This window comes from Lutjanus erythropterus, chromosome 7, assembly GCF_056507025.1.
Source record: "Lutjanus erythropterus isolate fLutEry1 chromosome 7, fLutEry1.hap2, whole genome shotgun sequence".
NCBI lineage: Eukaryota > Metazoa > Chordata > Actinopteri > Lutjaniformes > Lutjanidae > Lutjanus > Lutjanus erythropterus.
The window spans coordinates 4,509,524-4,581,612 of record NC_139323.1 but is presented as its reverse complement, the minus strand read 5'-3'; the positions used below and the strand labels follow the sequence as shown (position 1 = coordinate 4,581,612).

Genomic DNA, 72,089 nt, shown 5'->3' with positions numbered 1-72,089 from the left:
GTCAAGGACATGTGGACTTCTTGTCCTCACCTTGAGGGAAGGATTTTCTGAGCTGTCCTCACTGCGAGACGATGTTAGTCGCAACAAACTGTGGTGATCAGTTGAAAAAAATGTTGAAAATGTTTAATTAATTAAAACAATGTTAAATCTAAAACCAGTGGTATCTTTTTTCACTAGGTTTGAATCATTTTAATCAGCATTTGAAGTGATCCAGCAGCACTTCCACCTGACTCCGGTATTTTTGTAGAGCGTTGGACGTCTGAGCAGGTGGACAGTGTTGTCTCAGAGGCTGGGCAGGGTGGACCACGCGTTGGTTGGGCAGACTGAGAATGAGACTCCCTGCTGAGGGGCCACAGCCTGGACACTGGGAGGGCTGGAGCACCTCTGCTGGTGCAGCTCAGGAATGGTTTCTTGGAAAGCAGAGGTCGAGTTAGTGAGGGCAGTTAAATAGAGAAACATCCGGTTTAAAATCCACTCAAGTGAAGACTCGACTGGTGTCCATATAGGGCTGCTCAAGCTCAAGGATGACTGTGGGACACATCAACCATATTCTTCCTCTCACCTGTAGTGCGCTTTATACAAGTTGTATTTTGGGCTATTTTGCCTTTATTTGACACAAAAACAGACATTGACATTTGAACCGTGTTTAGTCTGTCCAGTCTGGTTCAAATTTAGTTTTAGACCATGTTCAATTTTTTCATCCTTCACTTTCAGCTAAAACTGGATGTAGGTGGACCTCCTTAAATAGCTGTCTTTTCAACAACATGAAAATGACTAATTTTCACCTTTCACTGTCAGTCAGAACCAGAAGTAGATGGACATCCTTCAGTAGTTGCCTTTTAACAACGTGAAAAAGACGTCTTTTGATCTTTCTACTTTCATTAAAAATCAAACGTCTCTCACATGACAGGCAAAGCTGCTTTTTCAACGTCTCTTCAACCAAATTCTGCTGGATGGAATGTCTCCACTGGTGGATCATGTACTGAAAATCAGTTATCAAGTACAAGTACTGTTACATTACTAAAATATTACTCAATTACAAATAAAAGCACTGGTGTTAGAACAAATACTTCAATTGATGTACAAATTATGCATCTCAAAAGCTCCTATGTCTTCAAGTGCAGTTGCTTCAGTTTCTTGATTAAAAAGCCATAAACACATTTTTAATTGATCGAATTCTTAACAGTGATTAATTGACTGATTGTTATTGATCGTTAACATTCTGACTCTAAACCTATGCTGCTGCAATGTTTAGATTTTTGTCCACATGTCCTGGTTTTCATGTTCCTGTTTGTGATCAGATCACCTGATTGGCCACAAAAATGCAAATGAGAGATTTGGACATTAATTGAAATTCTACTACATTATGATTTTAAAGGTAATTAAGTAGATTACATAGTAGAGTGCATACTCAAGTGTGAGTAAAAGTAGAAACTCAAAAATCTACTCATAACGGTACAAGTGCCCACAACTACTTTATTATAGTAAGTTCCACTTTCACTCCTGGATGTCTTTCATGATTTCTGAAAAGAGACATTGCTGTTGAGTTTTTCAAATGTATTTTGGATTTTTTTTTTTTTTTCCACTACTTACGCTGCTCTGTCACAGCTCTTGATGTCTCATACACAAGATACCCTTTGGTGGCTGTACTTAATTTAATCTTTATTTTGTCAGGCAGTCTCATTGAGATTAAGATCTCTTTTGCAAGAGAGGCCTGAGAACAGAAAACACTCACAAGAACACAAAGAGCAAACAGAACAACACAACTACGCAATGACATAGAATGAATAAAAACAGTTAAAAGAATCACAAAAATCACCAGACAATGAAGCTTTAAACTCGACAAGAGGACTGAAAGATTCTACTTTGAGTGAGTTTGCAGGTAATTCCACATGAAAGGTGCATAATACCTGGAACCAGTTCTGCCAACATTAGTGTGTACATGAGGGATGTCTCAGGTTAGGAAATTACTGGATCATGTATTGTAGTTTTAAAAGAGAGAAGGGATGTGTGTTATACAGCTGCCAACTTCATGCTTTTGTGTGAGTTGCTGAGGGGTGCGATAAAACCATCTAGCTCCATTAAATTGGACAGAAGGCAGACATCTGCATCAGACGTTTTGATTTTGGGGTAAACTGTCCATTTAATAAGATTATTCTGCCCGAATTAAATTATGTTTCTGATTCTATACTGGTCACGAAATAGATCTGATTTTACTTCTTTTATTTTACATTGAGAACTTCAGTTCCTTCATCCCACCCCAGAAAACTTTGGCTGAAAAACAGCTTTGCCACTCGTCTCAGAAAGGTCTGATTTTGGTTGAAAGTTAAAGATGAAAAGACGTCCTTCTCATGTCACTGAAAAGACAAATTTTCAAAGTCGTCCCATTTACGTCTGGTTTTGATTGAAAGTGAAAGGTGACAAGACCTCTTTTTCAAGCCAATTAACTATGTCTATCGTCATTTGATTTAAGTTGAAAGTGAAAGTTGAGAAGTTGTTGTTGAAAAGACAATCAGATGGACTAAACACAGTTCAAATTTATATGTCTAGTTTTGGGCTACATTTTGACCAAATCAGACATATCAAACAATATGCAAATTTCAGTGTCTAATTTTGGGTTATATTTGGATATTTTGGTTTGACTGTCCCGAGGGTCTGCAAAATTTACTCTCAAAAGAGTCCTTTTTGGGCCAAAAAATCTGCCTGGAGTTGCAAATAAATTTCTTTTGAGACTTTTCTTTTTTGGATTTGGCATCCATAGCTAGTCCAAGAAGACTAGCCACTGACGAAATTGAAAGGAAAAGGTGCTTAGCCATTTTAATTGACGAAATCTTGACATTTTTTATAATTTGGTGTATAGGCTGCAAATATTTACAGTTGAAGACTGCAAGAATCACTTAGGCCTACATAAATGATGGATACAAATTAAATTTAAAAAAAATAATAAGCCAGAAGGAGCCACAAGAGAGGGGCAAAGGAGTTGCGTTTAGCTCTAGAGCTGCAGGTTGCAGATCCCTGGACTGACCAAACAAGACCTAAATTTCACCGTCTAATTTTGGGCTAAGCCAAATTGGATGGAATTGACCGTGGGTGCTTTGTGGAATGTTTCCTTCACATTACCAATATTATAAAGACAGAATGATCATAAAGATCATATAAAATAAACTGAATAAAAGTAGAAAACAGAGATTGGGAGTGGAGAGAAGATGACAGACACTTGTTGAAAATCATTCAGTCTTGTGACACTGGATGTTTTGTGAAGGTCATTCCACCACAGCGGAAGTTGAAAAGTGAAGAGGTCTCTGGTGTGTTTTGGGTAAGTTTTTTTTTTTCTCCTCTGTTCACAAGTTTTTACAGGTATCTTGGGCTGCTGGTAGCAGTGGCAGGTGGTGAAGCAGACGCAGCTCACTGAGCAGGTTAGTCATGAATAAATGTGTGGCTGCAGAGATGTGCTCCAGGTCACTCCTCAGTGCCTCTCTGAGCCGCTGTCTCCTGCCCCGCTGCCCCTGCCAGGCCTCCACCACCATCGCCTCACGCCACACCCGGCCGTCAGACAGCCTTTCAAGTCGAGAGCGGTCCCTGGTTGGTGGAGGGTAGCGGGGTCAGGCTCCAGCAGCCATCACCCAGCCGTCGCTGCCCATAGAAGGAGCTGCAGCCTTCAGAGGGGTTTAATCTCGTGTTTTTGGCTCGGTTGCTGCTGGAGATGCTGTGTGGAGGGTGGAGGGGTGTTCCTGACTGGAGGGCCACAATCAGCGCAGGGGTTTAAAAGGCTGCAGTGGAGTTTTCCTTGAGTCCCAGCCAATCTTGATAAGTCACACAGGATTGAGGGTTGCACATCAGCGCTTGCTAGCGGGAAATGTGTTCCTGAAAACCTGCTCGCTCTTTACTGCGCTCTCAGAACAAACATTTTGTGTGTTTATCATTTCAAAGAACATTGCAGTGTTCTGAGTGACTTCACAAATAAAGGTACTGAGGTCAGATATTATCTCACTCCTGTGTTTTACCTATTTTACTGGTAACACTTTGAAAGTCTTTCTTTATTCTTACAAGCACTGATTGGACCGCTGTTCACCCGCAGCGCTGACGTTGCTCCAGGGTGCTAAACTTTTAGATGAACTCATGGTGTGGACTGAAAAAACAATGTGGCCCAGTGTTGTTTGGACACTGAATTAACTCTGATTATTTTGTCATGTCTCAGCAGTTTTACCATTTGCCACTTGAGTTCTCTCTTTAAATATCCCCACAAGGCGGAGAACTGGCTGATCAGTTTGAAAGACAGTTTGTTGGAGGCTTTCAAATCACCACACAGTCAACTAAGAGAGAGTGCTGTGTCCTGTGTGTGCGTGATCACTGGACCTACAGCTTGTCCAGAGCTAATCTCAAAAGCTACGATCAAGCTGCAATCAGTTTTTGCAGTAGGTGCTTCACCATCTCTTTCCTGGTGGGGATCTGCACTCTACTGAGTGACCTCTGCTACTTAAATATGATTCTATTTGTGCAGCAGCCAAGAAAAAAGAAAAAGCATGTGCTGCATGTAAAGAAAAGACAAAATACACATTTACATGTATGTGCACATCTGTCAGCTGCATTTCACTGACAGAATGTGGACTATGCCAAGGGGACCTTGGTTGTCATGGTAACAATAATAACCACACAACTAGGGCTGTCCCCAACTTAAGATTTTCCAAGTCAACTTAGTCAACTAATTGTCTCATGCTTATATTAATTTACATTTATTATATATATATTTTTGGGGCATGAAGTGACCCACCTGTTAAATGCTAACTGTAATCCTGCAACTAACAAATAAATGCAAACTTGGTCGACTAAAACTCTCCTCACCAACTAACAGATTAGCAGACTATAAGGGAGCAGCCCTACACATGGTAACGTTCAGGAAACAATCTAATTTTGCTCCACATTTTATCGCTCTCTAGTAACGTCACCTCATCGCCTCCATAGCTGCCGACAAACAAGAGTCACATTTCCTATGGCCACTAGAGGGTGCTGTCACTTGACCATAAACAGATGACATGTTGAGGCATTTGCTGAACCAGCTGATACTGTTGTTTATTTTGAGAAGATGGTTCATGCATGTAAGTGGTTTTGGTAATTAGATTAGTTGCTCATTTCTTACAGACTTTTCTATGCTACATCTGCCAGACAAGGCAGGTCCTACATTACTAGGCAAGTTTGTGGCCGTGTCTTACAGAAGCTAAGAACTACTGTAATTATTTTTAAAGCGGGTTTTTATAGAGGTCACAAGTTAATTATTTTGTTTCACACAAGAAAACAAGTTTTGTTATCTTAAGATAACAAAATGTTAAACTCGATGTCATGAGGAAACTTCATAAAATGAATAATAAACTTTTTTCATGAGAAGACAAACTTTGTTATCTCAACGTAACGAAATAATAAATTATCTTGAGAAAATTTGCTTTACCATCTTGAGATAATGAAATAATAGACCAGTTATCATGACAAATCAAGTAGCGTTATCACAATATAGTAATAAAGTAATAAAGTTAATATAGTTATCATAAAAAAAACAAGCAAGCAAAAAAAAAAAAAAAAGCGACTATGGACATTTTTGCTTCCGCAGTGTTTAATGTGTCATAATCTAGTTTAACTTGGTCTAATGGTTAAGATGCACCATAACCACAGCAACCCTCCTTCTTTTACTATATTACTTTATATTACAGTGTGATCACAGGGGGCATATTCTTAAATAAAGCTGTGAAGGTAACAGGGCAGATATTAGTGGGTGGGCAGTTTACAGGGCCCCTGAGAACCATAACAGATTATTGCGGCCATGTAAATACATTAAGCCAGTGCTTAAATGCATGCATTAATGAATATATGATTATTATTTCAACCGTCTACTGTAGGTTTTTCCTAATAAATAAAAGCTGCACTTATTTGGGAATTAGTGTGAAGAATGCTCACATTGTGAGTCCTAAAAAGTTGTTGGAGTGTCTAATAAATTCATTCTTTTTATTGTGAAGTTATGAAGATATGCAGCCGCGGTGAGTTGATTTTAATGATACAGTAAGGAGGGGGGAGGCAATATGACACCACACACACACACACACACACACACACACACACACACACACACACACACACACACACACACACACACTCACACACCTGCAGCAGGACGCACGGCCTGGCGCAGCGCAGGGACGGCTCTGCTCGGCAGCTCTCCGGACTGATCCTCTCTCCTCTGACAGCAGTGAGCTCAGTCAGCTCAGTCCCGCAGGAGCAGCTCTGCGGTCAGTGCTGTCACTCTCTGACAGTGCGTCAGCCATGAGGAGCAGCAGCACCGGGATCAGGAGGACTGCGCCATGCCGCGGGATGTGACCGAGGAAGCAGCGCAGAGCCCCGCAGAGACCCTCACTGTGCGCCTGGATTATTATCATCATTATCACCATTATTATTACTATTATTGTCGCAGCAGCAGCAGAGCAGCAGTTTGTTTTCTTCACCTCCGTCCATGATCGGCAGGACGAGCTCACTGAGCAGAGGTAAGACGTGTCCATACTGACCGGAGTTCAGCCCAAAGTTTCCGAAGCCTGTCCAAACCAACGAGAGGAATGATCCTGGCAGAGATTTGATCCGCTTCATTCGTTTAGATCAGTCACGTTAAAATCATCTGCCACTTTGTGTTGTGTAGACAGGATTACTTTAAAAATGTATTCTGATACAGTTACTAACGCAACTGTAACGCAATCCAAGTATTACAATATTAAAGGAATGTAACTTGATTACTTTCAGTTACTTGAATCAGAATTCAGAGAATTTAGATTTTTGTAAATTATTAAAACATGACTCAAAAGGATTCATCCGTATATTAACGCTGTCACAATCTTGTTAGTTGAAAAATAGGTTTTAACACATGGAGCTCATAGATATACAAAGGTATTGGTCCATAAAATGTCAGAAAAATGTTGATCATTGTATCTCAAAGTCCAATATGATGTCCTCAAAGTAGAAAATATTCAGTTTGCTGTGACAGAGCAGTAAAAAACCAGAAAGTATTTATATTTAAGCTGTAATAAGAAGAATTTGACTTTTTATAGTGAAAAAAAGACAATCGATTGATTAATTAATTCTGTCACAATCTTGTCAGTTGAAAAATATGTGGAGCACATGGACATGTCAGCTTCTTTCCTGTAACCAATATTTTTATTATCGATCAATCTGTGTATAATTTTCTCCACCAACCAATTAGTTATTTGGTCTATAAAATGTCAGAAAATTGTGAAAAACATTGATCAGTGTTTCCCAAAGTCCAAGATGACGTCCTCAAATGTCTTGTTTTGTCCACAACTCAAAGATATTCAGTTTACTGTCAGAGAGGAGGAGAGAAAGCAGAAAATATTCACATTTAAGAAGCTGAAATCAGAGAATTTGAACCTTTTTCTTTTAAAAAAAAATGACTCAACAGATGTGGGTTAATTTAGTAGTCGATTAATAATAGATTAATCTTTGCAGCTCTAAGTGTCTTATGTTCCTTGTTAGGTTTCTTAGTTTGTCTTAGTTTTGATTGCTTCCTCTGTTATCCACAAGTATTGATTGATTGATTGATTTAAAGACAGAAAATGTTGAAATTTCCACCCATTTAATCATTTTTTCACTAGAGGACATGATAATGAATTGTCATCTGTGTGTGAACTGTGCATGGTAAGATATTGTTCTTTATTTAAAGTTTTAATCCTACTAATAATCCAAATTTTTACTAAATGTAATGTAATGGAATACAGTGACCTTTTTCGTATTCAGATTACGTAATCACTTTACATGTAATCTGTTACTTCCAAAGCCTGTTCATAGATTATAATAAAGAAAGAAGGAAAAAGACATTACAGTTCTGCTGATGTTCAGTAACTCAGATCTGACTGTGGGAATCTCTCTGCTCACACTTCACACATCTCCTCATCAGTGACTGATAAAGACTGAAAGAGAGAACTTGGTGAGGGATGGAGGCTTCAACTGGACTCAAACCATCATCTTACTTCATTCAATACATATGTTGTAGTTCAGAGTAGAGACTGAAGTGGATAATAGCCTGACCAATATTTGATTTTTGGGGCTGATGCAGATACCAATATCACAGACTCAAAAATTCTGATGAACATATCAATCACTATTCTTGATTTATATATTTATAATCCAAAATGATATCAGAGCGCTGAAACAATAAATTTCACTGGTATTTTTAATACTCATAATTAATTGTAAATATCAGAATTACAAAAAAAACCCAAAAACAAACTAATATTAACAACTTTCAGAAAAAGGCCAATCATAAAATGCTGCTGATAATACAAAATGAATAAATAAAAATAATGTGCAGTATGTTCTGCAATAAAAACACTGGACAACATATACTATAACCAGCATATCATGTATGTACTAGCTAATATCAGCGTGATAGAATTATCGACTGACTGTCTAGCTCTAGTAGATTTTTATTTTGGGACTTAAACGTTAAACTATGCAGGTACAATAAGCAAGCATATCCTATATGCAAAGATCTATCTCCAATGCACTAAGTATGTATTATTACTATACTATATACAGCCTACAGAGAGACCTGAGCACATAGTAATATCTCTACAGTCACACTGTCCTGGGGAGCTACAGTGCAACTACCATAGATGAAAATGAGTTAGTATGTAATCACAACACATTGATACAAATTTTAGGAAGATCATCGTCACTACATTCAGTGGAAGAAGTATTCAAATCATTTCCTTCCCATGTGAATAAATACATTTACAATTAAACAGTGGTGGAAAGAGCACTGAAAATCTGCTCTCAAGTACAAGTACTGTTACATTCCTGAAATGTTACTCAACTGCAAGTAAAACTACTGGTGTTAAAACAGTACCTAAGTAAAAGTGCAAAGTATTCTTAGATTAAGTATGACTTACTTTTTAACTGTTGATACTTAATGCATTATCAGTAATCGGAAATGACTTTCTGTTTCTCCAAATCTGCTGCAGAGTTTTTTTTTGTTTTTCTCATCTGTGCGTTCTGGTTTTCATTGGTCCATTTGCAATCAAATAGCCTTATTGGCTACAAAAGTGTAGATGAAAAGATTGGATATTAATTCAGATTGTACTTTTCTCATTCGTACTTTCAGCCAGAAACTCCACATTAACTTTATAATGTCCCACATCTTTAACACATGGTGGTTTATTCAACTTTTAAATCCTATTCATACAAATTAGACCCTTTCCCACTTTTCCAACTCTTCACATTCCTTCGACTGCTTCTATATATAAAATTATTAAAGCCAGCAATTCCACTTGACATCAGCTTCTCAACAAATCTTAAAATATTCAACATCTTTCATACTTTCTCTGTGTTTTTCAATTTTTAAAGCCAGCAGTGCAGGTTAGCATCAGGTTTTCAATAGCCAGGATTCACACGTGAATTTCCTCTCTAATTCAAACTGTACTCAATTATGATTTTAAAAGTAACTAAGTAGATGAAACTACAGACTGAAAAAAAGACTTAAGTCATTTTTAGTGTACAAGTAGTCTAGAAAATGACTTAATTACAGTAATTTGAGTAATTGTAATTAGTTACTTCCACCCCTTTTATTAAGTACAGATAAACATCCTGTATTCAAGTGAGTTTGAGTAAGTGAAGTATTAAATATTAGCAACACAGTGTACTTAAACTATCAAAAGTAAAAGTACTCATTAAGCAGAACAGTGTATGACACATTATTTGATCATTATTAATGATGTATAAATATGAAGGAGCATATGTGTGTCTGAAATGCAGTGGAGCAGAAGTATAATACACCCTAAAATAGATTTCCTAAAGTAAAGTACAACTAGTGTCCTTATTTAGTGAAATCTCATAACAGGAGTCATAAGCACATCTCTTTAATTCTTTTTTTAAACAGCCTCTTTCTACGTCTTGCAGTGTGGACACGCCATACAAGGAGGAAAACAAAGTGCCTTTTTAACCTTTAATTTCTATAATCTCTTGTTTCTCATACATTCTTCCATTTTGTAATATAGATAACAAGTGTGGCTGGCGCTGACAGAGCAGATTGTGATGAAATGGAAGTTGGGGATCAGTTTTGGACGACATCACAGACAATGATTTGTTGGACTGAGCTTCAGCTCAGCAGTGACTTGCTTCCTCGTTCCAAGAGTCTATTTTAGGGACATCACTGTAATGTGTAGAGACAATATTTAACAGCTCTCTGTATTGTTCACAGTCACAAGAATCTATTTGCCAAGAATATTACAAGAGGGAGGAATTGGACTTGAGATGCTTTCACTTGATAATCTTTTATTTGGACAGGATCACATAGGTTACACAAGGAAGAAATGGAGAGGGTACACATCGTATAATTTATTTAATATTGATACATCATTGATTGATATTCTTTTATAATAATGGTGAATCTAAGCTTGTTGGGAGCTGGGGGCTCTGATGGAAATGCCAGCATCTTGTGTTTCTCAGTTTATATCACTGCTGTCGGACTTTGAGAAGACTCACCTTGAGAAGCTAGCTGTGTCTCAGTTTGGATACTTCTGTCAGTACGCTGTTGTGCAGCACACTTTTGCACACTGTACTCACTTGCATAGTGCGCAAATTTCAACAGGGTAGTGCTATCTCAAATTGAGGATGGCCATTGTGCTCTTACCAGAAATTTGTTGTGTTTAATCTCACTTAATTCAACACGTCCTTTTATAGTTTTTGCTTTTCTTTGCCCTCTGTTTCTTAGGAGGTTAAAAATACACTATAATCTCCACTGACAAAGACCCGACCCTCCCTCCCCTTTGATTTGTGTTACAAAATCTTTACATACTTAACTAAATAAGTTAGTATTGGTGGCTTCAGTCTGACAACAGCATAGTGGTACTAACTAATAAAAATACATGCATGATTTTTGTCTGTATAATAACGTATTCACTGCAGCCACTGTAGTCACCATGGCTGCTTCCCCAGATGCCTGGGCCGCCATCTTCACAAGTTACGAACCCCTACCTCTTCCACTATGTAGACAAGATGGCAAACATTCAGGGTAACAAGTGTCCAGCGTTCCACACTTAACTTTTTGGCCATTTTGACTGCAACATCCAAGTACTTGCAGTGCACTTCGTCCTGCCATGTCAATATGAACACACTTATTTTTTCTAAACAGGAAGTGTAAGTACAGAAGTACATAAATTGAGACACAGCAACAGTTCTCGTTTCCTGTCCTGTCTCTTGGTGGCCCAAGTCTTGCGCTGAAATACTTTTTCTGAGAAGACATCACTCCATTGTAGTTGCTCCATGTGATAGTTTGCAAAACTGGCTACTTGATACTGTGACACAAAAGGTCCACAATGAAAGAGTTTTGTGTGTGTGTCCTGTCAAAAGTCATGTGCCTGCACACTTAAACTTTCACCAGCACAAGCAAAAAAATCTATTGTAAAATATATCACTGGTACAGGCGAAGAAATGTAAAGACCATTCCCTAATCTAAAATGTGGCCCTCATTTCCCATCATGCTCACTGAGTAGGTTACTATTTTATCTTCCAAAATGCAAATGTTACCTCTTGTTAGTGGTTGTGTCTGTTCAGAACATGGTGGTGAATAGCTTTAGCCATTAGTGAGAAGGTTGTTAAATTAGGTTTATGCAGCTGATGTCAATATGAACTTAACCATCTTGCTTAAAGTTATCCATTTGTGTGCGCACCAAAAGTGGCACAGCCTTCACCCAATCGACTTCGACAAGAGTTTGATCTGACTGGTTGAAGTCAGCCCTGTGTTAGACGTGATAGATGCTTCTGAGTTTTTTTTTGTGCCTGCCCTTTTCCAAACAGTTTTATAAGGACGACTTCCCAGATGGTTCTGTGTAACAAACAAACCATCTGGCATCATTATGTTAACTGAGAACCGAGTCTTGGCTGTAATTCTGTTCTGCTTACCGTAATATTTTAATTTATTCTCAACAACCATCTGGCAACCCTCGGAAATGATCTCAGATCCCAACCTCCAGGTTAAGAACCTCTGTTATAGACCACAAACCTCCTACCTATCCATCTAAGTATCTGTCTCTCTGTCTGTCTGTCTACAAGCTGTGATAAACCCACCACCTGCCCAACATCAAACAGCATCAGCATGTCAGCATTTGCATTTTAGCTTTTTGTTCACGCAACAGCCTGAAAATGCAAACTCTTGCAACTTTTTGTCTCCATGTAAACTGGCAACATGCAATTCCAGTGAAAATGGCAACATCATGTGCATGTGTATCACGTTTTCAGTCAAACAGCCATATGTAGAACACGAGTAGAACAACAAAAACAATGTCAGACTACCAAGTTTATTAGCGCTCCTCCAGCAAAATACAGATGTTTTAGAGTATTCATTCGCCATTATCTTTTTGTTTGTTTGTACTCACCACTCTGCTGCTTGGTTTCATTACAAAGTTACACCACCAACTACTGGCCTGGCATGCGTACTACAGCGTTTTCATTCATTTTTGCAGATCTATGTGCATGGAGATTGTCTTCATAAAGTTGTCGTCTCAATGCGAACTCTAAGGAAAAAGTTTTCTGTTTATAGCAAGGCCCGTGTCCTGTAAATGTGGCCCAAATCAGCAGTAATAAGCAGGGAAATGTTGTACTTGACCAGACTTGGTCACTATTTGACAACTTGTTATGCCATAAATGTATAAGGTGGAGATACTGTATGTGGCTCTGCTCCCACTTGTGAACCACAATATCTGCGCCAGAGCACCAAAGTACCTCTGACAGATGAAGAGAATTTTAAGGTCAGGAAAATACCAAACTGTCAGAGCTGGTCAGGGTGCTGCCACAGTAATGAGGCCCATAGGTTGCTTTACCAAGTCAGCCAGCTGTTAGCTCCAGTGGGCCACCACTGACAGGTTTACTGCACTGACTTGTCAAGCTGCAACTCAAACTGATCCGCTTTAATTTTTTGAGATCAGTAAAAGATTGATATTTTCAGGAAAGACTGCTAAACTGCTTTGCAGTGCAACCAGAACAGGGTGCAGTTCCTCCAAAGCAGGCAGAGCTCAGACATGTGGCAGAGTTAAAGGCAGATGTGGGGTAGAGGTAGGAGTCGGATCAACAGGCTTTATGGAAAATGTGGTCTTAATTTGGAAAAACACCAAAATCGACAAGAGTCGATTACTGATCATCCTGTCTGATGTTTACCGTGCCAAGCTCTCCTATTAAGTTAAAGCTGTGTTAGACAATACAGTACATACCTGTAAGACCACTGGTCAAAGCAGAGCTAAGATGTGCTATGAACCCACACTGTATACTACTACTACTAATAATACTATCAGGTTTGGGGAGTAACAGATTACATATAACAAGATTAATCTGGATGCAAAAAAGAGGGAATTGTATTTTATTACAGTTACAGATGAAAAAGATATAATCAGATTACAGATACATTCAGTAAAAATGTGGATTATTAGTAGGATTGCAATTTTAAAATAAAGAACAATATCTTACCATGCACAGTTCACACACAGCTGACAATTCATTATCATGACGTCTAGTGAAAAAATGTTTCAATGGGTGGAAATTTTACCATTTTATGTTTAAATCAATCAATCAATCAATATATTGCTCAATACATTGCTCAGGAAGGAACAGCTGGACAAACTAATAAATAAATCTGCGTCTATTTTTGATCACTGATAAATCATTTAAGAAAAAAATTGCACAAATTCTCTGATTTCAGCTTCTTAAATGTTGCAAAATGACGCTGTCTAATTTGCAAAATATCATTTATTTGTGACGTTTCGGTACTAGACCTTCATCGGGTAAACAGTTTTTTGTTCATGAGAAGCCATCTTAAATAAGGACTGGTCGTTTCTCCACAACCAATCCAATTCCCACGTGCAAACAAAGAGGGACAAAATTATCATGGGATTATTAAATCAATAACCCTATGATAATTTTGTCCTTTCTTCTTAAATATGAATATATTCTGGTTTCTTTACTCATTCTGGAGGAGTAATAAAACAATTGTTTTTTTTTACAAATGATCAATCAGTTTGAGTCATTCTGGTTTCTTTACTCCTCTCTGACAGTAAACTTTAAGTTGTGGACAAAACAAGACATTTGACACCCTTTTCTGAAATTTTATGGACCAAATAACTATTTGATTAGTGGAGAAAATGATCAGTAGATTGATTTGTAATGAAAATAATGACAGGGAAGACTTGAAAAATAAGACTGGGGCAGGATCAATTAATTGATTTATCATTTCAAGTTGTTTTCTAATTTAAACCGACTACATTTTTTTAAACAGGTAATTAGTAACTGTATTGGAATACATTTTAAAGTAACCCTCCCAGCCCTGATAATAACACTGTGCAGTGTATGAAGAGTGAATGCAGCCAGCTGTGGGTCACTGGGTGTTTTTGTGGTGAGACACTACAGGAAAGTCACAACATTTAGTCTCGCCCCTGGTGAAGTTCTCCAGAGCAGCATCTCTGGATCATGCAGTGTTGTGAAAGGAACAGAATACAGGAAGTGTGTATTAAAGCAGCTGTTACAATAATAGAATTTTAACACAACCTCTTACCCCTCTATGTTGCGAATATTGGAGGAAATCTGGTGTTTCTACAACCCCCCAGAACACTTCGTCTGTCTACCATGAACTTTTCTTTCATTCATTCATTTTTTGGTCCTGCTCCTAAAAGAAACTGACACAGCATATTTTACAGAATGCATCCCCTTTTCCATTCAAACCATCTTAAGAAAGAGGAATTCTTCTAAGGAAGTGTGGTTTGGTGTAGCTGTATTGTTGTAGAAACTGTACACTCTTAGTGACACTATACAGTGAAACAAGTTGTGACAATGACAGGGAAAATGGGGTGTGAAAATCTATCAGGACAAATACCAGAGAATTGTGATCCCAGGAGGAAATGTGGAGAGGGCAATGAAAAGTAGGATTCTCCTGGGAAAGTTAGGAGGGTTGGCAAGTATGCATTAGGCAGAGATCTGGGCTGTGAGCAGCTACTGGCAGATCAGCAGTGGTCTGCTTTATTACAAAATGTGCTAATGATCAGCAAAGTTTGGCAGGCGCAGAAACACCTGTGTGTCTGAGTCAGGCTGCTGTAGTGTCCATTAATGCAGCAGCTTACATTCAGCAGACAGTGCTAATTTATGCACGTGGCTGCTTTTAGAGTGAGGCCTCAATGAGCAGCAGCAGGTTCACCAGGAGCAAAGGTGAGCATTTGTGAATCCTTTAACCTTGATCCTTGGAAGGAGACTCTGTGACCACTAGCAGCGTTGTTCTGAACGTGCTAAAGGAGCAGCGTTCTTTGAACATGCTCATATTTTTGGTGAACTGATGGAATCAGTTTGCAATTAACATACGGGAGCATTGTTCACTCTGGAGAGGGATAACGGTGCTCACATGGTCAGCTGATTAAAAAAAGTGTGATTCCAGCAGAGCGTGTTTGTGAATTTGGACAAAAGAGTCGACGTGATATAAAAACTTGATTTGATCACGAAGCCTCATGTTTGTCTATAATTCTGTGGTTTATCAGTGAAGTGTCTGAACTACACTGCAGGCTGGAGTCTGTTAACAGTGAGAAACACACAGATAGATCCACGTTATACACTCATCTACAAACATCTGTATCTATGGACATGCATTTCTGACAATTTGGTGGAAAAAAGAAGATTCTGTAAGTCATTATAATGAAACACTGTCGAAATAATGTCTTAGAATCTCAAAATGATGATTTAGTATCTCAAAATATTGAGAAACTTTCTCAAAATTACGAAGACACATACATACATACTAAGATAATGATATTAAGTCATTATTTTGAGATAGATTCAGAAAGTTTCTCAATATTCTGGGAGACCAGCTCAATATTTTAAGAAAGGGGAGACTGGGAGCAATTGTAACATTTTTGCAAATGTCCTTCATAACTCAGACTACCCAGAATGCACAACTCATGATTTGATTTATGAAACATAATAGTACAGTTGATGTATTTCCACTAATAAAGAAAAGACTGTAATATTAATTTTTATGCAAGAAGTCAGATTTTCCATCTGACGGAGTTGACGTCTACATTTACTGAAAATTTAAATCACTAGGCACTTGGCCTGTTGCAAGGTTTAAGAGTTTGATCTTTTTTGTTTTCCAGAATGATTAAACACTAAAAATCAAACCAAAACTCCCCAAAATATGGTTTTGCTCTAATTACAAAGAATGAGTGAACAGATTCTACAAATCTAAGCAGGAGACTTTGGAGTTGGACATTAAGATCCCCATCAACAGGTTACAACATGTTAGCAGAGTAAGTCATGAATCAGGACAGGAGCTGTGAGTTTATCTGCATGTTATCATTCTGTGTCAGAGCTGCTCTGTATCAGCCTGTGTGAACCATCATATTTCAGTTACAGTCAAATGTGAAAGCAGGTAGTGAACAGATTACATGTAATGGGATTACTTAATATGGATTTTCACAGATGCAGATAAAATTCACAATTTTCTGGCATTTTATGGACCAAACAACCAATCAATTAGTGTAGAAAATTACTGCCAAATTAATTAATAATGATAAATAATCATTACAGGAAAGACTGGATAAATGTCATATGTGTCCGTGTGCTTCACATGTTTGGACCTATTTTTGAATTGACAAGATTGTGATTGGTTTAATAAATCAATTAATAATTTTGAGTAATTTTTAATTAAAAAAGGGCTGAAAATTCTCTGATTTCAGCTTCTTAAATGTGAATATTTTCTGGTTTCTTTACTCCTCTCTGACAGTAAACTGAACATCTTTGAGTTATGGACAAAATAAGACATTTGAGGACGTCATCTTGGACTTTTTTTTCACCATGCTCTGACATTTCATGGACCAAATAACTGATCAGTTAATTGAGAAAATAATCAACTGATTAATTGCTGATAAAAAAAAATGTTTCTTTCAGCTCTAAAAACACTTTAATAAGATAAACAGTTTTCAAGATAACATTATTTTATGTTGAGATAATCCAAAACTAATGAAAAGCAATCAAGTTACATTACTTTAAAGTTGTGGCACTTGAATTACGTCACTGACTACATTTTTTAACAGGTAATAAGCAACTGTATCGGGAAAACATTTTTAAAGTAATACTCGTAACCCTGTTTGTCTTTAACTAAATAATGTTTCTTGATATAGAAGCCCAGGGTCTTCTGCAGAATATTGAGTTTGTTCAGTTCTACAAACATGAAGTTGTGGGAATGATGGCTGAAGTAGTTTCTGTAAACAGAGCTAACCTCTCCCAGACCGCCTGAGACAATGACGTCTTCATCGGCGGCTCCTGGAGCCTGGATCAGGCTCAAGCTTACTGTTTCAAGACAGTATAGCACCGAACCGAGATGTGAATTTCCTGCTAATGTGCACAGTTATGATTATTATTATTGTTATTATTATTGTTATTATTATTATTATTATTATTATTATTATTGATTAAAAAAAACTTGATTGATGTTTCAGTGAACAGTAAGAAAAGATTGGGCTCCTGCCTCATGCCTGGTGGTGGAAGCTGTCTGCCTGGTGCTGAGTTCATATCACCATCTGCTCCACACCAGTCACGCTCACACTGGGAAATCCAAACAGCCCCCACTTCATTTATAAAAGCTTAATTTATACACACACTCATAAACATGAACTGTATGTAGTTTGTTCCAAAGCGCGTGTGATTGGATGCCAGTGTTTATGCACAGTGTTAGGGACATTAAACTGACTTTGAGGCTTTGTAGGTAACAATCCCGCTTTGACCACAATGGATATTTTATGACAAACATTATCAGAAACTGTACCCATCTATCTTTGTGGTGTCCCTGTGGGGATGAGGGGTGAAAGGAACTGGAGAGTATTTCTTCATTGAAAGAGGTGCAAAGAACGACACTGAAGGCTTTTTGTCCATGGAAAAGATGTTTTCACTCTTCTTCTGTCTGGCTTTGGCAAGAGTTTGATCTGATTGGTTGAAGTTATCCCACGTTAGACGTGATAGATGGTTTGTCCAGTCACCTGCCAAGTGTTTTTTGAAAGTTGCTGCCCTTTTCCACACAGTTTCTAAAGACAACTTCCCAGATGGTTCTGTATAACAAACCATCTGTCGTGTCAGGCTGGAATCACTCCCAACACATCAAATACAGCATCTTGATCAGTGCCCCTACCTACACTTCACACTATAACGCTGTAGGAACCACTCTAACATCATTTCTAGAGGAGCCCGTCTGGCATTATATTTTGATGTGCTGTTGAAGTCAGGTGACGTACTATAAAGAGTAAGAAAGTCCATGTGTGGAGGAGATGAGGAGGATGGATGAGTCAAACAAACACAGGACTTTTTACCAGGTTGCACCAACAAGAATTATGCCTGGTCTTAAACTAAGTCGATCTTAACTTAACTTAGTTGAATCTAATAATTACAAAGTTTTTACCATCTAGGCTTGAACCTTCTTCTTGCTAAGACTGGGTGTAAATCTTACGCCTTATCAGGAGCAGCCGTAAAGTCAAAGTCTTGGTGATTAATTCAGATATATACAGCCTCTATACCATGAACGCTCAAAGAGATGAGTTATTCAACAGAACTGTGAGGAAAATGAAAGCAGCGCAGGTGGAGAATGAATCATATTCATATGAATTAAATACCATTTGCAGAATTATTTGCAGAATTCTTAGGGCCTAAGAATTAAGACTTTGTTGTGGACAGAGCTTCACGAGGTTTATCAAGTTTCTCCTCACTCGACAGCTCTCAAAATTGCAGTTGAAAAAGTGTGCTCACGTACATCTGTCCATCTATTTTACCTGAACAACCCTAGGTCCTCCATTATTTGTCTCCAAGTTGACAGCAGTCAACGTTTTCTTGCTGTAGCTGTACAGCTCTAATTTTCTTACCTCAATGTGAGATGAAATTGCCTTTTCCTTATCTTTGATCCCCCATACCGTTGCAGCAAATAAGAAGAGATTAGCTACAAATCAGCAAGACAGTGGAATATTGTTAATATATCCTAACACGCCTGCTGCCAGGCAGCAGCCATAGTCTTGTGGGCATTCATCAGAATGTGCATTGCTAAGACCAGGTGTAATTAAGACTAAGCCTAAGTCTGGTTGGTGCAATTGACATAAAGTCCATTCTAAAAACAGGTCTTAACTAAGACCAACTTAGCAGTTAGATGCAACCCACAGAAGACTGGGGCACATGTCCCCTGTGAAATCAAAAGTCAGCAGCAGAGATTTGCAGTTCAGGCAACACACCTGTGAAACGATTGGTTGTTCGTTAAGTGAAACTGTCAAACATTGAGCTACTTTCTTATCACTATTGATGATGTTTCTATCACCGAGAGACAATATCACTATTGTTTTATCACCCAAGCCCAGTCCATTAAAGTACCAGCTGGAGTTGCATGTAAATTACTGTGGATAGTCTCCAGATGGAATCTGTTTTAGGCACCACCTGGCACCATTATCAGGTTAAAATATTCTCTTGTACACAAGACATATCTAGACCTAAGAGGCGGGTTGCATTGAAATTGAATGAGTTCTTGCTGTGCAGGTTGCTGTGCTGCTGTGAGGAAGATCTATACTTACTGACCTTATTCCAAATGTCAGATTATTATAGGTTGACATTTAATTTCAATTAATCCATTTTAGCCACCACTGGAGATGCTTTAAAAACAGCAAAGTGTCACATTTTTAATATGATGTTTGTTTTATCCACAAGTTAGTACTCAGTATTGTTGGCTGTAATAAAAGGGAGGGTTGCTGCAATTGTAATGTTTTTCACTTTTCACTCTTTTATTAAGACTCAGATGCCTTTTTTTTTACCTACATTTTTATTATCGTCAAACTACCAACATCTTTCAGCCACCATAAACCACTTAAAGTTTTTCAATAGAGAAAACAAGTCATGAGTAATTAAACTGAAAGTAGAAGCTGTCTGATGTTTCATGTGGAGCACTAGTGAGTTCAGCTGTAACAGTGTAAGCTATGTTTGTAATGTGGCTAAAAACAGCATTAAACAAATCATTTTCATCATCATTTTTCAGTTTAACATTGATTTTAGACCAAGGATAAGATGCCATAATCTATAAAACATAATGACATAATAAAAACTCACTGGATGGACCAGTTGGCAAAAATACATTAATTACACCTGCATAGTCAGCACATGTAATTGATTACTGGCCAATACAATGCATGCTTGTTGGAAAGACCCTGTGCAGTTTTGCACACTGACTGTGTGTTACAGATGAGCTGCTGGTTGCATTTATAACATCAAAAATATACTCACTGGCAAAGACCGGATAGATGCACACAGCAGTGTGGATTTTAGCTCCACAAAATACAAACACTTCTTCATTTTTCTAACAAGCATCAGTCAGTCAGTTTTTTGCAACTTAAATAGACACCAATTCTTATTCAGAAAGTGTATATTGACACTCCTCCTTAAAGACCTAAAGAGCTAAAGTACACTAATAACAGGGAGCATTACATAAATGATGAACTTTTATTTTTGAACTTTGAATGATTTCAGTACTTCATTATAGATAGTGATTAATCTTTATTGACAGTACTAAGGTATCTGTGACAATAATAAATCTGGAATCCAGAAATTTGCGTCAGTATCCTGTGTTTTCTTCTATATCTTTGCAGATAGTAATTTACTTGTGAAAAATAGAAAGTTGAAACAGACAAACAACAAATCTCTGAAATTCCAGAGCTGCTACAATGTAATTACAGGTTTTTTTACATGCTAAAACGAAAAGTAACACACAGTTACTCAGGGAGCAAAACTTCAGCCCAGATCTGCACGACTATAAACATATTCTCAGCCTCACACTTTGCTAAACACTAAACAGTGTTTTTCAGATCATGAAACACTTCTCAGCATCAGACACAGAAATCTAATATGAAGTCACTTCTTTGCCCTTTCAAAGCACTGCCTTTCAAAATACAACACAATTCAAACACTTTGCTGTTAACTTGTAAACTCACCAATCAGGGATGAGCACTACAAAAAGGCAACAGGTGGATCAACACAAGTGGAAGATGTGAACAAAGAAGACAAGGACCAAATTTATCAGATGCAATTCGAGCAACATTGTTTGGCCATGTAGTAAACTTTGTGCTGACACTGAGAGAGGCTGGACAGAGAGTTCAACCCAGCCTCAGCACATACGCTAATTTGAACCATGTAGCCCAGAGCATGAGTGTAATTCATACATCATTTTTGTCTCCACAAATGTTGCTGCTGTGTTTAAATACTATATACTGTTTAGAATGTTCTGTTCTGATTTCACTTTGGAAATGCATGGTTTGATCTGGGTTTTTTTTTGCTTGTTTGTTTGTTTGTTTGTTTTTTGTGTGGTGTTTGATCCATATATTCATGCAGTTTATCCCACCAATATCTCTAAAAAAACAAAAACTCAGACTATGTCATTAAAAAAAAGTGAGCACAACAGTGTCTAACTGGTTCAAACCAAATCAGATCATATGAACTTTGTGTGCCATACAGTGACAAAAATGAGTTTTTACAAATTATTGTATAGTTTTGAATAAAGTGTGAGTTGTGCTTAAGCAATCGTAAGAAAAAAGTAATTACAAAAAATGACATCAGTCATACAGTAGAGTACTGTGCAGTCCCTCCAGGAAGTTGTGATATTGCGATTGCAACAACTCAAGCAAATTCAACCAATCCCTGTCAATTCTGTGCGACCTTTCAATTTTGCCTGAAGTCTGCTTCTTTTCCACAAATTTGACCAATCATCGTAGCGTCCCACAAGTTCCACCAATCACAGCAGTCCCTCATGCAAATGTCATATACGCAGATCTCAGTGAATAATAAAACAAAACACTGTCAGCTCATTCATTTTAGACTTTTTTTACATTTTGTTACAGGTACTGAAAAGAACACGTTTGTCATTGTTACTGGCATTTATCAGTGCTCTGTACACTTTTATTGTAGAATTTTGTGCTGTTTTGACTGAATTTTAGATTCTCAAAGCTTCTTTAAAGATTCTGCTTCTTTGTGGAGGACCCCCCACCCCCCCACCAACAGATTTTTGTAATTCCTTTGCCTCTCTGGCACAAGGTTACTGAGAACACTCAGACCAGAGTCTTTGTTCTCCCTGGAACAAGTTACCATAGATTTTTAATCACAAGTTTCTTGTGCAATTTTATTTTGGTCCATCAGAGCACATTGTAACTGTCATTGCAATTTTTTAGAAAAGCTGACTTGAAATCAGGCATTTTAAGCTGCAACAATCCCACAAAAGGCCTCAGAAATCCTGGAGGTACTGACTGTGCAACATCCCTTTTGTCTATTTGGTAACAAGACTACCACAAACCATGGCAAAGAGGACATCTTGGTTTTGTTGCAATCAGCTGCGTTTGAAACAATTATATTGCTTTTCATTGTAGATTTTTTTTAAATATATTTCGATATTGTTACTGAGTTTTGCAAGATGAGATGAAAGAGAAAAGAGTTCATACATTTTGGGAAATGTGGTCACTGAATGAATTTTGTGAGAAAGCACTGAAAAATGATTCACAGTTTGGTCCATGTACACTTCTGTTTTGCTGGCTGTGTTCAGTTTTGACCGATGCATGTTAGCAATTGAAAAAATGTAAGTGTAAATTTATACTTAATTTGTACTAAGCTGGTTTTCCAACTACCGTTCCCTGCAGAGTGGACCAATCCTGTTTCTCAGGGATGTTTGGTACGACACTGGCCACACACTGATGTGATGACGACATCGTTTTACCTTTCATTTTTACATAAGTGTTCATGTGTATTGAATGATTGTGTAAATGATTAGTTGTAGCATTAAACATACAGACAGACTCTGGCCGTCCCCTGTGTAGCTTGGTTCATGATCACTCCTCAGACTGCAGGATGGAGACTTACACATGGAATCAAACTGCAGCATTCTTGTCTGGATGCTTCACATTGTCTCTCACACTGGGATGTATACAGTGGACATATTTGTGAGGGAAGAATGAGCAGTGATTTACACAGTGTGTGTAATGGATGAAGTCTGGCTTCACTTCCTTTCCTGAGTTATTCATTTGTTTTCACTCACACGAGTTCAGACACTTCAAACGTTCCTCGGTGCTGACTGGACCCGCTGTCCGACTCATGTGTGTAGAATTGTGTGTGTGTGTGTGTGCTGCAGTCAGAGAGTTATTACCAGGAGATGTAATCATGTACAAACATTCATGTGTGGTGCCAGGATGGTTTAATGTCTCTCCTGAGGTGTTATGTAACTTCTCCAACTCTCCTGATGTTGTTTTCTGGATGAAGTCTGTAGAGAAGTAGAATCATAGAGCTGGGCCGTGATTTCCACCTGTACATGGATGAAACTTTTTCCAATTATCACATTCCGGTCCCTGATGGCCAGAGGTGGGAAATAACTAAATACAAATACTTTGTTACTGTACTTAAGTAGTGTTTTCAGGGGTTTTTTTTTTTTATCACCTGTTGTACAATGCAGAGAGGGAAGCTTGTTAAGAAAAATGTCTGGTTGCACAGGGAGGAGACTTGAGTCAATGACTTAAGTTCAGTCTTACATCACAAGTTTGAGGATGTTAGACTTGCTTGACTTTTTTAAAACAAATATTTGCCTTTTCTTGGCAGACCAGCAAAGACTGAAGCATGAGGCAGCTATCATGGAGCGGGCTCATCCAAAAATAATAAAGTTTAGGTTCATGCCACAAAATGTCAAATGTCAGCAAGATTTATAAGGCGGCAATAGTTGAAAATTAAACTAAAATAAAAACTTTTCATGACCACTGTCTTTTAGGGTTACAACAGTTATTTTCATTGTTGATTAATCTGTTGATTATTTTCTTGATTAACTGATTAGTTGTTTGGTCAGAAAATGGTGAAAAATGTTGATCAGTGTTTTCCAAGGCCCAAGGTGACGTCCTCCTCCCTGTCTTGTTTTGTCCACAACTAAATAAAAATCAGTTTATTGTCAGAGAGGTGTAAAGAAACCAGAAAATATTCACATTTAAGAAGCTGAAATCAGAGATTTTTCTTAAAATAATTCTCAAACTGATTATAAAAAATACTTGACAATTTAATTTGTTTCTGTTTCTATTAATAATCGATCAATCATTGTAGCTATGCTGGTTTTTAATGATTTAAATGTGGAAACTGCAGAATTTCACATGACTTGACATATGACTTGCTTGATCTGAGCAGTGACTTGATTTGACTTGCTTGACTGAAAGCAGGGACTCGACTTGACCTGCTTGATTGTCACCACAGTAACTTGGGACCTTCTTGAGACTTGAAGGTTAAGGCTTAAGACTTGCTTGAGACTTGAGGGTTAAGACTTAAGACTTGTTTGTGACTTGCACAAGTGTGACTCACTCCCACCTGTCAGGTTATAATTGGGTTTGGACTGAGGGTCGGGTTTGGGTAGAATTTTGTCAGGCTTGGGCCTCAAATTTTCAGACCCCATTAATGCTCTATAGTTCATCCTCTTTGGTCTCCAGCAGGTATCTTGTGGCGCTTTGATCGTGCCTGAAAGTTCCATCGAGGTCCGATGCCAACAAAATTCTGTCTGAAACTGACGCAAACCTTATTAGCATATTTCAGCCCGAACCCGATTACAGCCCAACATTTTTCTAAACAAGCTTCCCTCTATGCACCAAATAGCAGGGGTTTTCAGTGGCAGGGACAAAACGTGCAGGGAATTGGAACTGGCAACAACTAAATTGGGGAGAAAAATTTAAATAAATAAATAATAAATAAATATAGTACAGCCCGAACTTGATGTGAGCCCCTGAAATATGTGAGAAATAAGGCTCGACCCGTCAGGTCCTGTTGGATTTGGGCACAGATCTGAATTTCTAGTATCTTGATACAAACAGACATGAAATTTAAACAGTTCTGATCCGCAGATAATAAAACTCTCCATGAGCTTCCTGCTCATTTTTAATTCTTCTTGTGACACAAGATGTTTCTGAAAGCTTCAGAGGAAGTCTGATAGGTGGACCCTGACTTAAACCTTATTTTATCCAACAAGTTCATGTTGTTGAATGAGCATCTTAGTCTCAAGAGGCCACTAGTGAGACTGTTAAACATTCTTAATAATAGCTATCAGTATATTAGACTATGTAGATTACATAATAGCCTTCTACTCCAGGAAAAACACAGTTCACTTCACCTTTCTCATCTGTATCCTCAGTCTGGTCTGGTCTAAACTGTAGTAGCTGCATGTGTGTCATGCAGGCTATCATTTACACACACACACACAGTCCGTGTTGTGTAATCTGATCCACTGCTCCTCCTGTACACCACTCTCCATCCACGTCTGCTGGACTGAAGGAAACAGAAAGAGGCTGAGCTATTTTTGGAAACATCGAAAGAAAGAAACGTTACAAGCACAACAGAAAATTTACTCTTGCTGTCTCTTTTTGCTGTGTTTAAACCTTTAAATGACATCTTTGTGTCTGTCTTGTTAGAGGGTTCCACTTTGTGTTGGCTACAAAAAACCCAGATGCTTCATGGATGATTTGAAATTAATGTTCTTGTTCTGTTTATAGAAAAAAAAAATTTAAACATCAAATGCATCACTTCCTGCGTGGCAGAGGGTTTCTCCTGGGAGAGACCTACTGACCGTAGAGTGTACCAAACATAGCAACTGTAAACACTCTGATGAACTCACTACTATGAACTCAGTAATGCTGTGTCACATTTCAGAGGATGCATTAGCTGATGAGCAGGGGTCACTGAGAGGAAGCATCCTTACAACAACAGATAGTGGTCAATAGCAGTGGCGCAGTCATGCAAGCCTACAGTACAAGTTGTGATATATCACTGTCATTCATTATGATCAGATATTTTCCAGCTTTTCAAAGTAACAAGACGAAAATAATACATCATCTTGCAAGTTACAGATGTGCAATGGATTGTGGGGTATTATGAACTGCAAAGAATACACTGGTTGTATCAGATTCCAGCAAAAGAAGGCTGCATTCCTCAGCTACATTTGGATTAGGAAAGTCCAATATAATGTTCATGAACTTTTACAGATACATTTAAACTATTTTCTGAAAGACGTAACATTTTTAATTACTGTAAAATTATCACGGTAACCACAATTTGATCTTTTGTCTCCCAGGGAGAAATTCTCCAGACTTTCTCAGTATGGGTGCAGTTTGCGTTGGTTCAAGGGACTCACTGAACCCCCTAGCAGAACATTGATTCTGGTCTAATTATGTGGTATGGTAGCCTGAAGTGAGGTACAGGTTGATGGACCTGCAGGTGGCAGTTTGCAGGTCGATTTACTAGAAAATACTATGGGTGGGTGCAGGTGGGATAAGTGACACAGCAGCAGTTCAAGAACGTTATTAATAACTTGCACCAGCACATCCAGTGCCTCATGTAGAACTGAAGACACAACCAACCTGTTCAAGAGTAAGATCCTTTTTGTTTTACCAGAAACAGCTGCTCTGTTCAAAGCCGTCAGACTCCATTTATAGAAAAAGTAATTTTATCAACATAACATAAGAATGATTAAATTACTGTTTGGAGTCTGGAGTCTGGTGGCATTGAGGACAGTGATAAATCATCTTTTTCTAATTAAACAAAAAGGAAAAAGTGACTTACAGTAAACAGCTGAGTGCGCCTCATATGTGGGACAGTGCTGCAGACAGGTTGAGGAGAAGGAATTAAGATAAATCCACTTTTTAATCCCAAAAGTTTGAAACATAAACTCTGAGCTCCCCTCCTGCCAGTAAAGGAGTCTGCATCAGGTCTGTCCGGCTCTCTCCTCCAAAGCTCCCCGGCTTTCAACAGCTGTCTGTCAGCTCTGTGCCTCAGTTCTGGCCTGCTCCTCTCCACACTTGTATTTTACTTTCCTTCATTGAGGCTACCAATAACTCCGGGCTGCAGACATGCTGGATTCCACCATATTGCTCAGTCGTTTCCTTGGCAATGCAAGTTCACAACTTTGTGGGGCAGAGCCTCTGAAAGACCACTGAAGGGAGGGTTGTGGTTTTTTTGTTTTCAAATAGCAACTGTTTTTCTCAAAAATGACTCACCCCATCTTTAACAAAAGGTTGATCTCTGTGGGGATCCTTTCCATAATATTGTCACACTTGGAATAACTATCTGAACCTGTCAGTGGCAAAAGCAACCACTTTTAGTGGACGTACTTTGATGGTGCACAGTTGCCCTGAAGGATTACATTACAGCTTGTTTCATGTCAGTCTCGCTCTGGACCGATGTCATAAAAAGTCACGTAGACACAAAAACATGGGGAAACATGGTCCAGGTTGAAAAATACCAAAAAGCATTTACAGTACTTCCTTTATCAATGACATGGGTTATGATAAAATATTCTGTCTTAAATACATGTGTCTATAAATAACAGGCAGCATTTATACAAAATGCATGTGTGACATGCTGGATTATCAGAGAACAGAGCATGAATCATCAGTGAAGATGTTTTGATCAGTATTGAACAAAAGCAAATGTAGCTTGTTACTGAAGCAAAGGAAAGCTGGAATTCCTCTCACCCTGTGGAAACACCCATAAGGCATTTTGAAAACGGTTACTTAGACCAATGAATGAAGACTGCTTGTCTTCATTATTGTTATAATTATTTTCTTTCTTCAGATGGAAAAACCTGGTGGAGGCAGGAGGCGTCGACCACCCAGCATCACCTGAAGAACTGGAAGGTGAGCATGAGTTTGTGAATGTCTGAGAATCAGAAAGAGAAGTAGGCCAGTGGGATTTGTGGGCAGACTGTCTGCAGATATGTTTCACCATCAGCCAGTTTCCACTACACCTCCAATTCGATCTGAGCCTCCGGTTCCTGCCAGACACTGCAGAGAAACTCATTTCATAAGTGATGTTAAAATATTAACCTTAGCTGCACAGTGAGAAGGTGTCACATGTCAATTAAGTAATTAAAGAGGTGCAGGTGATGGCTGCAGGTATCCCACAAGGCCGAAGAGACAGGGCTCCTGCAGGCTCAAAGCCAGACGCAGGGAACCCAGACACAATTTCCATGTCAAAGAGCTGATGGAACAGGATGGATCAGCTTACCCCGGGCAGCTTTCAGTTTCCACACTGTATGTAACACTGTATATCACTCTATTAAATGTATGTCCTGAAAAAAGTCCTCGCAGAATGACTTTAGGGATGGCAAAGTCAATCGTCGGCCAGTCACTACCAGTGTTGGGCAGTAATGGATTAGTCAGTAATATATTACTGTGATACTATGACTTTACCCAAGAATGAGTAGTGTAAGTAATTATATTACAGTTACTAATCCAAGCTACTCTGAGCTACTGAGTTACTTTTGATCTTGGTAGGTTGTGGAAGGGATGATGTACAGTGAGCAGGTCATTATTGCCAAATAAACCCTGACAGAATGGTGCAGAACTATATTTCACCTGCTCGCTGTGTATTATCCCACTTCAGTAAAAAAAAAAAAAAAAAACATATGACACAAAATATTAATTTTAAAATGATTTCATTGTTTTAATTGCTGCAACAACGATTATTTTCAGTATTGACTAAGGTGTAGATTTCTTGATTGATTGATTAATTAATCTTGTCAGATGAAAAATAGGTCCAAATTTATTATTCAGGAAAGACTATTTTCAAGTCTTTCCTGTAACAATTGTTTTCATTACTTTCTTTACTAATTGACTACTTGTCCAAGTCCAAGATGATGTCCTCAAATGTCTTGTTTTGTCCATAACCCAAGGATATTCAGTTTATTTTCAGAGAGGAGTAAAGAAACAAGAATATATTCACATTTAAGAAGCTGAAATCAGAGAATTTGGACTTCTTTGTCTTAAAAAATGACTCAAAACCGATTAATTGTTTATCAGAATAGTTGGCAATTAATTTTATAATTGATTAATAATCAATTAATCCTTACAACTCTCGTTTTAATAATGGTTTTATTACTCCTCCAGAGTATGGATCATGATGATCAGAACTGCCTCTGTAGCAACAGTTTTCTATACAGAAATAACAGACTTTAGAACGCTGTAATTAACCAATCAGAATTGAGTATTTAACAAAGCCATGTAATAAGGTAAAATAACAAGTAATGCAACTCATTACTTTTGACACCAAGTAATAAGCAAAGTAATATTATTACTTTTTAGAGTAATAAGTAAAAAAGTGACTTACACTTCCTAATGACGACTTGAGTTTTCATCTAGCTTGTGCTAGTGTTGAATTGTGTTACAGTGTAGCAGGCCACAGAAATAAGGGTAGAATAAAAAAAAATGCTTTCAATGAAATTTTTTATGAACCTGACATGTCAGATGGTTTGTTACGCAGAACCATCTGGGAAGTCATCCTTAGAAACTGTTTGGAAAAGGGCAGGCACTTAAAAAAAACACTTGGCAGGTGATTGGACGAACCATCTGTCTATCACGTTTAACACGGGCTGATTTCAGCTATCAATGAACCATATGACATAATAAGAGAGCGCCAAGGAAGAAGGCTAACCAAAGATAGCCCTGGACTAAGAGTATCGTGTGTGAAAATCTCTAAAGTTGTCCCTGTTTAATAAGTGTGCCAGCATGCCGCCCAGAGTAACTACAGTGCCTGTTCCTCATCATTGTCAGGTGATGCTGTGGGTGGTGGCGTCATTGCTGACACTGGTGGAAGATGTGTTTTCTGAGGAGGACAATAAAGAGGCTCCATCAGACCTCCAGCGTGTCTTTATTCAGCCCTCCTGGTCTCCTGCAGAGGATCTGGAACAGGACAGCAGCATCCAAACACCATGGCCTCAAGCTGCTGGTAAGTTTTTCACTTTTGTCATAATATCAACAAGGTATCAGCATGGCTACAGACGTGCTCACATGAGAGTCATTGTGACAGGAAGTGTTATTGTAAAATATTCTGACCAGTGTAACAGGTCACATTAATGAGGCTTTCTAAGGTTTCCCTGTTCCCCTTGCATTGCGCACACATGCTCATCAGGGACATGTCAATGCAGCTCATCCCAAAGGTTTTCAGGGTGTCAGGGGTCAGATCCTGCAGGTCAGGTGTTGGTTTCCTGTTAGCAACCACAGCTCTTGTTTCTTCAAAAGACAAGTTTGAAAATCTTAAATATCCATGCTGACTAAAACGGTCCAATTCTGAAGACATGCAAATCACAGCTGCTAGCCATTGCTATATGCAGGCTTGGGGAGCAATGGATTACATGTTATAACATTATGTAATCTGGAAACAAACAAAAAGAAAAATGCCTAACTTTTTGTCTTTAGATCAATCAATCAATAAATTGCACCCAACAAAGGAAGGAACATCTGGACAAACTGATGAACCTAACAACAAATATAAAACACTTAGAGCTTAACCAAGTTTTAAATTAATCTGCATCTATTTTGACAATCAGTTAATTGCTTTGAGTCATTTTTTTAATTGACAGTGAACTGAATATTTTTGAGTTGTGGACAAAAGAAGACATTTGAGGACGTCATCTTGAGCTTTGCTCAACATTTTTCACCATTTTCTGACATGTTATGTAATTTTATGTATAGTTTGTCCAGCTGTTCCCTCCTTTTAGAGCACAGTTGATTGATTGATTGATTGATTGATTGATTGATTGATTGATTGATTGATTGATTGATTGATTTAAAGATTAAAAAATGCTGAAAATTCCTCCTAGTGAAGCATTTTTTCACCAGAGGCCATGATAATGAATTGGCAGCTGTGTGTGAACTGTGTATGGCAGGATATTATTCTTTTATTTTTAAATTGTAATCCTACTAATAACCTGATTACATCTTTTTTTTTTTTTATCTGTAACTGTAATGGAATACAGCAACTTTTTTGTATCCAGACTAGTTAAACCCATTACATGTAACCTGTTACTCCTCAAGCCTGGAAATGTGATATTCTTTAGTATGCTGTAGAACTTTAAGACATGCCCAGTGAGAATATAAAATATGTTCTTCCATGTCTGCGTAGGGGCCATGTTACATTATACACTGCTGGGCTTTCATAAGCTCTTCATTTTCATCCTTCATTGTAACATTACGAAGACGCTGGGAACAAAGCTTCATAAATCTGAAGTGGGGGCCATAAAATATCAGCGTGTCACTCCTAGATGACTAATATAGCCTCTGGAAATTTGCCTGGTAGTTTTCAGCACTGAGTATGGCCTTGGTCAAGTGAGCGCGGGCCCCCGTGTACGACAGGGTAAAAATAATCAATCCAGTGTGCAGGTTTGTGCCATGCATCATAGTCCTGTTCATCACAGCCAGCAGACACAGAAGATGAATGACTGTGGATTCAGTGTGTGTTTATTCTAGCAGTCAGTTTGGTAAGTAGCCAAACCAGACTCCATAAATATTACTTAACTAATAATACTAACAAAGTGAAATAAAGTAAGCCACCTCCTGACACTCCACACCTCTGACTGAATTATTATTGAATCCGTTTTAAAGGTGTGTGCTTCAGGCATCAGTCTGGTCTTGCTGTTTTAATAATTACTAATCTTTGTTTTTATTGTCATGTTAAGAGCCAGTGTGTAAGATTTAGTGCAAATGTTGATTTTACAGATTACAAACCCCTCATCTCACTCTACCTTTAGTAGAGGCACATTCATCTTGCTTTGTTCAGTGACCACTTTTGCAAAACCCAGGGGTCAGTTAATAAACAAATATAAATACTTTCTATAAGATAAAACATAAATATGAAAATAACCACTAACTCATCTGTCTTTCAAATTATTTGTTTTCAAATGAACTGACTTATTAATCAACTTATTAACTAAATTCCCTTGGTACAAGGACTGACACCAGGTCTTTATGAATGACAGATAAATTAGATATTTTACTATATTTAATAGCTACAACTGAGTTGTAGTTGTAAATGTTTAGGGCACATTTGAAGGAGTTAGATAACATTTACAGCCCTGCTGATACTGGACTTTTGGGGCAGATGCCAATATAAGGGTGTAAAAAAAATCTGAAATTGATATGATTGACTGATATTCTTTAATCAAGTAAATTAAATTCAAAATGACATCTGGACTCTGAAATAGCAAACTTTCACAGGCACTTTTAATAATTACAAATAATTCTACATTAAAAAAAAACCATAAAGAGAACTTGAAAATGCTGCCTATAAAAATTATTTTAAAAAAGAAGAATCTGCATTATTTTCTGTTTAAAAAAATAAATCTGACAACATATACACCGATACAAACCAATGTATTTGTGTTAAGCCAATATCAGGCCGATAATATTGAATTCTGTAAAAGTAGTGGAAGGTCTGTTGGTCATATTGTAAAAATTTTATGTTGTTGTTATTTTTTTATTGTTACCATTACCATGAAACCTGCCCCCAAGTCTATGTGAATTGAAAGAACGGACGTATGTATGGATGTCCATTTCCACCAGTGAAACAAAAAAATATAAATAAATAACCCAATGGTAAGGCATGATTATGAGATTTTAAAAAAGCTGAAATTATGAGCTAAGAAGTAAAGATAATGAGACAAAATGTCAGAATTATTAAATAAAAAGTTATAAATATGAGATAAAAAGTCAATTATGACTTTAAAAAAAACTGTTTCTCCTGTTCTCCCTTTTGAAGCTATATTTATGAAAGAAAAGATTTGAAAAGATTTTCTGCACTACACTAAATACAATAATAATGTTCAGTACAGTCACACATGATTGCCTGAACATTGCCCAATTCAATTGTGAGAAGAAATAGCTGTATAATTACATGAAATAATGCATGTGGCGTGTTTTAACATGGCTGAATATGGGGTCCTGTGCTCTTTGCCTGGGGAATAGCTCTATGCATTTTTCTCTCCTTTTTTTCCTTCATGATTACAAGTTTTCTTTTCGTAAACATCAAGGCATGAACTGACAAGCAGCTATGCTACAGTGGTAATAACCATCCCCTTAGGAAATGACTGCGTGGAGGCATTTACTGTAGAGAAAGTGCAGGGCGAAGCCATCCCCAGGTCAGGAAGTAGAAATCAGTCAAACACCTGGGCCAGGTCTGCACACCCGGGCGGGGAAATCTTGTTTGAAATGTTCCTGGCAACTGGGACAGCAGCTTCAGCTCCCGTTGGATCTCTGCCAGAGACTCAGCTCTGAGCTCCCCTGCTGGTAATGACCCCGCATAGTGACAGTACAGTTTGCACCACTCAGCTGATAACCGGAGGAATTTCACTCCTAGTTTCAACGCCCATGTCTGCTTTCAATTTAATCACACATGCTCTCACTTTCTAGCTCATAAAGCTTTGTTCTAATCCAGGACATAAACTGAAGTGTGAGAAATTTTTCACCTTTCGGTCTCTAAAGGCCAGAGCACACATCTGAGGCTGTCTCATCTTACCATCAGGAGTTCCAAGCAAAGATTTCCTCTGAAGAGTTCATCACTCGGCAGCTAAGAGAAGGGGGGAGTTCAACTTGTTACTTCAGATGACATCATGTTTCTGAATAAATTAACTCACTCTGTCTGAAGTGATTGGTTGACCAGTCAGTCTGCCGTATAACACTGCCATGTTTCAATTAGGGTTGTGCCTTATCATATCGTTCATGGTATATATCCTAATTTTTTTCATGATAAAAAAAAATCATATCATGATAACAGTAATATTACATCTTGTTGAAGTATGGCTGAAAGTAAATATTACAGACTTCTATCAATACATGCTGCCCATCGAGATGTGCTACTTCTCAGGTCTCTGGGTAGTGGGTTAGGTTTAGGGTCAGGATTGGTTAAAAATGCAGCACTTATAATACTTGCAATGGGAGCACTGGCACAAGAGGAAAAAATACCTTGAATTTTCCTTGGATTTTGGTTTGGACCTTCATAGATAAAATTTTAGAAAAATTGGGTAAGAAAATAAAAAGCATCAGAACGACAAGTTAAAAAGGTGAGGGAACGGTCATTAATTAGAATGCTGGGCTCTCATTGGGTGGTTAAGGTTAGTCTCCTATTGATTTGTGCTACTGAAGCATTTTTCAACAGGGCAGCATAAATCGACAGAGCACCAGCTTTTCAGGGGAGGAATTAGTTCCAAACAGAGAAATGACTTTGGTAGTGTGGAAGTGCTTTGGTTACAAAATATCAAATGTACAACAAACCACAGTAATGTGTAAGAAACATGAGACAACTGTACAAACAAAAGGGGCAATACACAAACTAATTTTACCACTTCAAGCAAAAACACCCAGTTGAATATAAGGAGAGTCCCACGATGAGAGCTGTGAGTTCTAACCCCCAAAAGTTTGTTATTATTTTATCGTCAAGAATATCATCATTGCAGAATACCCTGAAAAACTGTGATATTATTTTTGCTCCATGTCTTCGGCCACCCCTAGATTCTAAAGTACCCCAGAACAGGCAAACAAAAAAATAGCTCTAGATAGAGAGGCGAAGTCCATCACCATCTGGTGTTCCTCACAGAACCTTAATTTGGGCAGACCTGAAACATGGCTTAGTGAAATGCCAGGGCCACGGTCCCCCAACACTATATAACCCTCACGAACCGACACACAAATAACACCGATCCACCCTCCCTCACAGTCCCTAATTGTTACTTACAAACATATCTTCAGCAACTCTCTCAGTCCAAATCAGTCCAGCAATTCACTTCAGCTCACTTTAGTTCCAACAACCCAATACAGAAGAAAAAAAACACCATCCTGTCACCGTCCTCTGGCTCAAACATGTCTGGACATGTCCAGTAAAGCTGCTGGACGGAATGTCCATGTTTCAGGTCATTTTCAGGCTGTAGTGGTGTTTGACACTGAGACAGCAGAGCAGAACCAACCACAGCATTTTTTGTGATTTTGAGACCTAATTTTAGTGATTTTCCTTAATCAATCAAATTTCCCTGGGTGGTTAATAACATGTTTCTGTGGTGTGACAAACTCAGAACACACACTTATTGTTGCTTTACAAGATCTTTAAGGTTGATCCCTCGCCGTTTAACTACTTGTTTCAACAGGAATCGTATCACAGTAACAAAGTAATGGTACTATTTAAAAATGGTGCAAAAATCTGGTCACTTTCCGTACCGTTTTTTTTTTATTACAAGCACAGAAATTCAGAAATGTTCAGATACTACAGATGGGAGTTATAGTATTTGCATGTTGGGAATCAAATAATTGACAACCTGTATGTCCCACGTGTTCCTCTTTTGTCTTGCAGAAGAGTGGTCACTGATGCAGGAAGAAGAACTCCAGCAGAACAGATGGCGGCGCTCCCCCCGTGACCCTAACTCCCCCAGAACGTCAAGGAGGAACCGCAAGAGGACCAAGAGCAGTCGCGACTGCCACATGGAGAGGAAGCAGATGCGGGTAAGGGATCTCGGCCTCGGCTACGACTCAGACGAGATCATCCTCTTTAAGTACTGCGTCGGCACGTGCCACAGCTCCCGCAAGAACTACGACCTGGCCCTCAAGGCTCTGATGGACAATGGGAGCATCTCCGACAAGAAGGTCAGCAGTCACCCCTGCTGTCGTCCCACCCGCTACGAGACCGTGTCCTTCATGGACACCCAGACTACGTGGCAGACGATTAAGTGGCTCTCGGCGGCCAACTGCAGCTGCGTGGGCTGACAGCAGAGATGAGTATGTATCTGCAATGCACAGACACAGAGAAGCTCCTGTGTGGAAAAGCAGGATGCAAGGAGGCCTGGTCTCTGTAGCGGGTGACTTAACCCTGGGTCCAGGGCCTCCCTCCACTGATAGCCTGGCTGTTGTTACTGGAGGTTCAGATCCCTTCAGAGACAGCCTGATGCCACCAGCCTGGAGCTGTCACCAGCAATAAGCACAGAGGAAGAAACCAGTACTATTCCAGTCCATAGTGGATTATATTTTGTGTCCTCCTTCAGCCTTTGAAGGCTTTTGGGTAATGCAACACCCTCTGGCAGCCATGTTGGAGCTCTTCAGCTCTTTCACTAAAGGAGCTCTGAGTAGCTGATTTCTAGGCATGCAGCTTGGCTATTTCACCAGAATTCAGTTTGTTTAATTGATAACTTCTGTGTTATTTTTGACTGGGAGCTGTTGAGTTCACCAGTCATCTGTTTTCTGCAGAAAATCATAGTATCTTATCAGAAATCTAGCTAACTTTAGCTAGTCCTCAAGTAGAGGCCAGTGTTAGAATAGGCAAACTGCATGCAGACATTTGTGGCTGAAACATACAGACTCCAGCAGGTCTGAAGGGTAACATTTTTCTTTATTTATGTTCACAAATTTTTAATTTGTGCCAATCACTAAATAGGCCTGTCGATGGGATGTCAAAGATGACACAACCTCAAATCAAAAATACATTCTCTTGCCTGCAGTGGTGGTTATCTATCTAGATAGTTTAATTAGAATGAACTCACTAGGAAAAACTCAACGGTGATGTCTCTTTGAGGAAATAATGGATCTTTCTGCTGAACTACAACTGCCAACCATTTCACTGCACTAGCTAGTTCAGTGGTGCTAACATTAAAGCTCAACTGAGGATTAATGTTTACTTCTAATACTGTTATGAGCATGAGCCTTTCATCCGTGAGTAGATGCACGCTTCATTTTGCAGTTGGTGGGAGTAGTACTGCAAACAGAAAATAGTTCCTATATGAAACTGCTCACAACAAGGTCTGTGGGTTATCTTGAGGAACTAGGTCATGATTTCTGGAAAGAGACATTGCTGTTGAGGTTTTCAAATGTATTTTTGGGCAGTTTATCCAGATGGCCAAATAGCAGTACAGATCAGAGGAAAAATATGTATTTTTGGCATGACCTGTCCCTTTAAGCTTAGCAGCTAAAACCCAAAGGTATTCACTTATCTCAATCCAAAATCAAAGTAAAGCTGTATTGAAGCCAGGCAGCCCATTCAGATTGTTTATGACAACTTTTACTGTTTATTAAAAGGAACATGGAATGCTGAAACACCATTCAATAACACTAATTCAGCAACTTTAGCATTCAAGAGCCCACAATATGAACATTACAAGTGTCAAATATTTGCCCTTTATACAAAATTCTGAATTCTGCAGAAAAATCAGCAATCAGGAATACTGATCAACACTCTTGGCACACAGTATATTCAAGCGACACTAATTCCCTTTTATTTGAACTGCTGCTGGCAGCTTCTTTCTCTTACAAATTTAAAAAGTTGCCATAAATTAAATGTATAATTTAAATTTAAAGTTGGGGACTGTTGATGGTTTCACAAATGGTTTGATTCATCAGCTGCAAATGTCTGCATGTGGTGAGACATTATAACGTTGTTCTGTTAGCCTGCTGAGAACTTAGCAAGCTAACAAAGCCAAAAACTCTCCTCTGTTCAGGTCATAGTAATTACTGCATCTACCTTATGTCTTTTGGTTTGAAACTGTTGTACCATACATCCACACCACGGCGTTGTTTAAATGTTGATCTTTTCCTCTTGCTTGGTTGTTTTACAGCCTACAATACTTCTGTTCCATTATTTGCCAAAAGCCAGTTATCCAGGGAACCTCCATGATGGAGCCAAATTCTGGATCTTTCTGCAAATCGACAACACAGCAGGACATTAACAGCCTCAAATCAACCAAAAACTCACGTTATCCAGTCTAAAGACCAAATACTATGATGTGAAGACATGCTATTAAGAACTTAGAAGTATATAGAAGTTTTTTCTGTTTTGTTTTATTTTGTAAATAGAATGGTTTTCATAAGACCAAAATTTGCATTCACCATGTGATACAAGTCTACCTTTCCTTCCAGGGCAGCTCAATAACTAACTTACTATCTGGTCAAGGAAAACTCATTCTGAAACTGTAGTCGTCTTTCAATGGCCTAAATAGTCTCTCAAACACACACACACACACACACACACACACACACACACACACACACACACACACACACTCACACTCACACACACAGACAAGTTTAGTACAAAAGTATTTTGCTGTGTTTATTTTAGTGGATGCCATGTATACAGTTATACATGGCCCCGGTGGCTTTCTAAATCCAGCAGAGCACATCACATCATAACATACTGTCCTCTGGCCAACCTATGCTGGTTGTAAATGCCACAGTAGGTCTGAGGTGCTTGTTTCAGCTCAGCTTGTTTACATCTCTGTCAACAGTCTATTGTAAGATGCCATTACAAATATAGTCTTGAGCCAACCATCACTCAGAATGACAGCCTTTCACCGCACGGTCTATTTTCACAGCAGGTGTCACATGATACCCAACCTATGGGTTAAACAAAGCAAGTGTGGAGAATCAAACTGTGACATTTATCACCACAATGCAACTTCATATAATGGGAAATACAACAAAAATTGGTACTGGCTGTAATTAAGATAAAATGCTGTAGTAGTTTTTGCTAGATAGAATTATTGGATGATTTAGCAAAACCCCAGACTGCCTTCAGTGAACTTAACCTGACACGCCAGATGGTTTGTGACACAGAACCATCTGGGAAGCCATCCTCAGAAACTGTTTGGAAAAGGGCAGGCACTTAAAAAAAAACACTTGGCAGGTGATTGGATGAACCACTTGTCTATCACGTTAAACACAGGCTAACTTCAACAAATCAGATCAAACTCTTACTGAAGCTGGTCGGGAGAAGAGTGAATATATCTTTTCCTTGGGGAAAAGGTTTCCATGTCGTTCTTTGCTCTTCTTTCAATGAAGAAATACTCCTCAGTTCTGATATAACTGATGCTATCACAGTATCTATGCTAACCTCTTCAGGAGCCACCATTGTTTATTTGAGACGAGTCGCTTCTATGGATGCTTCTTGCTGTTGTCACACATAAAACCACGCCCGTAGCTACAAGTCGTCCATCTTAGGATGCTGATTGGCTGCACCACTTTTGGTGTGGACACAAACAGATAACTTTCAGCCTGGCAAGATGGATTCTTACGTGATCTCACGAACCCAATGTAAAAGTAAAACATTTGTTTTATGCAATATTTGAGCACAGTATAGTTAAGGTCTAAGAGAGATGACATGTATATGTAAAGTGTAGTAAAGAATAAAAACTGATAATAAAACAAACTGTCTATATTAAAAATATGAGCACATATTGTAATATACTGCAATAGTATTACATTCATACATTCTGAATTAGCATTACTTGATGTAATAACTTAACATGGTGTATATTGTAACAATAAGCCAAAATTAATAATGAAGTATATTTCAAGCGCAAACAAACATCCCTTACTGGCTTCCCATCCGGTGACAGTAGTGATGCTTGCCATGTCTCTACAGAAGGGATGCCACAGTGAGTCAATTTTCTGCTTTTTTCACTGGTTAATAAACTTGTGACAGCACTGATGTTACTGATTCCACTAGATGTTTTACTAGAAAAGATTAATAATATCTGTAACATTCGAGTGCTTAGAAAATTGGTTTGTTCAATTAGTTAAATTTTCAAGTTTCCAGGACCGTCAGACATCCCCCACACTGACCCCTACAACTGTAGCTGACGTGCACAGACAGGTTCTTGTCAAGGCTGTCTTGGTTTAGCCAAGTTCACCTTAGTTTTAACAAATTAGCACCAACAAATGCCTTCATGCAGCCTGGGAACCAGACAAAACGTCCAATCTCATGTTGTCATTTGCGCTGGTAGATACTGATATTCTATAGATATTATCAGATAATAATAATTTTGAATTAATCTTGCAATACCAGGCTGGGTCTGTATTGTTATACTGTAGCAGCCTGGTGTTTCAGGCAATTTGTGGACAGCTGTAAAGAAGCTGTACGAACATAAAATAAATTCAGATGTTCAAAATTAGCGATGTATTGTCCTTTCAAACCTAAACAGAGAATAATGCTTCTCTGCTGCACATGTCATCCTGCAGGAGGGATGCAACAACTAAAAGTGCAACCATGCAACATAGCACTAAACATGGCTCCGACGTAGTGTTATTACAAAAGAAGTCAATATTCATGAAAATACATCAAAATACATCAGGTAATATTTATGGCAGTTAAACTTTATGTTGCACACACAGTTGAAATGCTTATCAAAAACAAATAAAGCTCTTATTTTAGTTCATTATTACAGTATATGTTATCACATTTTTCAGAATCCACTAAAATTATAGCATAATAGCAATCACTAAATATGAACTTATTACATAATACACACAGAGCTGTTTGTTTAAGTGCTCAACAATTTCATTAAACTATGCAGAATATTAATATTTCCTATTTCAGTATCTGTAGTTACTAAATTGTGTTACCAGTTTCATGCCACATTACTTCCTTCACTGGGACTAGACGTTGGCTCAGGATGTGATTAATATGTTGCAGTCTCACAGGGACACTGGGCTGGTTACACACATAATGATCACATCTTTAAATTTATCCTCGCGACACATCAGTATTTCATTTGCTGCGAGCATCGTTTCCCTCTGCCTGCACATATTTATGAGACTGAGTGGACCACATAGCTCAGCACCAAAAGTAGTTTCAGTTTCCAGTCCTTCCACATCTGACCAATAAAAAGGATTTGGATCTTAAACATTGGAAACGTTTACAGTGGGGTATCACGTATCTTATGTCAAAGTATTTATTTTGTACATGCAGTCAGTATTCAGTCAAACCTGCAATGAAAACTAGTCTAAAAATATCACAGTGAAGCCTGTTTTGTACTTTGTGTTAGCAGTATGTATCTCAGAGTGTGATTCCTCAGATAACAAAGCACCTCCACATTTTTTTTTGTGTTACTACAGTTGGTTCTGCCTCACACTGTTCAGCTCAGTGAAAGACTTCCAACTTTTTTTTTTTTGTTGTTTTTCTTTTTTTGTTATTGAGGATCATCTGAAGAATGCTTACAGCCAAGCTCGCACACAATCTCACATTTGCTTTCAATTACACCAACACATGTTTTCATGACAGCAAAAAAGAGGCTGTAGGTGTTTAGAAGCAAAACAGAAACCCTCAAGAGAATTTTCAGACAAAATTATCACAAATAAAGGTCCAAACACAGTCCTATTGGACGAGCTCATTGTATTAGCCTGTGGACTGTGATCCATGTCTGAGAATTAGACCTGCTCTGCTCTACTGCTCCACCCTCTGGCTTTGGTCACAGTATTCATATCTGAATTCTACTTAGAGAGTTTTGATGTTACTCCACAACTTTAAACTATTGTTTTAACTACAGCAGTGTATCGCTGTCACACTAGAAAAAGAAAAACTGATCTGTATCATATAATATTGTGAAAGGCTAATTGTTATAACCAGGCTTAAGGAGTAATGGATTACATGTGATGGGATTACATAATCTGGATAGAAAAAAGTATTCCATTACAGTTACAGATAAAAAGGATTTAATCAAATTACAGATACATCTAGTAAAAATGGGGATTATTAGTGGGACTACAATCTTAAAATTAAAAAAATGATATTGTAACATGCACAGTGTGCCTCTAGTGAAAAAATGTTTCACTGTGTGGAAATTTAACCAAAATTTTGCCAGTAAATTGCTCACAACAAAGGAAGGAACAGCTGGACAAACTAATAAACCTAACAACAAACATAAAACACTGCAGCGATTAATCTGTTTGTTATCTATTAAATGTTTGTTAAATTGATCTGCATCAATTTTGATAATCAGTTAATTGTTTTGAGTCATTTTTTTTAATTAACAAAAGTCCAAATTCTCTGATTTCAGCTTTTTAAATGTGAATATTTTCTGGTTTCTTTACTCCTCTCTGACAGTAAACTGAATATCTTTGAGTTGTGGACAAAACAAGACATTTGAGGACGTCATCTTGAGCTTTGATTTTCTGACATCTAATAGACCAAATAACTAATTGCTTAATGAAGGAAAAGATGGACAGATTGATCAATAATCAAAACAATTACAGAAAAGAGTTGAAAGAAATTTTCAACTAACAGGATTGTGACAGGATTAATTAATCAATTTATCATTTTAGTAACGGAAAGTAATCAAGTTACATTACTTTAATATTGTGATACTTGGATTGCATTACTGCCTACTACATTTTTTAACAGGTAATAAGAAATTATATTGGAATACATTTTTAATTTTTAACAAAATGTATTTTATGTTAGACCAATATATTTTACAGTATACAGACTTAACACATTATAACAATACACTTACCTTTTTATAACAATAAACTCCTTATCTTGTTATAACGTGAAAAACGTTGGTGTGGCAGCAGTATGCTGCTGTATGTTACAAACTATCAGCTTCATGTTATATGTATCCATGGGCTTGATAGCTTACAAGATGCAACACATAAATAAGCTTTGGTGAAGACTTTCACCTTTCAAAGAGGTAGATTAACTGTTTCCCTCTGCTTTATGTTAAGATTAGATAAACTCAGACAATGGGTGCTTCTCATTTGTCTCAAATGTCTCCTCCTTTCCTACATTTGCATCTTGTCGTTGCATCTTCGTGTCTTCCACCGAAGACGTGAGGATGGTAAAGACCAGTGGAGGGAGCCATTGATAAAAGACTTCTTGTCTCTTGCGTCCTTGCTCAGGCCTCCTCTGGGCCACGTCCTCCTTCCTGATGATGGACCAGGTCAGTTTCTGGGTCACCTGAGGATGGTTGAGGAAGCATGGTAGGCAGATGAGGAGCACCCTTTATACCCTTTATAGAGATTTAATTGCTATCAATCTCCCGTGGATAAAACAGTGCAAAAAAGTGGAGTGTCCCTTTAAGAGCTGAAGTGTAACTAATCCAAACAGAAAAATGATATCAAAGATCGTATATACATACACTATTATAGATCTGCTGTCCTGAAGAAGTATAGTCAAGTTGCTGTGGTAATAAAACAGTTGATATTGCTTTCCTTTGCTGTCACATGTGTGCATACAGTTGAATCATTTCTGAGGCCTTCTGTCACTGTTCAGATCCACACTTCTGTGTACCTAACTCTCTGTTAGATGCTATGCATCATGTTGCCTTACTGTATATAAGAGTATTTATTGTTTAAATTATTTTATTTATTCATTATTTGCATTAAACCAGCTCATGATGATGTTTATTATGAATGAAGTAGCCATGTATATCTATGTTTTTCCATGTTTTTTTCATTTTTTATATAGAACAATCCATATTCAGTTGAGAGAAGAGTAACACTTTTCCTGAAGTATGGTTGTACATTTTGAGGCATCATGAAGCCCATTATGTCTATACTGATATAAACTCAGTCGATTTTTCTTACCAACAGATTTGACATTAATCTCATAGTGATCTTAAAGTCTCAAAACATGGTAATAATAAAGTGTATGGAGTGTTGAGCATGCCATCTGAATAACAAGTATACTTGCACTGTGTGCGCACCATTTAGTAAATTTAAACTTAAATTTACTCCACCAGTAACTTATTATAAGGTACCATGCTATATGCCTTTAAATAAAAGGCACAATGTGTCAGATGAGGTTTTGGTTAAAGGGATAGTTCACCAAAAATGAAAATTCATTCATTATCTACTCACCCTCATGCTGACTGAATGTTTCACAGGAATCTCCCAAACAATGGAAGTGAATGGTGACCAGTTTGCAAACGGAAAAACTCAACCAAAAAAACAAAACAAAACAAAAAAAAAAACCTACACATAAAATTAGGAGTCTCAGATTACACAAGACGAGCAATATGGAGGACATTCTACAACACTGTTGTCCTGTGAAACTCCAGCAGAGTTTTGTGGACTAAAAACTAAACCCTGAACTTCAGTCGGCATGAGGGTGAGTAGATAATGACTGAATCTGAATTTTTGGGTGAACTACCCCATAACACATTTTAAAATCCAAAATTTGTAAATATTTTATTTAGCCTAAAAAGTAGGAGAATGTCTTTGCCCATTAAGGAAAACTGAACAAAATTCTCAGAAATTTAAAGTCACTAGCTTTGGAGATGTTTCACTGGACAGTGATAACATTTTGACTAATGAATTGATTTATAAAAACTTTTTTTTTTTAAATTCATTACTTCATCGTTAAACTTTAATAAAGTCTATAATAATTCTGTTTGCACACTCCAGACTCAATAGAGTGACACCAGAAATAGAAACAGGATCATCCAGTTTACTGATTTACACACAATATTCAACAAAGTACATATACACAAAGTACTTCAGTAAGAGTAATAAGGAGAGATATAGTTTAATACCACCATCCTTGAGTAAAATATATCAGTTTACACTCTTAAGTTCAGAGTTGTTTTCTTTATACCACTACATCAATTGCTGTTTAGTGCAGGTTTAAACATCATACTTGTCAACTCTCTCTGTTTTCCCAGACTCCTGTTTTTCATCACCCTCTCCTTATTTCCTCCAGGGATCATAATTTTTCTTTATTTCTCCTGATTTCAGCCAAATTTTTTCCTCTTTTCATGATAACAACCTGTTCACTGAATATGTATAAGCCCTGTAGGTCCTCTGCTTCTACCCAGACAACAACAGACACCAAACCAGACTTCCTAAGAAGAGATCATGCATGTTGTAAAATGCGATGCATCAATTATGCAAATGCAAAACATTAATGAATGACACAAAGTTCACGCCAGATAGATGGATTATTCTGTATTCTTTAGTGAGCGTTAAAAGTAAAATTAAAAGTATTCAACATAGAAATGCTGTTGTAGGGTAGAGCTTCAATGATTAATTGATTATGTAAAATTAATTGATCTCTGGCATAAACTAATATTCATCAGTTTTCTATCATTCATTCATTGTTTGCATTGCCCCTAAAAGATAATTGATGCAGCAGATATTACAATACGCATGACCTCTTCTTAAGAAGTCTATGTTTGCAACTGACAAAATTGTGACAGGGTGAATGAATCAATTAATCAAGAAAATGATCAACACATCAATCGGCAAGAACGCTAAATGCACTCATGATGTCTCAAAATCCCTCACCAGCAAAGCTTCAGATAAAGTGTTACTGAGATAAGCCTTGTGTGTGTGGATAGGTGTTGAAGACTAAACTGTGACCCGCTCCGTCCCGCTCCATGTCCTGCCAGGGAAACACCACCATCTGCTCTGTGGTTCACTCCTGAAGCAGGGCTGCTACAACTGCTCTCACCCCAGGACTCTAACCTGTACTGTACATCACAACCCATCACACGGGACAGTAATTCAGCTGTGAGCCCGTCAGCTCATCACTCAACAGTCTGCACGTGCAAACTTGTTCATAGTCTTCATATATGTCGTGGTACTGTATTATCTCAAATATATTCAGAATTTTTTGACAATGTATTCAAAAATGCCTTCTGACCACTATTTTTGTACATTATAAATAATAAAACAGTCTAAAAGGTCTTTTGTCTGGCTTCAGTCAATTCAGGACTTCCTCTGCCTCACTCCTCAGTGTAACTCTGCTCTTTAAAGACTGCAGTGCTTATGATTAGGGCTGGGTATCAGTAATCAATGCCTTTACAATTGTAAAGTTTTATTATGCTCCTTCTGTGTTGTAACAGATGGATGGTACTCATTCAGAACTAATGATTAACCTGCAAACAAAACATGATTCCAGTGACGTCTTATTCAGGCAGTTATAACAGGCAGTCAAAAATGTATAACAGACCTCCCTCATATGTGCTGATACATTGGTTCCTATTACCAACCCAACCATCATATTACTGTCAGTAAATTTGAATATTTTAATAATATATAATCATAACTATGGCTGAGTATTGTTTACAAAATGACCTTTAACATGATACTGATGCCAGTAGGTTCTTCTTTAGCTGTAAGCAAAACTATATAAATAGTCATTTTTTTCTAAATCTGGGTACCAAAAGGATTGAATGCAGGTCTTGTTTGACTGGAGAGGTTTCAGTACTACTTGGTATCTTAAAGGCACAAAAGGCATCTGCAGTATTAAAAGTGAAAACACAGCATGAGATGACTGGTCTTACAAAAGGGAATGATGTTAAAAAAGAACTGAGTCTAATTTGTAAATAATAACATTAAAACTGATGAAAACACTACTGTTAACTGATCATATTATAAACATTTGAGGTTAGTTAGTTAGTTAGATAGATAGATAGATAGATAGATAGATAGATAGATAGATAGATAGATAGATAGATAGATAGATAGATAGATAGATAGATAGTACTTTATTGATGCCAAACTGGAAAATCTTGTGTTACAACAGCAAGTCATCAGACAGTACGTGGACAGTAATATACATGTAAATACCACAGGAGAAAAACAGATCAAAAAATAAAATATATGAGAATACAAAAATTTACAACAGTAAATACCAGTAATACCACAACACTGTCGGAGAATATCAAAAATGCAACGTAAAATAGAAGAACAATTAAATACACAAGACAGTGAGAAATGAGGTAGCTGTTTGTCCAGTGTGTGAAGGAGAGGATGGTCAAGGTTGTCCATGATGGATAACAGTTTGTTCAGTTTCCTCCTTTCCACCACGCCTTCAAATGAGTCCAGTTTGCAACCAATCACAGAGCCTGCCTTCTTAATGAGTTTATTCAGGTTTTTACAGGTACAATACTGTAAACTTTTATAATTCTAAAAGCCTAAAATCCTGTCTGAAATGAACAGACCACACCATATATCCACATCTCATTGAAAGTGATCAGTATATGAATTTGGATTCTCTTTCTGAGACCATAAATTCTACTGGAAACACAGACAAAAAATTATTATGGAGGATTAAACTGAATTAAATAGTTTGGATTACTGTTTTGGAGTAAAAGCATCACTACCATCAGTACAGTGCAGTCTGCATTAATGCCTGCCACAGACAGGAGGAGGGAGGGTCTCCTCTACAGAACAAAGTGTACCACTGATGATAACATCTCAGTAGGTGTAGCCAAACAGTCTGAGCTCAGCATGAAGAGACACCTGAGTGTAAAGAAAGGAGAAGCTGCCACCTATTGGTTGAAGAGGTTTGTCAAACATTTAACTATCCTGGACAAAAAAACAAATTCAAATTCCAGTACACCATTTTATCAGAGTGTTCACACTGTGAAGAACACTATAAACCTTCTAAATTCACCTGATTTCTCAAAAAAAAAAAAAAAGAAACTTATCAAATTCAGAGAATTATTATTTTTGTTTCAGAGCTCCATAATTTATCTATAATAATATTAAGAATTACAAAATAAATGTACCCCCCCCCCCCCCCCCCCCCACACACACACACACACACACACACACTTCAAATTTTTTATCAGATATTTAACAGATGTTTTTCATATCTGTTATTCTCATGAATTGAAATTTAGGGGTCAAATATTTCTTTGGATTACAGTAGTTAATAGGAAGATCTTGGTGAACATCTAAGATTTCCACATTAATGCTTTTAAATCTGTTTTTTGGTAGTGGGACACCAAAATGTAAATTACTGTTAGAGGAACTTTAATAACAAACAGTAGGGGGCATCGTTACGCCATTTCAGCGTCTAATCTGCCAAAACGAAGAAGAAGAAGAATCCACAGCGGGCGGCCAGTCACAAGCGGTTTGTTTGACCTTTCAGGCTTGCCGTAGTGTTGTGCAACATTTAGCGCGAATTTTAACACCAACCGGAATAAAACTAAACCGAGGAAGACTACACTTCAAACTAATGCCATTCTAGCTTTTTCATTGAACTACCATCACCGTAGTCCACTGTAGTAACTGTTGTGTGTTGCTGTGTGTGTGTGTCAGCTCGGAGGACGAACGTTCAGTTACTGTTTTATAAACTAACAGCAGCTCAGACATGAGAGGCTTCACTGAGGAGATGAAGCAGACACAGCTGCTAATGCTAACTGTCTCTGAGTGACAACAACAACAAAAAGTGAAGTTAGTATCAAAGAGCTGAGCACTGAACAGTGTCAACATTACAGCATCGAGGAGACAAGAAAAATGGTGAGTAAGAAAAAGGCAGTGTTACTATTAGTAAGGTATTTATATCTGTGACATGCTACAGACTGATGCGTGTCCTCTTCATAATCCAGAGAAGAAGTTTGGCCCCCAGTCAGGTTGCTAAACGGAAACAAGGAGACTCTTGTGAAGATGAAGAGTGGACATGTAGGACTGTAAGTACATTAACATCACTATTATAAATTCACAGCTGTTACATGTAGAGCTGACTGCAAACTAACCTCTATAAGGAGATGAAACTCATACATTTGGAAGAAGTAGCTTATCATCTCATTTACTAATACAATAATGTAATGAATAGATACTCTGTTACAAGTAAAAGTCCTGCATCCATAATCCCATTTAAGTAAACATACAAAGGTATCATCAACAAAATGTACTTTTACTGTACCAAAGTGAAAGTACTGTTTGTGCAGGAAATGCCTCCTGCTGTGACTGATACTTTATTCTGTGTGACACAGATGATCGATCATGCATTAATGTTAAAGCAGCATTTTACTGTTGTAGCAGCTCCAGCTGGAGACACAGTGCAGTTCAATGCAATACGCTTTTTTGGCACAAATGTTTCATAAACAATATTGCCAAAGTGTTGATGATATAATTTTTAAAAAGATCAGTACATATTAGAGCTGCAACTAACATTTTTTGTAGTCGATTAATCGATAAACAATTGTTTGTTTAAAATGTCAGAAAATGTTGAAAAATGTCTATCAGTGTTTCTCAAAGTCAAGGATGATGTCCTCAAATGTCTTGTTTTACTCACAACCCAAAGATATTCAGTTTATTGTCAGAGAGGAGTAAGAAAAAACAGAAAATATTCACATTTAAGAAGCTGAAATCAGAGAATCTTTTTTCTTAACCTATTAGTCTGACTGATTAATCGATCACCAAAAGGTTTAAACCTGTAAATATGCACACCTGTATTTATGTGTTTTCAACTTGATAATATTCAATATTAGATAGATCAAGATATATTTGTCACATTCATTGATATTGTTCATGTGTGTTTCATTTCATGACATGCAGTCACATATTCTGAAGCTAAATGTGCTGCATGTCCCTCTCCTAACAGAACCTTCAGCTTAACATTTTCATCTGTTTCTCTGGAATTAGGGATCAATACATTAAGTTTGTTAAAGTGAACAAAATAGTGATGTTGATGAAAGCTGTTAAAAAAAAAATATTCAGTACTTTCATGAATACACCCTGTTACATCAATCTCATAAGCCTGTCATATATCTTGATAATAGAGCTATGAGGTCCATGTTATTTAACAGGTGATTTTTAACTCTCCAAAGTGAAGATTTTAAGTTAATTGCTGAATCACTCAAAACACATCACATCATTCATTTCTAAAATTTCATGAAAGCTTTAATATAATGATCTTATTTGTGGGATGTCTCATCTATGGATAAGAAAGGCAAGAAACGGACAAAAGGTACAAACATAAGTATTGTTGGAGGGTGGTACTAGAAGTTTTTATTCATAATTGTCAACCTATCTTTCCCCATGCTTCTTGTTTGGGAAATGGGGAAAACTGTATTTGTGAGTGAAAAATGATAATAATTGAGTGTTATGTTGGTGATCAATAGTGTGCATGGAATTGAAACGTGTGATGCTTTTTTCACAGGAGAAAAGACGAAAAGGTGATAAAGAGGTCAGAGAAATCCATATTTCTCCTTACAGAAAGCCTCTGACACAGCTGAACAACCGGCCTGCTTGTATGGATGGTGCCAAACATGTAAGCGTTGTTGAATGTAATCTCTCTGAATACGGTGATGGTTGTAATTTGATGTCATGACTTGGGTCACATGTATAAAATCCTTTCTGCAGGAGGCGTTTATTCGAAGTATTCTCTCCAAGCCATTTAAAGTTCCTATTCCAAACTACACAGGTAACATTTCTCCTGTCACTATGACTTCTCTGTAATATTTAGTGCAGTAGGAAAAGAATGACTTCCACTGCTCTCTTGATCAATAAACCACAGGCTGTCTGGGAATCAGGGCACTTGGTCTGAAGCGTGCAGGAGTGAGGAAAGCACTTCATGATCCCTTCACAGAAGATGCTTTGGTTCTTTATGAGCCTCCGACTCTGAGCGCTCACGACCTGATCAAAGCTGACAAGTAGGTTCAAAACACACAGGACCTTTCCTCATTCAATTTTACTTGATCTCATGTGAAAAGGCTTGACTGTTAGTTAAAATGATAGCTCACCAAAAAATATTCAGTCATTATCTGCTCACCCTCTGCTGATTGAAGGTTGGATTTAGTTTTTTAGTCAACAAAACACTGCTGGAGTTTCACAGGAAAACAGTGTTGTAGAATCTGGAATCTGAAAAAAGTTTTCAAATGTACGAAACAACAGAAAAAACAAAATGTCTCCATACTGCTCATCTGGTGTAATCCAAGCCTCCTAAAGTCCTGACTTGTGTGTGCGCACACTGTCACACCACACACATTCAGTTCAGACAGTGTGCACGTGTATGTGAACTTGGCTCCAAGCTAAGGATCTCCAGAGAAGATTTATGCTAAAAAAAAAAAACATGGTGTAAATGACATCTTTCAAATCAACGTGGCATGTTGGGGCTTTAGGAGACTTTAATTACACCAGATGAGCAGTATGGAGGCTTTTTATGTTTTTTGTTTGTTGTTTTTTTTCGGTTGTTTTGTACATTGGAAAACTTTTTTCAGATTCCAGATTCTGCGACACCGTTTTCCTGTGAAAGTACAATCGTGTTTTGTGGACAATCAAACTAAACCTGACCTTCAGTCCGTATGAGGGTGAGTAGATAATGACTGAATTTTCATTCTTGTGTGAACTGTCCCTTTAAAGCTGCATGAGTGAAGTTTGTATGTTAGAGAATGATTTAAACTGGTAGTTGTGGAGAGCTTGTGCAGTTCAGCAGACAGTTTGTGGGGATTTCCCCACAAGCGAGTATATAAAAATTGCAGCATAACTTGAACAAGTTCAGTAAATTAATGTTTTTTATTTAGGAAGTACAATCCGTTTACAGAGATCATTTGGATTACTTGAAGTGTGGTTGTTAAGAGGCATTTATCCATGGTCAGTGTAGTATCTGCAGTAGATGGCAGTCAACATGCCCCCAGTTTGGAGAAGCGGTAGTGGTACCAGTGTAGGAAGCTAAACAATGTCCTGCTGTGGACAGAGTCACAAGACACCTAAAAATCAATATCACTTTCAGTGTACACTATATTATGACTGTCTTCACCACTTTACCTTGCTGTCAGACAGCCTTTTCTGACAGGAAACTGCTATTGCATAAGCCAAATATCACAGTATCCAGGCGATATCAGTCACTCCTTACAGAAGACAGGAGTTGTTGGTCTACTGTTGCCTCAATTAGATCGTTTGTTTGTGTTATTGTGTGATTTTGATGAATCCAAACTAACCTTTTAAAACACTGAAGTGGCACAATAACAAACTAACCAATCGAGGCAGAGGTAGACCACCATCTGTGCTGTGCGAGGTAAAATGTTTGATTTAGTCAAAGGAGTCTGGTTGGCTTGGAGAGAGATATTTACCTTATATAACAGCCATTTCCCACTGGACAGGTCTGTCTGACAGCATGGCAAAGTTTTGAAAATATTCTAAATACAGTGTACACTTCCACTAGCGTACACTTGGGGTGTGACACTTGACTATGAATAAGTATCTCATACAACCTCGTGTCAGAAAATCCATACTGTCCCTTTAAATATTTAACACTGATCCGATGTATGAATTTGTAGACATGAACTGTGCTTTTTGCAGCTTTAAGAAAATACTTCACAGCCTTCGTAGACACAGCTCTATCAGTGCTTGGAGTTTTTGTAATAAAAGGAAATGTTTGAAAAGATTGTTCTTTGTCCTGTCCAGAGAGAAACTACCAGTCCATGTTGTTGTGGATCCAGTTTTAGGAAAAGTTCTCAGACCGCATCAGAGAGAGGTAAACCTAAGATTGTATTTTTTTCACTTCACTGACTAAAATAAATAAATGGTAATTTAAAAGAATTACATGTTACATTTATCATAACAGTAGTGTAGAGATGCAGATTCTTACATTATTCTTCAGAAACTGATTGAGAAGCAGCAGCTTTTTCTCGATCTTTCCTTCCCTTCAGATATGAGGGGGACCATAAGATACATTTGAAACGTCCATAAAAAGTGAGTAGTGAACCATAAGTTAGATTTTTTTTTTCTCTTTAATTTCTTGAGGGGGTGAAGTTCTTGTGGGAGTGTGTGACGGGCAGGCGCATCTCAGGCTCATATGGCTGCATCATGGCTGATGAGATGGGCCTGGGGAAGACCCTGCAGTGCATCACCCTCATGTGGACCCTGCTACGCCAAAGCCCTGACGCCAAGCCAGAGATAGACAAGGTCATCGTGGTTTCACCTTCCAGCCTGGTTCGCAACTGGTACAATGAAGTGGGAAAGTGGCTGGGAGGACGTGTCACACCGGTGGCCATTGATGGAGGCTCAAAGGATGAGATCGATAGAAAATTAGGTAGTTTATCTCTCCCCCTCTGCCTCAACAAGACATCTGCTCTTCTGATAACCGGCCCTGCTCAGTAATCTGTTTGTTTTCTGTGATTTCTAGTGAACTTCATCTCTCAGCATGGTTTGAGAGTACCGACCCCCATCCTCATCATCTCATATGAGACGTTTCGGCTTCATGCTGGGGTTCTGCACAAGGGCAAAGTTGGACTTGTCATCTGTGATGAGGTATTTCATCTAGTCCATTACACCTCAGAGCTGTGAAGAACTGTTAAAACGATGATGTAACATTAATATTTGTGTGTACTGCAGGGCCATCGGCTGAAGAACTCTGACAACCAGACATACCAGGCCCTGAACAGCATGAGCGCCCAGAGAAGAGTGCTCATATCAGGCACCCCTATCCAGAACGACCTGCTGGAGTACTTCAGCCTGGTCCACTTTGTTAATGCTGGAATCCTTGGTAAAGGAGATCTACACACACAAAACAGCTAAAACACATTAGAGTTCTGTCTGCTGTTTGTCCTGATCTCCTTCATTTGTTTTATTCACCTGGATGGCAGGCACAGCACAGGAGTTTAAAAAGCGATTTGAGCTTCCCATCCTCAAGGGTCGAGATGCAGACGCCAGTGATAAAGACAGACAGACTGGAGAGGAGAAACTCAAGGAGCTCATCAGCGTCGTCAACAGGTGAGTTCAATATTATTTTATTTAAATATATTTTTGTTTTTTTAATTTTTAATATGTCCATGTATTAGGGGGTGTAAGTCATAAGTTTGTGTTTGTACGGAAAAAGACAAAAAGAGAAGAATTTTATTTAAATTTAAGTTATTTGTCTAGTAATTGTTTGTTTGATTACTTTGTATTGGTCATAGGATGTAGGGCTGCAGCTAATGATCATTCATTATCGATGAATCTGTCCATTATTTCCTCGATTAATCAACTAGTTGTTTGGTCCATAAAATGTCCAAAAATGGTGAAAAATGTCGATCAGTTTTTTGCAAAGCTCAAGATGACATTATCAAACTTGTTTTGTCCGCAACTGAAAGATATTCAATTACTGTCAGAGAGGAGTAAAGAAACCAGAAAATATTCACATTTGTGAAGCTGAAATGAGAGACTTTTGATTTTTTTTCTGCCTGAAAAACTGATTAATTCATTCTCAAAATGTTGGAAGTTAATTTAATTATCAATAAATAATGGATTAATTGTTTAATTATAGCAGTTCTAATAGGATGCCAAGTCTACTTACAGACAGGTGTCACATTTTGAAACGTGAAGCTTTGTTTGTGGTTTGTTGTTGTTTATAGCACAATAACATCTGATTTAAACATTTTGAGCAAATACATGAATATAAATATGTCTTTTACAACAGATGCAAGGTGCTGGAAAAACTTGAAAATGCTTGAATTTGATTGAGAAAAAGGTTTAGGAATAGGAAAGATGATGGTTTACCTGCAATTGGACAAATAATCACTTCAGGATTTCACAGTGACATTAAAGTCTGTTGTTGTTGAAATATAAAAAAAAACTGTTTCACAGAGTTCACAGATAATTAGAATAGTCATAATCACAATTAGAATAATTTTTCTTATGTTTTCAGTCAAAGCTTTTAAAGTATGAGTAGAAAGTTTTGTTCTTACAAGTATATTTAACTTTCTCAAATGTAGCTTAACCACATAATGTGATATGATAGCTCTGTACACTTTAAAAACAAATACTTGTATAAAACACTGGGTGTAAAAATGCTTTGATTGTATGTAGCATCCATCTCTATACTCACCATGTTGTTCTGAACAGGTGTTTGATCAGGAGAACCTCTGACATCTTGTCTAAATATCTGCCTGTGAAGATTGAGCAGGTTGTGTGTTGCAGGTAGGTTGATTCATTTGATTTCTGCTGAGAGTGTTATGATGGCAAAGCAGATATTAAACAGTCATGATTTTTGTCTTTTAAGTGATTGTAAGTGTGTGAATAGATGTTATTTGATTTGGTTTGTTTTAGTGAATGAAGCCAACAATCTTCACTGCATTAGTTTAGAATATAGTCTCAAGAAAAACATGCAAATAATTTCACTTGAACTTAACTTCAAACAGGAAATATGGCTACATGCACATCTCAATCATTTCTCAAAAAGTATTCAGCATAAATCTAATACTCTATATTGTAATATTTTGTATAACATTTAACAATATCTGAAGAAAGATATTTCACTTAAAACATAAAGCAGAAGTAATGAGTGTGGCTGTGACTGTTTCCCTGCAGGTTGACTCCTCTGCAGACAGAGCTCTATAAACGCTTCCTGAGGCAGGCCAAACCTATTGAGACATTACAGGAAGGCAAAATCAGTGTCTCCTCCTTGTCTTCCATCACATCACTCAAGAAACTGTGCAATCGTAAGTGCTTCAAACAAACAGAACACACTCTCACACCGAGAAACAGAGGTTGAGGATGTCTATCTAGTTGTCTTTTATGGTATTGGATGTATAGTATCCATATGTTTTCTTATTTAGAATCATCTGTTACTTGGTTGAAATAACACTAACCACTGTTGTGTCCCAGATCCAGCTCTCATCCATGAGAAGTGTGTGGAGGGTGAGGAGGGCTTTGAGGGGGCCCTGGATCTGTTTCCACCAGGCTACAGCACTAAAGCTGTGGAGCCTCAGCTCTCTGGTAAGAACATGAACAATGCAGCTCAGTACAGCTCTGATGGGGACTCAGACACGACTCCAAATGAATGATCGTGCTCCGCTGTGAGCAACTGTTTGGAAGTTGACCATGACAGCTAATTTCTGGTGTCTCTAAGGAACCTTTTCCAGCAAAATGAGCTCTAATTCAATAACCAGCTCTGGTCAGGATCCTTGGGAGCTTTGTGATATCTCATATAGTCTTGTGCTGTGGTACACATCTGATGTCTGACCTCTCACTCCTCTCCTGATATTTGAACATCTAGCCCCAAGAAACAAGAGTTTATCAAGACAGTTTTGATGAGTTTGTTTGTCAAGACTGAATGAATTGTGTTTTATGAAGATAAAACTAGTTTCTATACATGGAATCTAGTGGTTCTGACAAGACAAATATAATGGCTGTTTCTAGTTCAACAAAATGCATTTTACTTTACAACAAAAAGGTCTGTCTCTGTTTGGATCCATTCTGTAATGTTGTCAGACACGTAGAATAATAATCTGATCCCGTCAGTCACCTGGACTGAGCCATAATTAAAGTGTTTTAAGGTCTCCCTTAAGCTTACAGGCTGTTTCCCAACTCTGGGAAACAGCGCAGGAGACCTTAAAACACAACTTACGATGCACGTAGCGCTACGAAGGCTCTGGGAAATGGGGCCCAGAACAGTTCAAAATGAGGTGCTTGAACCAGAACAGGGATGGTTCCATGTTGGTGGAGGAGGCCTCTAGGTGGACAAATGAATCAGTTGTAACAGGTTTAATAATTGTGAGCTGTTTGGTTTGTTGCAGGTAAAATGCTGGTTCTTGACTACATCCTGGCGATGACGAGGACTACAACTAGTGACAAGGTGGTGCTCGTCTCCAACTACACTCAGACACTGGACCTGTTTGAAAAGCTGTGCAGAGATAGAAGGTGCTTTTTGGGAAACCACCATTTAATTTTATCTATATGATATGATCAGCCAGTCAAAGTCAGCAACATCCCTCCTCCTGGTCTTTCACAGATACCTGTATGTACGACTGGACGGCACAATGTCCATCAAAAAGAGAGCCAAGATCGTGGAAAGATTCAACAGTCCATCAGTGAGTCAGAAACTGTTTTATAAAACACTTTGAGCTTTGAAAAGCAGCTGGACAGAATCTAAACCCATCTGTTTCTCCAGAACCCAGAGTTCATCTTCATGCTGAGCAGCAAGGCTGGTGGATGTGGCCTGAATCTGATTGGTGCTAATCGCTTGGTTATGTTTGATCCTGACTGGAACCCAGCCAATGACGAACAGGCGATGGCACGTGTGTGGAGAGACGGCCAGAAGAAGACGTGCTACATCTACAGGCTGCTCTCTGTCAGTACAACACAGCTCAGAAAAAAAACACATCATCACAGCTTAATGTCACACTAATATTTCCTTAGACATAAATGACTTTTTTCCTCAATGATACAATTATCAAGCAAAGTTTAAGACTTGATAACAGACACATGAGAGCAGCAGGTCTGCAGACAGGTGGATGTTTGACTCGTGTGTTTGTGTGCTGACAGACGGGGACGATCGAGGAGAAGATCCTGCAGAGACAGGCTCATAAGAAAGCCCTCAGCAGCTGTGTGGTGGATGAAGAGCAGGACGTGGAGCGTCACTTCTCTCTGGGTGAACTACGTGAACTTTTCACTCTCAACGAGGAGACCTGCAGCGACACACATGACAAGTAAAGTTCTTTATGCTGCTCATTGTGCTGATTCTGCTGCTAAGTTAATTGATTTTATTAAGATAGTTATCTCAAACAACCACTCAGATAGATATTACATTTTTTTTCTTGTTCATACAGTATCCATATCTCATGTGCACAACTGGCATGGCTGACAAAGATAAGAGAGAGTTGTTCTACTACAAATAATAGGGGTGGGAGAAAAACAATTGATAAATATCATGATTCTTCTTCGATTCCTGAATCAGCTCACACTAAACGTCTCTAGAAGTGTAGGATTCAACTTTTTCCCTTGGTTTAGTGCTAATAAAAATAAAGCAAATAAAAATCACAATAAATGATAATATTGAATCGCAATACATATCAAATCAGCACCTAAGTATTGGGCTTGTTTTGAACTGGAAAATAAGTGTATCGTCGTAGGCCTAATAAATAGAATCATCAACAAAAAATGGGATTAAACACTGATTTATGTATAATTTTCTACAGTTCCGTGTTTAAACTAAAGACATAATTTATTCTGCACAATCCATTTTACTGAGTGATACAGGAAGATTTTTTTATGAAGTAATCTCATATAAGTGAGTAAATTCAGTCAGAATTCTGTCATTAAACAATTTTGGTTGTTTAGAGCACAATAAACTTTGAGTTATACATTTTGGGAATATACATGTATATGAATGTCATTTATCACAGCTGTAGGGTGCTGGAAAACATTGCAAAAAGTACCTTGAAAATTCTTGAAAAGTGCTTGAATTTGACTTCAGAAAAGGAACCCTGTATTAATATTCTCAGTGAACTACAGAATGGTCCTTTATTATGGCTGCTGCTGATGTCTGACAGCAGGACTTGGCTCTGCTGTGTCAAAGTTTTCTTGGTAATGCTAACACTAGTTCATCACCCATAATAACGTCTGATCATAGCGTATGTATTGACTCAGCCTCTCTGCCTCCCTCTTGTGGTGGTGTTAGGTTTCGCTGTCGCCGCTGCGTGAACAGCAAGGAGGTGCGGCCTCCTGCAGAGGACGCTGACTGTACCAGTGACTTGTCCCAGTGGAACCACTGCTTCGACAAGAAGGGCCTGAGGGACCAGGTGTTGAAGGCCTCCTGGGACGCTGCTGTCTCTTTCGTCTTCCACCAGCGCTCACATGAGGACCAGAAGGGTGTAGTATAGCAGGAGGAAGATAACAGACTTTCAATCACACAACCACATGTACTGTATATACTGATATTTATTTGTCAAGTTTGTTTTTCTGGTATTTTTTTTTTTTTTTTTTTATTAAAACAGAAAAAATAAAGACGAATGAGTGGCCATCTAACTATCATAAATGCAATAACTTCTCATAAATAACTGCACAAAACGTGTTTACACTGGTAATGGATATACCAGCTGTGACATGTCATATTGTTGTATACATATATATATATCATTGTACCTCAGACTGTGCTCCATTTGCACATGTGCCCAGCTCACTGTGTTGTATGAAGGCAGGAGGGAACTGTTGTCAGCCTCTTGGATTTAAGGTATAAGGTCTGGTTTGTGCTCGAAAAGAACTAGTTTGCAAGATGTGCTGTCCAGCCACACTGGAAAAGTGTATTTACTCCTCTGAATGGTCCGCTGTCATATGAGGGAGATGTGATAATCATTCAAATATAACAACAAAATGTTTACACAGTCTTTCATGTATGCACTAGTACATGGTCTTAGGAAGATATGAAAAGAGTTTGAAGGTTGACATGAGAAAGTGGCACCAATTTTCAATGAACTGTATCGAATTTTACTATGAATTCCATCCAATAAAACCCCAAACTATGGTTTTATTTTAGAACGTGGGTCATAGTATCTGTTAGTAGAGGGATTTATGTTTAGGTGCCATCACATTGACTCCAAAATAGAAATACCTTTGAAAATCTGAGTTACTGGATAATTTACAAAAATGCACTTGAGGCTGTAAACTTTGCTTGGAAAATGAAAAGAGGCAAAGTTTTGAATGTTAGATAGAGAGCAACTGAACAAGCAGTGACTCAACATTAGTCAAAATGTACTATTCTTACTTAGGAGTATCACAAGTGTAGCTCATTTCCACCATTGAAAGAAAAATATATCCCCATGGTAAGTCATAATTATGAGACAAAAACATCATTATTATGAGAAGATTGTAATTATGAGATTAAAATGTACAAATTATGATATAAAAAGTCAAGTATGAGAAAAAGTCAAAATTATGATCGAGATAAAATCAGAATTAAAAGGTAAAGTCAGTTATGACGTAAAAAGTCAAAATGAGATAAAAAGAGAAATCACAAGATAAAGTCATATCTATGAAAAGGTCATTATGATGGGGTAAAATATAAATCATGAGATTAAAAAATCTAAATAGTGAGAAAAAAGTCAGAATAATTTCAACTTTTTATCAAATTTTGACTTAATCTCATAATTTCGATTTTTTGTCTCATAATTAGGACTTTTTAATCTCATAATTAGGACCACCATAACCATGGGGATATATTTTCTTTCTTTTCTAAGGTCCCATTCCATTCAAGCCACACAGTCAGGATGCTGCTATTGTGCATGTTGGCTCGCTGTGAAGGCTACACTACATGGAATGGGGTCTTGATCAGTATCATTGGTAACACCTGTGTTTACTTCACTGTTTCATGTACAAATGGCTTCTGTGAAAAAGGTCTATTACTGGCACAAGGGGGAATATTTTAATATTTGTATGAAAAAAGGTTTAATATCCAGAATATGAATTTTCTGTAAAGTCGTGATATTACACACTCTGGTCAGTAGGTGGCGACATGCACCTTCAACGTTGGTGTTTAGCCTGCCGCTAAAAACAAAGAAGAAAAACTACGAAACGGTAGAACATCTGAAGTGATTCGGATCACAGGTGTGTGTCCTGTCAGCAGGGAACTGTTAGCATCATATGTAAATGATAACGTTACAAAGTGAAGCGCTAAACAATGCGGGACAGTGTCCACAGAGGACAGGACAGAGAGACAGTGCGGCTGTCTCTGAAGGACATGTGTTTTCAAGCTGTCAGGACACATTTTGCTGCTGTGGGCGCTCAGGCTGTTCTTGGTAAGTGGAAAATGTTTAATGATACATACTGAAGTTACGTTTCCGTAACGGTACCGAGACTTGTTAACGTACACGCTCAGAACAGGGAGCTAAGCTAACTGTTAACTGGTAATAGAGGCTAGCATGTCACTGACATGTTAGCGTTGACTACATATCCCATAAGTGGAGCTATAACAGGTTAACTACATACACCGACCTCGCTTCAAACGTTTAGCTGACACAGACCTTTCCCATATATGTGTTATAATATAATGCTCCATTATAAGTCTATGGGGTTTCCTCAGGAGGGCTCCAAACTGTTTCAGGGGAGGTTCAGTAAATGGAAGTGAAAAATAACTTCAGTAGGTATCAAAAAGATCACGGTGTGTGGTCCAGTTAGAAATAAGTTCAGTGTTACTGTTTTTCCCACTTTCCCAGATTCATAAGCTAATAAATACCCTTTGACAGACATCTGTTAAGTATTTGGTGTAGTCCAGGGTAGGAACTACTTAATTTCTAGTAGAAAGAAAGTAGTTCCGATAGATTCTAAAGTAGTTCTGGGAGATACTGCTGCAGAGAGAAAGTAGTTCCTACATGAAACTGCTCACATCAAGGTGTGCATATTATCCTGAGTAACCAGGTTATGATTTTTGGAAAGAGACACTGTTTTTTTTAATTTTTCAGATGTATGTTTTTTGAGCACCATGGGCTGAGTGCCATTTAGTCACATTATATTGGAGAAAAAGCAGCCATCTCTGCAGCTAATAACTCCAAAAACACTCTGTTGATCTCCTGGTGTCATAGCATCACACATTCTTTGCAAGTGCTACTCATTAGTGGTGAGGGACTTTGTGTCCACTACGTGAATGTCCTAACCCATCTTTCATCACTCAGACCTTCCAGTGCCTCTGATAAAGGATCTTCTTCCTCATCTGACTGTGTGTCAGCTGGATGAGCTCCAGCCTCCCCTAAATCAGAGAGGTAAGAACTGCAGTTGAAGTGAACAGATGCTGCTTTGTGTTTGTGCGTTGTTGGTGGAAATGATGGCATTTTCTGTTTGCCTTCTCTCAGGGATATCAACTCACGCAGGATGGGTTGGTGTCATGAAGGATATTTGGGGACCTAACCATGTAGGTGTAACATCGTAAAATCCGATGCAGTAACATCTAGAACCAAGTTGTGATATGTCTCCTGTGTTACATTTTCAGGCAAAGGACTTTCCGACGGAAGAAGAGGCCAAAGTTGAAGTGATGAGAATGGTTTTTACACTTGTATTCTATGGCGCCAGAAACAGCTTCATCAAACAAAACATCACAAGTTTAAACGCTCCATCGTACCTGTGGGCTGCAACTAAATGTAACAGACATTTTGAACTCATAGCGAGCTCATATAAAGCCCTTCAAGGTTTAACTGCTGAGCAGCGGCCTCTTCTGGACCTCCAGGAGAAGCACATCACGAGTATTTGTGTGTCGCACTGCATCGATTTATCAAAGAGGACAATACAACCTGCACTGTATGTCCTCCATCGCCTGCTAGACCACGGGGTGGCTAAAAAACTAATTGTTAAGTCACAGTGTCCCATTGTGCTGGCCTGGCTTCTACATGGAAGGGGATCTCAGTATATAAACCCTGAGCTGAAAAAGCTGATGCACAGTAAAAAGACAAAGTCACAAGCTGCTCCAGCCGGTGCAGACGAGGCCTGTCGCAGGACAGGTCTTGAAGAAGATCAGGATGATCGAGTCACTCCATGCAAACGCCCAAAGTTGGATTCTGTCTCTGCAGAGGAGGAGGGATCTGGAAAAATAAGCCATATTATAGATCCACAGGTTCTCTGTCAAACCTTCACTCCATGTGATAGTCCCTCAGCGGGGGCTTGTCCATGGGGACAGATCGAATCTCTGAGGATTAGGGACTGTGGTTCTGAATGCCTCAGGGTACTGAATTCTGCCCTGCCGACATTTTTCTGCCTTCGCTCTCTAATGCTGAACAGCTGTTGTAAGTTTGGTAATTCAGAAGGGGTAAATTAACAAATTGTCCCTTCCTAAGCTCCACCCCCTTTCATTCTTTGCACCAGTGACAGTTGAGCAAGCTTTGTACCTCGATTAACTTTCTTCTTACCTGTTTCCTGTACTTAGACATGCTATGAGTTAGGCTTGTCTTTAGGGCTGGGTATCGGTCAGAATATTTCAATACCGGTACCAGTTCAACACAGGTTCCTCACACAATGAAAATTACATTACACACTACAGGACAAATATTTAACTCACTCATGTTTTACTCACTCAAAGCAGTTTCAGAACATAAAAATATATACCAGTTAATTTATAGTTCTACACCTTGCTTTCATTTAGTATTCATGGTTTCAGGAATGTGCAAACAGTCCCTGCCCTCTCCTGTAAAAACAATATATTCACATTATAAGCTAGCTAAAATTAGCAAAAGCTGTTTCTTTTACAGGAAAAAGATAAAGCTGACCCAGGTACCAAGTTTGCTCAACTTGCACAGAGCACAAAGAGGTGGGACTTATGAAGGGTCAGTTAAGGTCTATCTGTGAATATCCTGTAGTGGTTGTTTTTAAAATGTATTTATATCATCTTAGTCTTCACTGCTGCGCAGGCTTTTGGTTTATGATGAGGCACTACTGCTGCATTGTGTCGTTTGTCAGTTTAAAGAACCAGTGTTTAGGATTTAGTGGCATCTAGGTGTGAACTTGCAGATTGCAAACACCTTGCTTCACTCTCCTCTTCCAAGCATGTAGGAGAAACTAGGCTGGCTGTGAAACCCATGAAAAACTTGAAAGGCTGTATCTAGAACCAGTGTTTGATTTGTCCGCGCTGGGTTACCCTATACACGTAGTGCAACTCCACCTGTAGATATAAAGGGCTCATTCTAACAAAAAATCTTATTTTCAGGTGATTATACTCTAATGAAAACATACATATGACTGTTATATTCTATTTCTGCAATATTCTGCCAATAGATCCCCCTGAATCTGACACACTGGACCTTTAAATAGGGAAATGCTCGGATGGTCTTTTAACATTTATTCAAATTCAGATCTAAGTCCTGGATTTTATTAATATTATATATGTGTGTCATACATGGATGAAATATTTTCTGCATGCTGAAGTCTACATCACAACAAAATATAAACTGCATATTGGAACAGTCAGGAGAGACATGAAGGCAGTGCTGGAGGCAGTGTTTCCATCTGAATGTTCACACTGAACTGCAAGAACATTTAAAGGGATAAATCTAAATATATGGCATCTGAAAAAACAGGAAGGATAAAGGATAATTGTATTAAATCAGTGGACAGAACTAGAATGGAGGATTCTTTCAATTTCAGAGAATAGTTACAACATTAGACAACAACACACGTTGTGTTGTGCAGGAATGATTTGTTTTTCTGTTTGTGCAGCGATCTTGAGGGACTCAGACATGTTGGGCCTGGCCCTCGCCCTGAGGCAGCTGTCTGAGAGCTCCCGCAGCTCCCTCACTGATCTGAGCATCAGCGTCCTGCCGTACACGGAGCTCATGCCCATCCTGCTGGACGCCAGCCCCAACGTGACGTCCCTGCATGTGGAGATCCAGAGTGTGATTTGGGGACCACGCTTCTTAGCGCATCGTCCCAGGAGAGCTGAGTCAGACATGCCAGGTGCTGTAAAGCCTCTACCAAAATGAAGCAACACTTGTAGTGAGCAGCATTAGAAGTGTAGCTGTGGAAACACAAGGTTCTTTTGGAAAGATAGGTGCTCACCCAGTCCAGTCCAAGTAAGAAATGCTGTAGTAATCTCTATTGGAGTTGCAAATTTTGTGCATTTTCCTTAACCAGTAGTTTATCATATTAATAATCAATGATTGATTAATAATAATAATGTGAGGAAACCTATGTGTTCCAGAGAACCTTTTAGCTAGCAAACAATATAACTTATTAGTTCGCTGACAAACAATATTACCACTTTCTTTCCTACTTTTTACCTGGCTAACAAACAAACTACAAGGTTTTGTTAAGGACTACAGAGCAATCTTTTATATATACTTGGTCCAAACAGCACACAAATTTAGTTATTTGTGTATGGTAATTGGAAATCATCTCCATACTGATTAACCTGTTTAATTTCGGTTTCTATAAATAAACATGGATTTATTGAATGGAGTTAAATCTTAAAATGTGGTACCTTTAAACATAGTTTTACTGTACTCTGATTAGTACTAATCTTAGATTTAAGTAAATCCTTGTAGGTGCAGCCCAGTCTAAGACCAAAGTAGTATTAAATCAAAGACAGAATGACAACAACTTCTCTTAAACAATACTGCATGAATTCATAATAAAGTAGTGTCGTGTATTAAACATCAATCCATGGTGGGTGTTTCCAACCTTCTTTCAGCAGAGCTGTCCCTGGAGAAGTTGACAGTCAGAGTAACTGAGATCCAAACAGATCTGCTCTTCATCACATCTGTGCTGAGACACGCTCCACGTCTCACCACACTCCACGTAGCTGGACTGAGGTTACCAACTGGCTCCTCTCAAAGCCAACTCCTCAACACTCTCTCAGGTAAAATGTCTTCACTGTCAGCAGCTTGCCGTAGTTTGACTTCCGGGCCTTCTATAAGGTGCATGCGCAAACACACACACACACACACACACACACACACACACACACACACACACACACACACACACAGACACACACACAGACACACACACTGTTTCCCCAAACACTCACCAGAAGACTTTGTTAGACTCATAGTTACTTTCAAAGAGTTGTTTTTAGTGGCTTTAGAGTTGAGAGCCACAGACTGGGTATTTTTTGGTCTCTTCACAGGATTTGCTGATTACAGTAAAGAAAGAATATAGAAAAAGTTTAGCATTATTATTTTAATATCTGCTAAAACTGAGTAACGTTTCATCAACTGCTCACCTAATGAGACACTAATACGGTCCACTATGTTGACGTGTGAACCAAATTATAGCCCAACTGATGCTGGATTTTTTTTTACACATATGCTGATATCAATATAAAAAAAAAAAAAAAAAAAAAAAACAACAACAACGTCTCAAAAATGTATATCACCTGACAGGAATTCTTTTTAACATAAACACATAACATCTTGATATTCAGGTTTTCCCTCCATTGTATTGCAAGCCAGGTGGCCTACTGGGCCAAAGTGGACCCCCACCAGATCTAACTATCTGGAAAATTTAGCATTCCAAGACTGCAGATTGTCAGATTCTTTGTAAAACTCTATCATAGTTTTTAAATGTGTGTTGAATAAATAACTTATTTGTAACACAACATTACATAGTAATATTTTCAAATCTGCAGGGAGCTTTTAGCACTGACTTAATGTAGGACCCTGTGAAATCTCTGTTATGTCTTTATTAAATTCTCTATTCCACGATTACAGCTCTGATTATATTATCATAGAAACTACAGGGCCCGACTTTAATGCTGCCATCAGTCTGGTAAAAAATGACTCTTGGTCCCCCAAAAGATACTTGTCACTGGGCCAAACAGCTTTTCTGGAGGAAACCCTGACATGGATCCCTTCAATTCTTTTGTGACCCGGATCCAGGATATTTTAGTGTTAAAAAAAATGTCAGTTCTAAATTATGTAATGGTAACTGTTTCTAAATGACTCCAAACCTTGTTTGGCATTTCTGTACTGCAGTTTCTTTATATAATCAGCTGACATAAACACAGTTATTAATATATCTGCAATAAGTTAAGACCTGCCGGCCCAGCCCTAAAATGTTTTCTTTTTTTTTTTTCTTTTTTTTATCAAAGTCAGATGTATTGATCTAGTTTTAAACTAGGACTGCATGACACAGTAAAAAAATCATATTGTGATTATTTTGACACATATTGCAGTATGATTCAAGGTTGGTGGGAATGGTCATTTTTGCATCACAATTTTCATTTTCCCAGAAAGAGATGATGATGATGATGATGATGATGATGATGATGATGATGACAATGATGATATTTGTTGTGGTCTGTACCAAACAAATATGTTTTCTTACATCTGGAGAACAAGATTTGTAGGGTGGGACATCTCTGCAGCACTGCAGTACTTCATTATAATATCTGTTCTGTAACACATTTCCCATTTATCAAAAACATGCAGCTTGTGCAATTTGGATATTTTGATTTAGATTTATTGTGCAGCCCCTCTCTAAACCAAGTGTTCTGTGAAGTGCTGTCAGTAATAATGTGTTCACCTTTTAGGGTCAAATCACTTGTTGAGGAGTCTCAGCTTGGAGGACATGAACCTGTCTGATTGTCTCCCAGAGATTCTGAATCTACTGAGAGACTGCAAGTTGGAAGGTAAGAAGATAGAAGAGAGCCATGAATACAAACACCCATTATTAGTCTTCTTGAATGTGGACTTCTCAGCAGCTGTATGAAACAAAGTAGGTTGACCTCAAAGGGACAGTTCACCCCAAAATCATAAAATAGATATTTTAACTCTTGCCTGTAATGCTGTTTATCCATCTAAATAATTTTGGTGTGAGTTGCAGAGTTTGCCACACACACACATGGTACTCTGCTTGTGGCGCTCAAAGTGCCCAAAAAAATAAATTTACTGTCTTTTTCCAAAAATCATGACCCATTTACTAAGATAATCCTCAGACCTTGTTGTGAGCAATTTGATGCTGGATCTGTTTTCTCTCAATGGTCAAACCTACCAGAACTACTTTGTTTCTACTAGAAGGAAAGTAGTTCTCACATGAAGCTGCTCATAAAAGACAGACATTGCTGCTGAGTTTTTTAAATATATTTTTATGGCATCCTGAGCACCACAAGTTGAACACTATCTAGTTCCATTACACTGGAGAGAAGACAGACATCTGTATGTATGTCTCCAAAACTCAGCTCACACCAAAACTATCCAGACTGTTGAACAGCACTACAGGTAAGAGTAAAAATATGTATTTTTTGCTTTGTGGTGAATTGTCCCTTTAAGGTGTTAGATGATTAAAAGCTGCAGATGACAGCCTCTTACTTTTTCTGTAATCAGGTGAACACCTTATCATGGAGAACAGTGGAAGAACACTTCAGGGTTCTCACAGGTGCTGGAAATCCTTGAAAACACTTTAATTTTAATGTGGTGTTTTCAAGGTTTGAAAGAATTGAAGAAAATTTTGGATAAAGTGCTTGAAGCTGCTTGAAATTGTAATTGCATTACTTTCATAATAAATCACTGTCTGACTGAACACATCACTTTTAATTGCTAATTACATTTGGTTTTCGCATAGAATCAAGAAAACTCCACTTACCACAATGCATGTGTAATTTTGTTGGTATTTATGAAATTCTGAATGTTTTTTGGGGGGCCCAGCTGTGTTATACAGGGTGCCAAGACTTCTTACAGACAGATGACACATTTTGAACCATGAAACTGTGTTTTCTTTTAATTTGTCACGCTTCTGTGGAACTTTCAAGAAACATAATTTGGGTTGTTTATATCACAATAACATCTGATTTAATGTGAAGAAGAAGAGAATGGGGCCTAATCATCTTGAGCATATATATGTATATAAATATGTAATTTATCACAACTATGAGATGGTGGAAGAACTTGAAAATGCTTGAAAAGTGCTTGAAAAGATGTAGGGACCCTGACATTTACACTGTGTTAACATGGCTTGATTGTTTGTATCTGTATGGTGTGGCCTGGTGAATCTACCTTGTGTATTTCATTATATGACCCGGCATTAATGTAAAGTTAATGTAAAGTTCTAAGCCGCTCTCTGCAGAAATATCACTAAGAAATACAAGCATTCAATCTAAAATACAAACCACAACAGCTGTGGCTCTGTGGCCTTGAGTAAGGACAGAAGTGACATTAGAGTATTTAAGTCCTTAAAACAAAGCAGACCTCAGACTACTGGTTTGCACCTGACATGAAGTACTTCACATATGTTAGTTCATTTTAATGTTTTGGTGGCCTAACCTGGTAACCTACATCGTAGAACCATTGTTGTGTGTCATAGTCAGTCAAACCCAGAAGAAGTTAAAGTGGCAAAAAAAGAGCTCTTAAAGATACATAAAGCAATTTTTCAGTAAGTCACTATTAATTTCTGTCAGCGTTCTGTCCTCTTTCCATGTGTGGAGGTGTGATTCCGTCCATGTTCTATAACTCTGACTGAGCCCAGTCCAGAGTGGAATTCTTAGTCCTTTTTTCTGTCTCCCTGTGTCAGAGCTGCGGTTCAATGACTGCCGCCTTCTGGAGAAGTGGAGTGACAAAGAGAAGAGTCTGCAGCAGCTGGTGGCTGCTCTGAAGACCGTGCCTTCTCTCCACACACTCAGCCTGGCTCAGAATCGGTTAGGTAAGAACATCATCAGGAGCTGAGGGAGACCAAACCAGAGCTGAAATGACAGTGAATATTAGACTTGGATTCATCAGGTGAACAGACCAACATGAAAGCTGGGGGGTGATTCCATCAACGTGGATAAAGAAAGTCCTGGCTTAAGTCTAGATCATTTAAGAGAGAGATCCATTTCATGGCTGTGGTTTAGAGGAATCAGTAACCATGGTAACTGATATCACTGAGCTAGCCAGGCTAACTGTCAAGCCTATTTCACTCAGTGGAAAATAATTTTCCACTGAGTGGAAACAGAACCACAAAAGACAGTTCCCTCAAGTGTCTTTCTGCAGTCTCATCTCTTCAGCCAACAGATTATCTGACATGGAGTGAACCCTTTTGTTTAAAACCTTTGAAGCTTTGAAGACAAGAAACATCAGTAAAAATCATGTCCTTCTGCTATGTGTTTTTAAATACTTCTTCAATTTCTTTTTCAACTCCGTAATTTTCAGATTTGTCTACTCTTTGTCCAGTTACTGACTCTCAGAGCCAATTAAGAGATGATGCTTGTTATTCAAACATACACAAGAGCAGCTGAATATGTAGTTTGTAATATCAGTTAATCAATATGAATAGTTACTGATTCATGTTCTGCAGCAAGATGCGTAGTACAGCCAAATATAATCAGGAAAAGGAAGAATGAGAAGGAGAAGACAACATGCAGGTTGGTCTCAGGTTGACATCTGTTAGTAGTGTACTGCTGCTGAGACCTCAGTTTAAGGGCCAGATGCTCTAACAAGTGAGCTGCTGGGGTATTAGGTTTGTTTGCATTTTTTTTTGCCAAGCCATCTCCCTCGTTTTGTTAATTGCAGCAGTTTTGACCTTTTTTCATGATAAACCCTTTATATTCTTTATCTAATTCAATCTTCAGGATTTGCTTTGCTACTGAGAATAACACTTCTCTAATTATCCCTTCTTTTTGTGACATAATATCTTCTGTTTGACAGTCAACTGTTTTGGGCTGCATATGTTCTCTGTGTAAGCTTGTTTAAGCCTGGCTTCAGTTGGCTTTCACTAGATCAGGCTAAATTGTGTCAGTGGAGAGGCTGAAGTTGCAGTAAATTTTTTTCATTTAAAGCAGATTTCATTATCAGCCTTGATGGAATCCCCCTCTGATAACATGTTTGTGTTGTGTTTAGAGTTTCCCTGCCAGGTTAAAACAGTCTAGTGTAACTGTATCTGTGGTATTGGTGTCTCTCTAACTCATTAATCATTTGTTAAGCGAATGTTTCTACAGTGTAAAAAGTGACTTCTTTCATCAACAGCCAAGAACGTGTGTGTTCTGGCCGAGCTGTTCTCAGGATGCTCACCAAGCTCTGTGAAACGACTCGACATCAGGTAGGTTTTTAATGCAGGACTTTTACTTGTAACTTCCACCACTGGTGTTTAGTGTTCAGACAGGTTTTTTTTTTTTATGATTTCCATGTTTTGTCCTGAACAGTTCCAACTTCATTCAGCCTGCTGAGCTGCTGGAGTTCGCCAAGAAACTGACAACACATCGTCCCCGACACCAGCTGACCCTGGACCTCAGGAAAAACCCAGGGGATCGAGACCCCGACACGTGGAACGCTGCGATTGAGAAGCTCCGTCCGTTCTGTGTTCTACAGCTGGAGGGATGGACGTCCACCAACACGATGGCAGACCACATCAGCAACATGTGAACACAGCTGAAGGAACAGCTGAGTATCAAACACCACCTGCAGGAGTGACAGGTGGCTGTAAATAGAACTTGATTTAAGGTTTGTAATTTTATTTTTGAGAGAAGAGGGACTGTGCTCAGTCTGACTTCAGTTTGTTACAAAGAATTCCAGCAAGTTTTCACTGTTCAAGAAAACCCACAAACCTGCAGCCTGAGCCACTTCTCCACTGTCCATCTGATGCAGTATTAAGAGTGTGATGAGTCACTCATGCATCTGATGCATCAGGCTTTAACGTGTAAGATACAAGTACATTGATTCACGTGGCCTGTATCGATAAAAAGCTGAATGTGAATCAGAAAAAAATTGATATAACACTATCATATCGATACTCTCATTAGGATGCACAGGTTTCATTTTTGTAATCAAATAACTGCAGATGTAACTTTACTGTTTTCTGTTTTCTAGAATTCAGTGAATGAAGGGTTTATTTCGACCAAACCTGAGTTTCTGATTGTTGGAACGTTAGAAAGATGAATACAGATGTTCTTACTGAGTTTTTTGTTCCTGTCTAGTTTGAATGACAGTTACAATGTTAGAATCACAAATTGTCAAATGGAGTCTGGCAAGTTTGGCCAGAGCAATAAATCAGCTTTTTCTGGGTTAAACAAAACTTTCCTGATTTTTTTTCTGCAGTAATCCTTTCCATAATGGTACCAGACACTTACAAATAACACTCTTAGCCCGTCAGTGGTAAAACAAGTTGTTTAGTTTGGTTTCTGCAGGCTGCAGCTCTCTCCCTGAAAAATCGCTGTCACCATTAGTCACTTAGAGAAAAAACATGGGTAAGTAATAGGTTCCAGGTTGAAAAATGCAGAAGTTACCCTTTAAATGTAACATTTAATATGGTAATTTAATGAGGGTTTTTTTGTATCAAAATGCAAAATGTCACAGCTGGAAAGTAAAAGAAAAGAGCAGCACATTTTAGTTTGACATTTGAATCATTTATTAAACCAACGTCCGTTACACTTCCAGAGTCTTCCCTCGGACAGAGTGTGAGTGACAGTGGACATTAAGATAGAACTGAAAAACCTGGAGGATTGATGGAGGTGAGGAGCAGCTCCACAGCTGCCGCCTCCCACCTTCTCTTCATTGTCATTTTCTTTACATCAGACGAACAGCATCGACACCGACTACCAATTCATCATTAGTAGGAACCAAGTAGAAAAAACAATCAGAAAAACGGATTAAAAAGAGTTTAATCTTTTTCTTAGTGGATTTTTTTTAAAGCTAAATACTGTAACACTTATGTTCTGTAAATTCAGTTTGTTTTCCTTGTATATTTTCATAGTTTAGTAAATTCAAGTCGAAGAGAGTGAAGACCCTATGTCTGCATGCTAACTGGTTGATTTGCTGGGTCTATCTACAACCATCTCTTACATAAAACAAAGACACTCTCACAAACACACACCACATACACACTCACACACTGCCGCAACATGTCAGCCTGGCCTGGCCAGCTTGCAGGCTTCTCATTTACTTATCAGTTCAACAAGAAATAAATAATTGGGCCGTATTCATACCTCACAAAGAAGTCAGTTGTCGAATGAGGGATGAGTTTGTTCTGAGTGATTGTAGCTGAGATTTGGGCCCTCGCCATAGCAACCTAGTGTGCTGCAGCTGGAACAGGATGTCATGTTCAGTGTCCAAAGGACAGGAAGAAAATTGGTTCCAGATTAAATTACAATACTTATACATGTGATTCACATATTGTGTCTTGTTAGTGAGTTTATCATGACACCTTGGTTTTAAGTAGAGCTTGGACAGGGTTCAAACAAGGCAACCCCACGAGGAAGATGGGACATTATCCTATGTGAAGTCACTGCGAGTTTGCCCATATTTGCACCATTTATTGCATCTTCTATATGATAGCAGGATTTTACTGAGCAAGGCCATTCAGAACAGCTAAAAACAGACAAGTTCAGATGAACATTTACTTTGCGATTCAAGATCCATCACAAAATCAAAAATGCATATTTTTCTTTTTAACTGTAGTGCTATTTATCCATCTACATTGTTTTGGTGGGAGTGGCTGAGTTTTGGAGATGTTAAAACCATATCGATGTGCAGAGGGAAGCGTGCATCTACTCACGGACAAGAGGTTACAGCGCAGCTGAGGAGGACTAGGGCTGCCCACTTACAGTCAACTAAATCAGTAGTTTGAACATTGTTGCAAAAAAATTGGTAGAATCTAAGCACGCAG

General features: G+C 38.2%; 3 protein-coding genes across 3 annotated transcripts; all 3 read left to right on the top strand.

Annotated features, from left to right (window-relative positions):
• The first annotated feature begins 29,639 nt into the window (after positions 1-29,639).
• artn (artemin) lies at positions 29,640-36,279 on the top strand. Its single transcript, XM_084722110.1, has 2 exons — positions 29,640-29,811; positions 35,200-36,279. The coding sequence occupies exons 1-2, from the start codon at positions 29,640-29,642 to the stop codon at positions 35,607-35,609; spliced, it is 582 nt and encodes a 193-aa protein (XP_084578236.1). The 3' UTR covers positions 35,610-36,279.
• An 11,206-nt stretch (positions 36,280-47,485) lies between these two features.
• Positions 47,486-58,024, top strand: rad54l (RAD54 like). Its single transcript, XM_084722438.1, has 18 exons — positions 47,486-47,858; positions 47,948-48,028; positions 49,504-49,614; positions 49,707-49,767; positions 49,861-49,996; positions 51,750-51,819; positions 52,089-52,377; positions 52,471-52,595; positions 52,680-52,830; positions 52,931-53,057; positions 54,168-54,242; positions 54,633-54,763; positions 54,930-55,040; positions 55,841-55,964; positions 56,056-56,134; positions 56,215-56,394; positions 56,589-56,752; positions 57,724-58,024. The coding sequence occupies exons 1-18, from the start codon at positions 47,856-47,858 to the stop codon at positions 57,923-57,925; spliced, it is 2,220 nt and encodes a 739-aa protein (XP_084578564.1). The 5' UTR covers positions 47,486-47,855; the 3' UTR covers positions 57,926-58,024.
• A 1,560-nt stretch (positions 58,025-59,584) lies between these two features.
• Positions 59,585-70,499, top strand: lrrc41 (leucine rich repeat containing 41). Its single transcript, XM_084722437.1, has 10 exons — positions 59,585-59,836; positions 60,710-60,796; positions 60,887-60,945; positions 61,024-61,810; positions 63,237-63,473; positions 64,210-64,374; positions 66,049-66,147; positions 68,025-68,153; positions 69,455-69,527; positions 69,631-70,499. The coding sequence occupies exons 1-10, from the start codon at positions 59,719-59,721 to the stop codon at positions 69,848-69,850; spliced, it is 1,974 nt and encodes a 657-aa protein (XP_084578563.1). The 5' UTR covers positions 59,585-59,718; the 3' UTR covers positions 69,851-70,499.
• The last annotated feature ends 1,590 nt before the right edge of the window (positions 70,500-72,089 follow it).

Excerpts from the sequence above, each read along its gene's own strand:
- artn (XM_084722110.1), top strand. The coding sequence starts at position 29,640 with ATGCTGTGGGTGGTGGCGTCATTGCTGACACTGGTGGAAGATGTGTTT. Across the intron at positions 29,812-35,199 it reads ACCATGGCCTCAAGCTGCTG|AAGAGTGGTCACTGATGCAG; the intron begins GTAAGTTTTTCA and ends TTTGTCTTGCAG.
- rad54l (XM_084722438.1), top strand. Across the intron at positions 49,615-49,706 it reads GTATGGATGGTGCCAAACAT|GAGGCGTTTATTCGAAGTAT; the intron begins GTAAGCGTTGTT and ends TCCTTTCTGCAG. Across the intron at positions 51,820-52,088 it reads TCAGACCGCATCAGAGAGAG|GGGGTGAAGTTCTTGTGGGA; the intron begins GTAAACCTAAGA and ends TAATTTCTTGAG.
- lrrc41 (XM_084722437.1), top strand. The coding sequence starts at position 59,719 with ATGCGGGACAGTGTCCACAGAGGACAGGACAGAGAGACAGTGCGGCTG. Across the intron at positions 59,837-60,709 it reads GGGCGCTCAGGCTGTTCTTG|ACCTTCCAGTGCCTCTGATA; the intron begins GTAAGTGGAAAA and ends TTCATCACTCAG. Across the intron at positions 66,148-68,024 it reads GAGAGACTGCAAGTTGGAAG|AGCTGCGGTTCAATGACTGC; the intron begins GTAAGAAGATAG and ends TCCCTGTGTCAG.